The sequence below is a fragment of the Lactuca serriola genome, chromosome 2 (genome assembly GCF_051521515.1).
Source record: "Lactuca serriola cultivar US96UC23 chromosome 2, Lser_US96UC23_V15, whole genome shotgun sequence".
Classification (NCBI taxonomy): domain Eukaryota; kingdom Viridiplantae; phylum Streptophyta; class Magnoliopsida; order Asterales; family Asteraceae; genus Lactuca; species Lactuca serriola.
In genome coordinates this window covers 227331445-227403533 of record NC_136409.1, presented here as the reverse complement: position 1 = coordinate 227403533, position 72089 = coordinate 227331445, and the positions used below count along the sequence as shown (strand labels likewise).

At 36.0% G+C, this 72089-nt stretch overlaps 2 pseudogenes; one reads left to right on the top strand and one right to left on the bottom strand.

Moving 5' to 3' along the window:
* The first annotated feature begins 4764 nt into the window (after positions 1-4764).
* On the top strand, positions 4765-5536 carry LOC145090141 (WD repeat-containing protein ATCSA-1 pseudogene; annotated as a pseudogene).
* Positions 5537-25763: 20227 nt separating this feature from the next.
* LOC145091029 (5S ribosomal RNA) lies at positions 25764-25882 on the bottom strand (annotated as a pseudogene).
* Positions 25883-72089: the final 46207 nt, after the last annotated feature.

Sequence of the window (72089 nt, the reverse complement as noted above, 5' to 3'; positions counted from 1 at the left end):
GTACATAATGATGTATAGATAGCCTAAACCCTAAAAATTAGGGTTTTAAGTCAGCTCGCGTACGTTACGCGTACGTGCTTCATCCCCCCGTATCTCATAGTTCAATAATTAATTACAAGATTAAATAATTTAGCATTACCTCAAGTCACAGATGTTACAATTCTTCCCCACTCGAATCAGAATTCGTCCTCGAAGTCCGCTGCTCTGAACAACTCCAAATAGTGCTCCCTTATCTCCTCCTCAGGCTCCCAAGTCCACTCGGACCCATTGCGGTGTAGCCACTGCACCTTTACCAGCTCCACCCTCTTGTTCCTCGGCTCCTTCTTCTTCCTGTCGAGAATGGCTACTAGTCTCTCGATGTAATTCAGACTACCATCCACCTGAATATCCTCTAAAGGCACAACTGCGGAGTCATCCCCTAAGCACTTCCGTAGCTGGGAGACATGAAAAGGGATGTAGATCTGGCTAAGCTCTGCTGGAAGATCCAAACGATAACCAACTCGGCCCACCCGAGCCAAAACCCTGAACGGACCGATGTCCTGGGGCCCGACTTGCCCCGCTTCCAAAACCGGATGACACCTTCCCAAGGTGACACCTTCAGAAGAACCATGTCCCCCACCTGAAACAGTCTGATCAACGCTCATTAGCATAGCTTTTCTGCTGACCCGGAGCAGTCTGGAGCCTGCTCCGGACCTGTTAGATCTTCTCCATGGTCTTGAGCACCACCTCAGTACTCCCCATGACTCTCTGACCGACCTTGCCCCAACAGATTAGTGTCCTACACTTCCTTCCGTAGAGCATCTCAAAGGGAGGTCGGTCTATGCTAACGTGATATGTAACGACCGAAAAATTCCAACCAATTTAAACTTTTTGAAAACACCCCGATTTCATTAAATTATTACAAAAAGGTTTTCAATACAGTTAAATTAAAGTACTCCCAGAATCTCATCACAACATAAACATGAGGAGCGGTACGATCACGCCTTTGCCTTGCCACGGTCTCCTGAAGAACCTGAAAAACATAAAACCACAACTGTAAGCCCGAAAGCTTAGTGAGATATCCCCAAAATACCAACCACATATACCATACACGCATAACATGCCAACATATCCGATCACAGAACAGCCATGCACTTCGGGTCTACTGTGTGACTGGTCCACCGCACCGGCCAACAGTCCACCTGGTCCACCCTCCGAGTCTAGCCATATACATCGAGTCTGCAGTGTGATTGGTCCGCCCGCACCGGGCCTTCAATCCACCTGGTCCACTCTCTGAGTCTACAGTATGACTGGTCCGCCCGCACCGGGCCTTCAGTCGGCCTGGTCCACTCTCCGAGTCTATAGTATGACTGGTCCGCCCACACCGGGCATTCAGTCGGTCTGGTCCACTCTCCGAGCCTCGGCACGTCTGGTCCGCCCTCTTGGGGCCTACAGCCTATCCGGACCGCTCGTTGGGCCTTCGGGACAACCGGTCCGCCCTGGGTATCTTGGCCTATAACACAAAGCAGGACCCGCCTCAACCCAACTCCAGTCCAACAACCATGTGCACATAACATACAATCATATAAGAATTCAAAGTCAACAAGCCGATCAAAAAAATCACATAACATAACATTATCCTAACCAGGACACCGACCTAACCGGTCACTAGCATAGCATCACCCTACATATCAGGGAACCGACCTTAACCCGGTCTCTAACATATACCATCCTAGCTACCAGGATGCAAACATAACAAGGCAATAACATAACAACAATCACCCGTATCTCAGTCCGATAAAAGGGCCGGCCTTGGTGCCTTAGACCCTATCGATATAGTAAGGATAACTCACCTCGAAACTGCCGACTGAACAGATAACCCAAACTACTCCGATCACTAATACGGTCTCCACCACTGGACAACCACCAAGGCACTGAACTCAAAACAATATCCAACAATTACCAAAATGCCCCTGGAACTCACTGGTCAACCCTTGGTCAAAGTCAAAGTCAAAGTCAACCCCTGACTGACTCTACTTGCCGAGTCAACCCGATGACTCGCCGAGTCCCCATGCTCAGAATTTCCCCAATCCGCGACTCAACTCGCCGAGTCACCCCGAGACTCGCCGAGTCCAACAACTCTGAGTCCACTCACACACAACTCACCGAGTCATCCCTTGACTCACCGATTCTTGGCTCAACCAGAAAAGATTGGGACTCTTCGACAAGACTCGCTGAGTCCAAGAACAGACTCGCCGAGTCTAAGGCTATCTTCAACTTACTCGCCGAGTTGTTCTTCCAACTCGTCGAGTTCTAGTCTATCTTCAAGCAACTCGCCGAGTCTACCCATATGACTCGCCGAGTACCACCGGGTCTGAATCCATACAGAGGCTTTCCAAGCCATGCAGATGATCCAAACCATAGATCTACCCTTCCTAAGGCCATCCATCACGTAAAGTGGCAAACTTTACGTGAATCCAAGGAGATCTAGGCATTTTACACTCTAGGGCTAGGGTTTGGGACAAGGTAGATCCTTTAATCACTCATCAACAGGGACTTTATGACATACAAGACCATCCCAAGCTTAGATCTGAAGTAGCATCCTCAGATCCAAGCTTCTATCTCAATTTAGATGTCATATAAATCACCACACATGAACCCATGAAGAAAATAGCTTAAGGAAATGGTTCCTTACCCTTAGAATGAGCCCAACCAACTGTAGATTCCTGATTCCCCCAAGCTTCCTGATGCAAGCCTCCAATCTTCAAGCTTAAAGCACCAAATATCCTTCTCCAAGTTCTAATTCACTCAACAATGGGGTCTCCTCACGAATTTAGGGCTTCTGGAACTCAAGGAATGATTAGGAGAAGATATGATGTTCTTTATATAGGGCTCAACCTCCGGATTTAGGGTTTTCTCCACTCAGTACCAACTCGTCGAGTCCACCCATGCTACTCACCGAGATGGTCACTTAACACGCGACTAGAGTCGCGACCCTACTCGCCGAGTCCACTCGTGGACTCGCCGAGTCGCTCTTTCCCATTTTACTCTTTTAGCCCTTTCAACTCTACTCTTGATATTCCGGGATGTTACATGATAATTGTTGTTATAAGAAAATTCCACTAACGTAATTTAAATAATCAGATTTAATCGTTATTTAAATCCCTGCCTGATTAGTAGCCAAGGACGAAAATCCTAAAGGGATTTCTCCCTTAAATTCTTTAACCCTTATAGGGTTCCAAAACATTCACTACTAGAAAAAAACCATTTAGTGACACACAAACAATGACACGCACTGATTTATGATAGACATTTTTTGTGTGTCCTAAAAATAATGTAAGTTTTCCGAAATTTGAAGGATAGAGGACACGTATTTTTGCATGCCCTAAAATTAGTGTCAGAAAAGAAAAAAAAAAGAAATGAGGAGGGCACCTTTCTTAAAATGTGTGTCATGTAAGTGTATCGCTTTATAATCTTTTTAATAAACATGCGTTTTTAAGGCGGGAAATGAAAGCGACAAAAATTAACACCTGCCTATTAGATTCCACAAATTAAAACCCCCGCCTCTTCGAATTAGCAAGAAAAAGCCCTAGGGCCTTCGTCTTCATAGCAAAATTGCTCTGGCTTTCAAGATCAAATGCCTCGGGACGACGATGATAATGATTATCCTCTCGGCGGAGTCACCCTAACCTCTATTTTCATGCGACCCTTCAACACCTACACCGCTATATCCCTCCTGCAACGTCAGTTTACCGATTCCCAATTGCGCTCATGACGTCGTTTCATGACTTATTTTAGATGAGAAAGTTTTACAGCTGGTGAACAGAACATCGAGGATTCCTCGCCTTGTGATCCTTGCTTACGAGTGGTGGTTGGAGGCATTGCACGACATTTATGGACACAGAAAGGGTGTGAGATTTAACGTAACGATCACCGCTCTACAAAGTTCCCTCAAGTCATCCTCACACTTTCCTTTTTTGATTCACATCTCTGGTATCGAATTGGTCAGGTCGGTCTTCCATTCTTATTAATGATCTAGGTTTTCTTTTTCTTTCGATTTCACATTCGTTTATAGTTATAAGTAAAAAATTAAGCAACATTCTCTTCCATTTTGATTTGGATCGATAGTTGACTACAATTCTCTGACACAAACTGTGAGCGAACCTCGGGTTTCTATTTATCATACTTCAAACGGAGAGCAAGCAAAATAGTTGACTATTATTCAAAATTACGCATGACATATCTCAGGTCTCCCTCTTGAATTATAGTGTTGTATGTTGTATTTTCTCATGCAATGAGTCCACATATGGTAATGAGTTTCTTCTATCTCTTCTATTAGATAGTCTCCTCTTTTTATCTTGTAATTGATAGCTCCATGGAGATGGGTAAATGGAAGGTTAATGACGGACTTAAACTTTTGTATGTTAGTGAATATATTTGTCACTGAATCTTTTAAATGATTCAATAACATAGTGTATGCATTATATGGAGCTTCAAGTAGTTATCCTGGCTAATTCCAATAATGGAAGCTAACTGTGTCAAGGGAAAATAAGGGTAGATGCATCTTTAAAACATTAAAGCCAATAACAATTCAACACTCCCAGATTATAACATTAAAGCCAATAATATTTCAACTTTCAACACTAAGGGTATGACATGCTTCACTTTTCCATTATTGCTTATAACAATTTTTATTAGTTTCTCTAAATTGAATAGAATTTTTCTTCTGTACATTACATTCTTTATTAGATTAGATGTTATGGTGGATAGTATGTTTGATCATTAAATCAGGTTGATTTGATAGAGGGAGGATATTTGTTATCTGGAGCATCTGATGCATCACTTGCTATCTATGATATCCAACGAGCAACAGACTATAAGGGAGGTAGTCTGATTGTTAAGCATAATCCCATACTTCATGTCGATAAGCAACATCAAAATGGGCTCAAATGTGCCATATCCATGGCCATATGGTATCCAATGGATACAGGTCTTTTTGTCACATGCTCATTTGATCACCACATCAATGTTTGGGATACCAACACCTCATAGGTAAAAACATATATGATTCTTTCTTTTACCTTAATCCATCAATGTGTTTTGATTTCAAATTGATGTTTTTTTATAGGTGGCGATGGATTTTAAGATGCCAGGAAAGGTTTATAGGATAGCCATGTCTTCATTAGCCACATCCCACATGCTTATAGTTGCTACAACTGAAGATGTTCAGGTTCGGCTTTGTAATACGGCTTCAGGGGCATTTTCTCACACATTGTCGGGTTATCGTGGTACGCTAATGGTGTTAATAATATATATTCTAATTATTTGTAAAAGGGTATGAAATTTTGTGTATTATTATTATTATTATTATTATTATTATTATTATTATTATTAAACATTGTTGGTGATGACAGATGGCGTATCGGCAGTGGAGTGGTCTACTTGTAGTGAGTGGGTTTTGAAGAATGGAGGTTGTGATGAGGAAATAAGGTTTTGGGATATTAGAAGTGGAGTGGTCTACTTTCATTTTCTTTCTATTATTGCATTTCACTTTTAGAGCCTTTGAATCTAATATTAAGTTTTATGATATAATTATAATCATCCTACTTTAGTTTTGTTTTTGGTCAAGTGAGAACATTTGAATCCTTTTTTACCTGGTCAAATATCATCTTCCAAGACTAGACCACCACAGAAAAAAGCCACTTCCGGCAGTGGGTCAAAACAGTTTGGCAGCAGTAGGATTCTCTGGCAGGGCAAGCAAAAACAAAGATTCCTACTACTAGAAAAACAGCCTTTTACGACGCGCAAACCACGACACTCATTGATTTATGTTACGCAAAAGAGAGTGACATTAAAAAAGTGTCATCTCTTCAAAAAATTTAAGTATTTAGGTCACACATTATTGCGTGCCCTTAAATTAGTGTCTCATGTAAAAATATAAAAAACACGGAGGGCACTTGTGCGTCCTCTGTGAATGTCATTTTATATTTTTTTTAAGAAACGCGCGTCTCCGAGGGAAAATGAAATCCCAAATTTTTTAAACCCCCACCTTCTTCTTCCTCGTCTCCACCCCTCACCCACATCCACTGCCTTCCAGTCGTCATTGCCTCTTCTAGCCTTAAACTGCAACGATGCACCTTCCTTCTCGAAGAATGCTTCATTTACCACCATCGTCCGATTATGTGAGCCAAAGGAATTAATGGAGACAAAGAAGATTATGGATCAATCGCTTCACATCATGTTTAAGGTTAAGGGTTTGAGATTTCTTCCAAATCGACCCTCACACTAAATGGTTCGATCTCCTATTTTCTACCATGTTCCGTCTACTGATGCCTCCACCTTCTACCATCGATGTTAATCTTTGATTCAATCTCATCTCTCTCTCTCTCTACTCCTCTCTTTCTCTCTATCTCCCTCTATCTCCCTTTAACCTAAAAGTTTCAAATGGGAAAAAGCTCCTTCATCTTATCCTTAAACTCATCCCCCTCAGCCAATTGGCTTGTATATCTTAATTAACTTTTGATTATATATATATATATATATATATATATATATATATATATATATATATATATATCATGTGTATTTTAAAACAATTCAAAATACAAGGTTTAAACTTTTAATTGTCTAAATTAAACTTTTTAATTTAATTAAATTTAAACCAAATGTGATTGAATATTTATCTTTTAATTAACTATTAAATAGTTAATTTAAATTATTTATGGATTAAATAATTAGTTACTATTAAACAATTAATCAAATAATTCAAATTTAATCCTACTCCATTACCCTATCTAATTTTTGAAAATTAGGATATGATTTATTCAATTTTAATTATTCTATTTTAAGGTTTTTAAAAAAAATTAAGGAAACTAGATAAAGCCTAACAACCCTAGCTATTTTCGAGATTTAAGGGGTGGAGGCTAGGGTTTCAAGAACCCTAGTCATTTTTGAAATTTCAATCCCTTGGGGTTTAATTTCTATAAGCCTTAATTTTGATATGTTCAACATTATGCGTAATAAATTGAAAACTATAGCTATGAAACCACTGATAGGTTTTATAGGTTATAATTAATACATGTGGCAATAGCAACTTAATCATTAACTTCACATGCAACCTACTTTGGATCTAAGTTTTCTCTATTGAAAGCAATAAAAAATCAAAGATCATAAACCCTAAGTCAAGCCTACTATAATCGAAATTACAAGGATTATGGTTTACAATTTTACATACCTCTTTGATTATTGTTTTAAATAACTAATAATTCCTTTCTTTAATTTGCTTGGAAAGCCAACACCAAAGTTATGATGTCTTTAATGGTTTGTATCCAAACTCTAGCAATGGAAGACTTGAGAGGAGAAAGGAGATAGGAGCAGAATTCCGACTCTTCAAGCTCTTGGTATGCATGGAAGAAAATAGGGAGTCCATGGGGCCCTATTTATAGCTGACAGGAAAGCCCTAGAAACCCTAATTTGAAATAAAATAATATTATTTCAAATCTGTCTAGTTTCCTTATTATTCACATGGGACATTCTAGAAACCTTAGGAGGCTCCTAAATTCCGTTAGTCCTATGAAGGATCTAGAATTCTTCTATTGTTCAACTATTGAACAATTACAACTTAACTCCTTGCACTTTTAATTAATCCTAAAACTAATTCCAATCAATTTCTGAGTAATTATTAATTAAATAATATTATTTCTAATTAATATATTAATCTCATAATATATTTATTGCTATTTATAATAATATAATAAATCGGTAAATCAACCTCTCAGTTGAAAAGTCATTCCGTCAAATACTAGTTTTGAGCGCAACCCAAAAAGGACTTGGCTTTTAATTCAACTATATACCAATTTAGTTATTGGCTTAGACACCTAATTCAACACATATACCATACATTAAAGTCGATGAAACGATCAACAACTACCATCCGTGATCATAGATAACTGTTGTGAGCAAACCACGCTCTTTATACCTAATACATAGCCTAAGCGGCTTAAACGCTTCTTTACATGATACTTTGCGCTCCACGACACTCATTGATTTATGTTACGCAAAAGAGAGTGACTTTAAAAAAGTGTCATCTCTTCAAAAAAATTTAAGTATTTAGGTCACGCATTATTGCGTGCCCTTAAATTAGTGTCTCATGTAAAAATATAAAATACACGGAGGGCACTTGTCCGTCCTCTGTGAATGTCATTTTATATTTTTTTTAAGAAACGCGCGTCTCCGAGGGAAAATGAAATCCCAAATTTTTTAAACCCCCACCTTCTTCTTCCTCGTCTCCACCCCTCACCCACATCCACTGCCTCCAGTCGTCATTGCCTCTTCTAGCCTCAAACTGCAGCGATGCACCTTCCTTCTCGAAGAATGCTTCATTTACCACCATCGTCCGATTATGTGAGCCGAAGGAATTAACAGAGATGAAGAAGATTATGGATCAATCACTTCACATCATGTTTAAGTTTAAGGGTTTGAGATTTCTTCCAAATCGACCCTCACACTAAATGGTTCGATCTCCTATTTTCTACCATGTTCCGTCTACTGATGCCTCCACCTTCTACCATCGATGTTAATCTTTGAATTAGCAACAAGAAGCCCTAGGGCCGCCGCCTTCACCCACCTCCAGCGCCTCCAACATTTCTTCATTCAATCTCATCTCTCTCTCTCTCTCTCTCTCTCTCTCTCTCTACTCCTCTCTTTCTCTGTATCTCCCTCTATCTCCCTTTAACCTAAAAGTTTCAAAATGGGAAAAAGCTCCTTCATCTTATCCTTAAACTCATCCCCCTCAGCCAACTGGCTTGTATATCTTAATTAACTTTTGATTATATATATATATATATATATATATATATATATATATATATATATATATATATATATATCATGTGTATTTTAAAACAATTCAAAATACAAGGTTTAAACTTTTAATTGTCTAAATTAAAATTTTTAATTTAATTAAATTTAAACCAAATATGATTGAATATTTATCTTTTAATTAACTATTAAATAGTTAATTTAAATTATTTATGGATTAAATAATTATTTACTATTAAACAATTAATCAAATAATTCAAATTTAATCCTACTCCATTACCCTATCTAATTTTTGAAAATTAGGGTATGATTTATTCAATTTTAATTATTCTATTTTAAGGTTTTTAAAAAATAATTAAGGAAACTAGATAAAGCCTAACAACCCTAGCTATTTTCGAGATTTAAGGGGTGGAGGCTAAGGTTTCAAGAACCCTAGTCATTTTTGAAATTTCAAGCCCTTGGGGTTTAATTTCTATAAGCCTTAATTTTGATATGTTCAACATTATGCGTAATAAATTGAAAACTATAGCTATGAAACCACTGATAGGTTTTATAGGTTATAATTAATACATGTGGCAATAGTAACTTAATCATTAACTTCACATGCAACCTACTTTGGATCTAAGTTTTCTCTATTGAAAGCAATAAAAAATCAAACATCATAAACCCTAAGTCAAGCCTACTATAATCGAAATTACAAGGATTATGGTTTACAATTTTACATACCTCTTTGATTATTGTTTTAAATAACTAATAATTCCTTTCTTTAATTTGCTTGGAAAGCCAACACCAAAGTTATGATGTCTCTAATGGTTTGTATCCAAACTCTAGCAATGGAAGACTTGAGAGGAGAAAGGAGATAGGAGCAGAATTCCGACTCTTCAAGCTCTTGGTATGCATGGAAGAAAATAGGGAGTCCATGGGGCCCTATTTATAGCTGACAGGAAAGCCCTAGAAACCCTAATTTGAAATAAAATAATATTATTTCAAATCTGTCTAGTTTCCTTATTATTCACATGGGACATTCTAGAAACCTTAGGAGGCTCCTAAATTCCGTTAGTCCTATGAAGGATCTAGAATTCTTCTATTGTTCAACTATTGAACAATTACAACTTAACTCCTTGCACTTTTAATTAATCCTAAAATTAATTCCAATCAATTTCTGAGTAATTATTAATTAAATAATATTATTTCTAATTAATATATTAATCTTATAATATATTTATTGCTATTTATAATCATATAATAAATCGGTAAATCAACCTCTCAGTTGAAAAGTCATTCCGTCAAATATTAGTTTTGAGCTCAACCCAAAAAGGACTTTGCTTTTAATTCAACTATATACCAATTTAGTTATTGGCTTAGACACCTAATTCAACACATATACCATACATTAAAGTCGATGAAACGATCAACAACTACCATCCGTGATCATAGATAATTGTTGTGAGCAAACCACGCTCTTTATACCTAATACATAACCTGAGCGGCTTAAACGCTTCTTTACATGATACTTTGCGCTCCCGAAAAGAACTACTAGCAACAACGAGTTCGTTGCTTAGTAACTCCCTGCTGTAAGGAAAAATCATGTATTCCTGAAGGTGTAATCTTGATGGCAACTTGCTTTGTACCCATTATACTGAAACCACAAAAATCAGACTATTTGTTGATTCCTCCAATCAGGATACTCAGTCCCCCCCCCCTCCACTCAAGGTTTGAATGACCAAAAGTTAACATATGAAAACAACAAAGCCTGAAACCAGTTCACCAGATACATACCAACCTTAACTTTCAAATTGCATAACACGGAACAAGATAAACCTTCACATAATAATCAATCAATCATAACGAAGCTCCGAATCTCATATGGAGACCTCTAGACCTCCGATAACATCACTACCTCAGTCTTAGCGAAGTCAACATGGATACCATTTGATTGACAAGACACCCAAAGAACTGAACCTTGCGTAATCAAAACTTGCATTTAAAGAAGTCATATACAACCTATCCCTCCTCTAAAACTTCATGAAATCCTTGCAAATTCTTATCACACCCCCAAACCAGGGTGGTGGAATCATCTCGGGTGGATGACTTCATGAACAGTATCACAACATAATGTATAATAGTAATCAAAGCAAACATAACCATCATAAATATAATTGAAAATGTTCCATTGTTTCCAAGTGTTGTATGTTTCAAAACCAATTACATCATGATGACAAAATGAATAGTACGATGTCGTAGTGTCCCATCCTTAAAAGCCTTGTGACTACCTGTTTAACAGTTTCCTGAGAATACAAGTAGTTTTGAAAAGTTTCAACAATTAAGTTGGTGATTTCATAAGAGTTTTTAGTATGTGAAAAATCTGTAATTCTTTCCTTGTAAAATGATAGTGTTTGTTCTTAGAAAATCCGATATTTTCCTTAAAAATGAGTTGTAGTCTTAAAAACCCGAAGACCAAAAATGTATAAGTATTTCTATACTTAAAATAGCATTACGTAGTTTTATTCTTATATAAAACCATTTGAACGGATGTTACCCCGTAAACTAAATGTATCGTTGATTTTCCATGTGAGTTATTACAACCATGCTAAAACTGCTGCGACGTTCTTCAGGCGTCAGAATCTTAGACATTTGTCACCCCATACTTGCCGGTCTAGCTGTAGCTAGCAGCTTAGGTGCGGGATTGTCAGTCATTTTTAGATCTATACACAAGTATCACACTTTCTTACCGAGATTCTGGTTATTATTCAGGGCTTTAGTGTGTACTCTAGAAGGTATGGTGAAGACTTTGTCTCACATAATTGTTTCAAAATGTTCACGTTTTGTTGTAATGAAAACTCTTGTATGTGTAATTATCAGTTTTCCATGGTATTAATATAATGTATAATAATTATATACTTTTATATAGTTATTCGTCTTGTCTTAAAATGTTATAATAGTGTTAATGACCCATAAACTACATCTATTATAGTTTATTATAAATATTTCATTGTACCTATATATATATATATATATATATATATATATATATATATATATATATATATATATAGGCTAACATGTTTAGATGTTTATAAATAACATATATTATACATCTAACACAAGTATATGAACTTTTAGTATGATAAAGTCAGTTTTCTAGTTTTTTGACTTTTTACGTCACCAAACGGTAAATATTGAATTATAAACTTTGTAAATTTTACTTTTACATTTTTGTGACGTTTAAGTCAAGTTAACCTTATATGTTTAAAACAACATATTTTAGATAAAATCTTACAAAAATGGTGTCATAACCTGTTTATGACAATTTTTGTTAGAAAACCCTAATTTTACATAATATGATAGATTTTTAGGTTTTCTATTTGTAAAACCAAGTCCTTGGTATTTATAACCAGTTTCGTAACATATGTCTAAAATAACATATTTTGATTTATATCCCCCAAAAATGCTGTAATAACTTGGTTATAACAATTTTTGCTAGAAAAGTCCTATTACGTTCATAAAAACCATAGTTTTTTATAGTTTTGTTTTTATGACCTTTTTCTTAAGAACATATAGCATGTTTATTCTCATTTTTCATAGATTTGTATTTTAAACAACATACCACACATAAATGTTCATAATACTAGGTAATAACATTATTTCATGTAGATAACATTTTTACACAACATGAAAGTAAAGCACGCATAACAACTTGTATATTTATACAATTTTACTTGTATTCTCCCCCTAAAACTTAGATAAAGATGAAAGTGAGGGGTATGAACTCACCTTAAGTGTGTTTCTTGGTGGATAAAGAGGTGAAGATGAAAGATTTCAAGTTAAGAACACTTGAAGATTGAAAGGTCCTATGGATATTAACAGATATTAATGTGTGTAATTGTAACAAAACTAGTATATATGTATAGAATCGCTAGATTAGTAAGTAAAAACTTACCAAAAGATCAAGAACCAACTTATGAAAATTAGTCTGGAGAGAGAGAGAGAGAGAGAGAGAGAGAGTTTGTTCTTGAGGAAGGAGATGAACGTAAAAATGAAGAAGATGGGAAGGGGGGAGGTCGGCTGAAATAAAGAAAAAGAGAGAGGGAGGGTGAGAGGGGGGGGGAGGTATGGGGGCATGGAAAGGAGTTCTTGAATTTAATATTCAAGTATGTCTCCTTTACTTAAATAATAATACTTTTATAAAAGGGTAATAATCATATAAGACAAATTTGGTCTTTAGTTTATTTGTACAAAAACGGGTAATTTTTATAAGAGTTTGTGATTTTTATAAAAAGTGTGGTAAAAATGATGTATAATTACTTAATTTGATCATATAAATTCAAATTATTATAAAAATCATTATCATAAAAAATAATAACACACTACACAAAAGTTAGGATGATTTATAATTCTTTTTGTTAAAGTTTGAGTGTTTAAGCCGGGTAAAGAATTTGTCGTATTTGGTGACGAATTCACCAAAAATATGAATATGTAACCTTTGTGATGAATTTGTCATGTAGTATAAGGTTTATGAACTCAACTACATTGTGTTATGACTATTATTTATACCTAATTAGGGTTTATATTCAATAATTGGTAAAAAAGAGGTACTTTGTATTATAACTTGCCAATAGTACATTAGAAAAATTAGAGAATATCACATTTCTCCTAAAATTCTAATACGAGTTGAGTTGACCTAGTTGACATTTGTTGACTTTGTTTGACCAAAATTGACGGTTGTCACATCATCTCCCTGTTAGAAGGAATTTCACCCTCAAATTAGCACTCTGAGTGGGTTCTCAAGAGCTAGGGAAAAGATGTAGGTATTTTTGTTTCATTTGGTCCTCACGTTCCCAAGTAAATCCAGGTCCTCGCTTGGCCTTCCAACAGACCTTTACTATTGATATGCGGCTTCACTTCGTTCTCTCGACTTCCCTGTCCATGATTTCCACAAGTTCCTCGATGAAGTGGAGACTCTCGTTTACTTCGAGTTCGTCTAGTGGAATGACGAGAGTTTCATCGAACATGCATTTCTTCAAGTTGGACACATGGAAAGTAGGGTGCACGTTGCTGGGTTCTTGATGTGGCCGAAGTCTGTAAGCTATCGGGCCAATCCTGGCATGGATCTCGAATGTCCCTATATACCTTGGATTTAGTTTCCCACATTTTCCAAAATGTATCATTCCCTTCCAGGGTGAGACCATCAACAATACGCGGTCGCCAACCTATAATTCCAAGGGCTTGCGTCGTTTATCCGCTTAACTCTTTTATCGGTCCCGAGATGCTTTTAGTCGTTCATGGATCTTAACGATCTTCTTTGTCATTTCCCATATGATCTCAGGGCTGGTAAGAGTGTTGTTAGGCACTTATCCTCTAGCTAGCTGAGTGTCACCCACCTCAGCCCAACGTAGAGGTGATTTGCACTTGCGCCCATATAGGGCTTCAAATGGAGCAACATTAATGCTAGTGTGATATATGTTATTGTATGAGAATTCGATGAGCGGTAAGTGGGTTTCCCAAGCTTTACCAAAGTCTATCACATAAGCTCTCAACATGTCTTCCAGCGTTTAAATAGTTTTCTCGTTGTGCCTGTTGGTTTCTGGGTGATAGGTTGTACTCATGTCGAGTCTGGCTCCCAAGGACTTTTGTAGTGATTACCAAAACCGTGAGGTAAACCTGCTATCTCTATCAGATATAATGGATATTGGCACACCATGTAATCGTACAATCTCCTTAATATATGTCCTTTTTAGTTTCTCCATTTTTTCTGTCTCCTTTATGTTGGATTAGTGTCTAAGTCCATAACTATTTTGGTATGTACTTGACCCGATGGTGCATGGTCCTTTTGGGTTGCCTTCACCAAAGCAACTTGATTGGAGAAATGAATAAAGAGAGAGAGGATAATATGATTTATTAATATGTTATAAGAATAATATATTAAAGGAGAAATCATATTTGTTTAATTAATATTGGTCGATAATTAATTAAGAATTAATTTTGTGATCAAATGTAACTAATTAAACTAGAGGGGCTGATTTGTAATTATGTGATAGTTACAAAATAAGGTAAGGATTATCTTATAAGTATGGTGGACGAATTTAAGGTTGGAAAGCCTTAGAATTCGAGTATGATAAGGATTCAAGGATTATCTTATTGGTTGCTTAATGGATAATCAACTAGATAAGGATGATGACTGAAACCCTATTTCTACACCTATATAAACAACCCCAAGGTCATGAATTCGTGTATCCCTTCCCAAGAAGTCTTAGAGACGAATTCTAACCTCCCTCCTCTCTCCTTATACCTTCTCCACTTGCTTATGGTGTTTGTGAGCCATTAGAGGAGTGACACTTGTGACTCTTTGCTTTCCAAGGTCAATTCAAGGAGGAATTGGATTGTTATTGCTATATAACAATCAAGGTATGTTCTTAAACCTATTTACATGTGAATTCTGATTTCCATATGCTAGTATTAGGGTTCAAAGTCTTGGATTCAAAGTATGTACAATAGAGAAACCTAGATCCGAGCTTTAGGGTTTGTATGAGCACATAGGATGTCTTATGACCAAAACCCAACAGTGGTATCAGAGCCATGATTGGTTTCTATTGTATTGATGCTTGATGTAACTGCAAATCGTGTTTTGGCCTCACTGTTCGACCTGACTCGGCGAGTCAGCCCTACTCGGCGAGTTCCAGAGGGTGACTCGGCGAGTCGGTGCGTCTGACAGTGCTTATCTCGGGATTTCTTGCTGTTTTTGCATTGGGATAACTACCTTATCATGTTAGATTAATATTAATCCGATTATATGATATATTTGACTATAATTTTAATCTAATTGAAGATATTTATCAATTAATAGGATAATTGTTTCCTTATAAGATAATTGATAAATTATTTTGCAAGAAATCATCAAATATGGATAATTATGTAATTAAATGTTAGTTTAGATTATTTGTTATTTGATCCTTGTTGTTGTGAAAAGTTTCATATTTGGCCCTTTAGGTTTTATAGTTTAAAATTTGAACCCCAAAAAGTTTTGTTGTTTTGAAATTTAAATAGTTGAAACCCTAATGTTTTGAAAAAGGTTTCAAAACTTGCCCTCAAGTTTTGGAATTTAAATTTTGATTAAATAGTTTAATTTTGATGCATATTTAAATTCTAAACCCTAATGTGTTGAAATGTTTCAAAACTTGCCCTCAAGTTTTGGAATTTAAAAGTTGATTAAAAGGTTAATTAGGAATGTTAAATTTTAAAACTCTAGTATGTTTTTGAAAAAGTTCAAATCACACCCTTATGGTTTTATTAACTAATTAAGGTGTATAATTAAAGAGGTTTAATAAATCCATAAAAGTTTAGGTTTATAATTTAAGTAAATTAAAAGTATAATTGTTAAATTGAACCACCTAATATTTTAAAAGTGTAAAATACACCCTATACTATATATAACATTAAAAGTCTAACATTATATATATGTATAAGTAAAGGTCAGTCTTACCGTTAGTAGGCCTCATTCACGAAGCTAGTCTATAAGGGGTGTTTAAGGAAATTGCCTATAAAATGGTGATTGAATGGGTATCCACTCTTACCCACCGCACTCTTGACTAGTCGAGGGTCGTTAGCCGAACGGGTAGGATAGGACGAAACCTTCCATTATAAGTATAATGAATTACTAAAGTAACTAAATGTTTTCATAAAATTCCCAATCTTAGTTACTTAGGCAAAAGTGAATTGATGCAATTCCATGAAATTACACTTTGTGCCCTTGCGAAGACGTTAGTGGAGCGTGTGTGGTTAACCGGCACACTAAATGGGTCTAAGCAAAGGTAGCAAAGGGTGACTCAATGTTTGTCATGGTTCGGTGGAGCGTGTGTGGTTTACCGGCACATCGAATAGGTGACTGTAACATGTGAGGGCACCATGTAAGTTTGCATGGTTATTCACACCCGCTTTGTGATCCTTGGCATCCCAGTCACAAACAAGAGGGGCATATCGAGATTTAAACATGCCATTGAAAGTTCAATGAATCTCAAAGGATCTAGGAGTTTTCATAGATTTAAAACTTAAATTCTTTTTCGTTTTTCATGGTGGAAATTAGTGAATCGTCATTCACTTACCTTCAAATGTTCTGCAATTTGGGTTACGGCATCCCTCTCCCGAGTTGTAGAATATTGTGTTGGGTCCTAGCCTTAGTATCTCATTTGGGTGATTTACTAAGGACTCAATCAATCAACTAACTTGAATTTGTTTTTTGTTTTCTCCCATTTTGTAGATGTCAAAGTTCGACAACTATGGTCTTCCCAAATCCCGTGGAACAAGTATTCCACATGAAGATGGTATTCCACGATTTAATCGAGGAACGAGAAATCATGCTTCACTTCCTCCTCCTCCTCCTATAGTTCTCCCCAACCCACAAGATTGAAGAATTGAAAGGTTCAATATCACTAAAGCCCTATTGGAAATGAAACATGAAGATGGTAAACCCGTAATGAAATCACACATTGATAGGTTGATAATGTTGGGTGTGTCATTCCCAGATGAGTTGGCTGTGAATTGGGTTTTGCAGTCACTTCCTGAATCATATAATGAGTTCAAAAGAAAGTATTATATGATGAATCATGACGACAACCTCATTGACCTAACTTACATGCTCATTGCTGCTGAATCAGAAATGATTTGGCGAAGCAATGGAGCGTATTTGTTGGGAAAGTCAACCGACCATGCTTCCGAGGACGTTCTAGGAGAACCGACCTGCGTTTGCTGCCAAAAGAAAGGGCGTTGGATACAAGTCTGCCCAATGAGCCTGAAGAGTCCAGAAGATGGGAGAGTCAAAGAGTATGGCTGCGATTCAGGTAAAATCCACTATCTAACTCCATTAAGTTCCTATTCATTAATTCTTAATACATAATGTAATAAGATTGCATTTGAATGTTTTACAGGATCAGTGAAAAGAAAGGAAGCTTGGTGAAAGAGCAAGATGAATCTAATCATAAGGAATGGATCTTGATCGCATGGACTTGAAGATTAGATTTTGATCTTAGATAGTTATGATAGAGTTGTTAGAAAATTTTCTTTTGAAATACATAGTTTTCAATGGATTTTGCATTGTAAGGACATATGTTTTCCGCTGCTTTTATAAATAAAATAAATTTTTGTTTGACTTATTTATTTATTTATTTCCTTGCAATGAAATCGTTATGAAAATTGGTGTTTGCATATTTCTACAACAAATGGATATGATTCTTATTTATGGTGTTTATGGAAAAGTCAAGAATTTACCAAATAGGGAGAGTTTTCTCATCGCCGAAGTTTCAATTGGACAGAAATTTGGAATCATGCAACTTGGTTGCACGATGAATGAGAAATTTCATATTTGGAAATTAGACCAATTCGTTGACAAAGTGCCAAGTGAAGGACTAGAAGATCGAGTACACAAAGTTGCGTGTTGATCAAGTCAACCATAAGAGTAACAATGATGTTCGTCATGATTTACTAAAGGTTTAGTAAATATGATACAAGATTAAGTGTAATTTTGAATTGATTAAAGAGTTTAGATCAATAGCAGTACGAATAACAAGAATCAAGTAGGCAGAGAGATAAAAGTTTCTCCATTCTAAGAAGAAGGGAGAGTATCTTTTATGCTTTATGATAGGTCTTAATGATTAAGAACCATATCTCAATTGATCCTCTAAATGAGTCTTAGTACAGTTGTATGTCTAAGAAGAGGAATCAAGAATTGAAGAAATGGTTAAATCAACAAGTCAATCATACTTCGTTCCAATAACAAGTCTTAAAGTTAAGATTGTTAAAGGTATTAAGAAGGTTTGTAACTTTCATTAAATGTGGAAAGTTGTGATGTCTTGGATAAGACAAAGACCAACTAGGACCAATTTATGAAGTGTTTTGATAAAAGCTACACTAACTCTTGAATATTTGAAATTGTTATTGACAAAAGAACCTTATATGTCAAGGAGTCAGTGGGAGTCTTAACTGTCTTGAAAGGTTTCAAGAACAAATAAAATAAACCTTATCGATCATCACTAGCACACGAGTTGAGGTTTACAACCTATTGTGTTGACATTATTTTGATTCTGTGCCAATCCAATCAAGTTAGTTATACATGTGAGTCCTATGAGTTCTCATTTGAATGCATAAAAGGCAAGGACCTTGATCAATGGAAAGTACATTGATAGGAAAAGGTGAGCTGCTTAACTACTTGGAAGACGTGGTGGGCAGCTGTGCTACCATAAGGCAAGAAATCAAGATTAAGAAAGTTCGATCCATATGAGTTTGAATTTGTCGTAAACATATGGATAGGAACATTTACACCGTTTAAAATCTAAGTGTCATAAGATTTCCTCCTTCATGAAAATGATTGTGAGGAGATGCTTTCACTAAGAAAGATTTTAAGAAGATAGTGATCGTAAAATTGCATTCTTGAATTCAATTATGGTTACGGCATCCCTTTCCATAATTTGAATTGTGAGGTTTGGCAATTAGTCTTAATTGTTTAGACACACATATGAACTATCGAAGGCAAAGGTGTATAAAGAATCCTTGATAAAAGATTATCAAAGCACTAAGTATTAGAAACATGAACTTAAGAAATTCAATAAGCATTGTTTTCTGAAAGTTAAGATGTTTATGAATACATGTCGAAGCTAGTGGGAGCATAAGTGTTATGTTTTATAATAATCATCAAGATAGTGGGAGCATAAAAGTTATGATTGTATGATTATTAAGGAAAGTATTGCAAGGTTAGCAATATTAATTATAGAAAAACAAGAGTCATACTTTGCAATGTCGCAATAGTTGAAGAGTTGTTTTGCTATAATTAAGGGAGAGAATATTATGCTTCATTTCAAATCTAAAGGTTTAGGTTGAGAAATGTTAATAAAATTTAGTCAAAGGTACAAAGTGTGTTCTTAAAATTTCGATTATGATTACGACATCCCTTTTCACAATCCGAATTTTGAGAACATAGCAAATAAAACATTATGCGTCGTGTCCCATACGCTTCGGGTATAGGATCGATTGCAAATGCTTAATGCTTGACCATTCTAAAATTTTCCAAATGTCAAGCACATTTAGAGGGAAAAAGGACTAGAATCGGTTTAGACTAAAATAATTAAACAACTATCAAAGGACAATCCAAGTTCGACGAGGATTGGTCGCTTGTGAGTAGTTGGAAGTATAGTATTGGAAAATATGGAAATGTTTCCATATTGGATGGACCATATCGACATCATTACGAATAGAAAAGATTCTATAAAGAATGAGTTGTCATATGGAACATATGGAAGTGTGTCCATATTGGGAATTGAATATTGAGAAATCTATGATTAGATTAGGAACTTTTATGCAAAAGGATGTTCAAAGGAATGTAATTTGAGTGAGAGACATCATATCTAAGGAATTGTCTTGTAACAATCTCCGATAGAGGACTTTGTAACATCATTGGCAAAAGTCTTTGTGACTTTGGTGCAGTGACATTACAAAAGAGATCATTGCATAAAATGTTAGAATCTAGCATATTCTATAAGTAGCAAGAATTTGATATTCTTTAACTTATGAAAAACGGATTTGGAGTTGTGAAATGAGAAGGATTGGAAATGTGTTTGGTGTGATCTATTTCACAAAGTAAGAACCATAGGTAAACATTGTGTGCATGCTAGGAGCATGGGACAAGTGTTGTAATTCAAATAAGAAGTTGATTACCCGAAACGACAAATAATGAGTAATCAATATGGTGATAAATAAAAGGTGTTTTATTTATACTCAAAGGTTTGAGGCCATATGGGATTAGTATTATTCTTGTGTTTCACATTTGCATGTTTTTGACTTCCAGAATAATTGAGTTTATTAAGAATAATCGAATTATTCAAACGGGCCACAGTCGTTCATATGTTGGAAGTAGATATGAATGAAGACTGTCGTGAATTGGTGTGTGGATTGTCTAGAAAAGTATTAGACATAAGCAAATGTTTGCTGCAACGTTCATGAGTGCTTATGAATGTGATTTGAGCATTGGATTAGACCCACACTCACTTGGATCACTCCATGAATTATATCACGAGTGATTGGTGAGACGATAACATCCTATATTCTTGAAACCAAGATGTGTGAGTTGTATCTTGCAAATCGGTTGCACATTGATAATATGTAAACGCACCAGTAACTTGGTGTTATAAAACATATTGTTGTGTGTAATTCGGTGGGTGAGTGCAAGCAAGCATTGTATCAAAGTTTATCCGTTCCTTTTATTCAAAGTAGGATAAAAGCGATATCTTTGGGCCCCTCGATGGTTTAGTGATGACAAACATAAATGCTCGGCCGGGCTAGGGCTAATTTGATTTGTTCAATTAGTCAGTCGTCATAAATCGGAATCGAGATATAGTACAAAGAGAATGATTTGAAATCATATCTCATATGATATCTAGAATGGAGGAATATATGATCCCTTATCTAAGGACACGCGTATTTGATATGATCAGAGTTGACAGCGGCTTTGGAAAGCTACGATTGCAGATCGAGATCTGAAGTCATATGCATAATAGTTATTAGACTTATCCAAGTGGGAGACTGTTGGATTAGTGTCTAAGTCCATAACTATTTTGGTATGTACTTGACCCGATGGTGCATGGTCCTTTTGGGTTGCCTTCACCAAAGCAACTTGATTGGAGAAATGAATAAAGAGAGAGAGGATAATATGATTTATTAATATGCTATAAGAATAATATATTAAAGGAGAAATCATATTTGTTTAATTAATATTGGTCGATAATTAATTAAGAATTAATTTTGTGATCAAATGTAACTAATTAAACTAGAGGGGCTGATTTGTAATTATGTGATAGTTACAAAATAAGGTAAGGATTATCTTATAAGTATGGTGGACGAATTTAAGGTTGGAAAGCCTTAGAATTCGAGTATGATAAGGATTCAAGGATTATCTTATTGGTTGCTTAATGGATAATCAACTAGATAAGGATGATGACTGAAACCCTATTTCTACACCTATATAAACAACCCCAAGGTCATGAATTCGTGTATCCCTTCCCAAGAAGTCTTAGAGACGAATTCTAACCTCCCTCCTCTCTCCTTATACCTTCTCCACTTGCTTATGGTGTTTGTGAGCCATTAGAGGAGTGACACTTGTGACTCTTTGCTTTCCAAGGTCAATTCAAGGAGGAATTGGATTGTTATTGCTATATAACAATCAAGGTATGTTCTTAAACCTATTTACATGTGAATTCTGATTTCCATATGCTAGTATTAGGGTTCAAAGTCTTGGATTCAAAGTATGTACAATAGAGAAACCTAGATCCGAGCTTTAGGGTTTGTATGAGCACATAGGATGTCTTATGACCAAAACCCAACACTTTATTGGTAGGAAGTGCACAGATTCGGTTAACCTATCGACAGATAGCCATATGGCGTCAAGTCCACCAGTTGTCTTAGGCAATTTAGTTATGAAGTCCATGGTTATCCGCTCCCACTTCCACTCGGGTATATCCGTTTGTTGTAGCAAACCCGAGGGCTTTTGATACTTTACTTTGACCTTGCCGCAATTCAAACACTTGCCCACATAAGTAGCGATTTCCGCCTTGATGTTTGGCCACCAATATAGTTTTTTGAGGTCTCAATACATCTTGTCCGAGCCGGGATGAACGAAGTACTTGGTCTTGTGAGCTTCGTTCATGATAATGTCTCTATACCCGCCGAATCTCGATATCCAGATCTGATTCATGAGGTAATGAGCTCCCTCACCCTTGACCTCAAGGTTTTTATCCATTCCTCGCAAGGCTTCACTTGTGACATTCTCAGGTTTCAAGGCTTCAAGTGGCGCCTCCTTGATCCGAGTGGATAGATGTGAAAGGATAGTCATTGTCAATGATTTTACTCAGCGGCCCAAGTACTCCTTTCGACTTAGGGTATCTTCTACCATGTTGGCCTTGCCCAGATGATAATGAATTTCACATTCGTAATCATTTAGTAACTCTATCCATCTTCGTTGCATCATATTGAGCTCTTTTTGATTGAGGATGTGCTGGAGACTCTTATGGTCAGTGAAGATCTTACACTTTATACCATAAAGGTAGTGTCTCCAGATCTTTAAGGCAAACACTACTGCCCCTAATTCAAGGTCGTGTGTGGTGTAGTTGACCTCGTGAGTCTTAAGTTGTCTTGAGGCATAGAGAATGACTTTTCCCCGTTGCATGAGGATGCAACCTAGACCCTGCTTGGATGCATCGCAGTAAACCACAAAGTCTTTCATTCCTTCTGGAAGGGACAAGATCGGAGCACTACATAACTCTTGATTTAGCGTATGGAAGGCAGTTTCTTATTTATCCTCCCAATTAAAGGTCACTCTTTTCTGGGTCAGGGTAGTAAGAGGCTTTGCGATGTTGGAAAAGTTATGTATGAACCTTCAGTAGTAGCCAACAAGGACCAAAAACTCACGGATTTCTTTCGGTGTCCTAAGCGCTTCCCAGTTTTCAATTGCTTTGATTTTGGAGAGATCCACATGTATCCCTTCCTTGCTTACCACGTGTCCCAAGAAGTCCAACTTTCGAATCCAAAATTCACATTTTAAAAACTTTGCATACAGCTTTTCCGCCCTTAGCGTCTCAAAGACTTATCGCAGATGTTGATTATGCTCTTCCTTACTTCACGAATAGATTAGTATGTCATCGATGAACACTATCACAAATTTATCTAGGTAAGGTCAGCATACGCGGTTCGTTAGATCCATGAACACCGCGGGTGCATTAGTCAATCCGAAGGGTATCACAACAAACTCGTAGTGGTCGTAACGAGTCCTAAATGTCGTCTTAGGAATATCTTCCTCCTGGATTCTGAGCTGATGGTACCCCAACCTTAGATCGATAAGTAGCTCGATCCTTAAAGTTGGTCGAACATATCATCAATTTGGGGTAGGGGATATCGGTTCTTGATGGTGAGTTTTTCAACTCCCGATAATCAATGAACATACAAAATGAGTTGTCTTTCTTCTTTACGAACAAGACTAGTGCTCCCCAAGGTGAGAAGATTGGTCTGATGAATCCTTTACTCAACAGTTAGTTCAGTTGACTACTGCATTTCTGCTGGTGCTAAATGATATGGTGATTTGGCTATGGGGGTGGCTCCAGAGATCAAGTCGATTCTGAACTCAAATTGTCGCACGGGTGGTATTCCCAGAAGGTCTTCTAGGAATACATCGGGAAAATTGCAGACTTATGGAATATCCTTGATGTCCTTCGCTTCCCTCTTCTCATCAACAATATGAGCTAGGAATGTGTGGTACTTCTTGTTCAGGTACCTTTGAGCCTTGATGCAAGAGACGATTCAGAGTGTTTGTGTTGGGTTTGTCATCATAGACGACAAGGGTTTCATTATTTGGTAAGTTAAGTCGGACGACCCTTTCGTAACACATGATATCGACAAGGTGAGGACTTAAACAATCCATGCCAATAAACACATCAAAGCTTCTTATTGTAACAGGCATTCGGTCGATTTGGAAGGAGTGATTCTATAGGGTTAGGGTGTATCCTATGTATATGTCTTTTGTGTTTTAGTTTTTCCATTAGCCATATCTGTTGTGAATATTTCATTGAGTGATTGAGGTTTTGTTGGGTTTTAGTATACTACAACATCCTATGGTGCACATACAACCCTAAAATCTTTGGATCTTTGTTTTCTCTAATTAAACATGCAATATTGTTTCCAAAGCTTTAAGCCTACAACTAGCATACAAATGATATAAACAACATAAAATACTAGTTATGAGCTCACCTCTTTATGTAGCTTGTAGAACTTGTTATATTTGGCCTTTAAAAACTTAGCACCAGTAGTATGAATGCCTCAAATGAAATCACAACACACCATGGACAAAGGATAACATTTTGAGAGAGAATCCTAGCCACCAAAATCGTCCATAATCTCCAAGAATACATTAATCGTGATTTTGGCTATGGGGTACCCAAAAGTGTTGGAGGTTCTTTTGAAGATGTTCTTGGATCGTTTAAGAACACGAAGAACACGAATAACGAGTTGTACATCACGCAAAGTGGGTGGTACAATGTTCGATTTGGAGATTTTCTCATTCCAACAAAAGAGCCAAGATCTTCCAAATTTGATTCGTTTGTTGAAAATGGAACTCGATTCGTCCAAAAGGTATCTAAAATTCTCAAATGGATTCCAAAACTAACATATTTATATGTGAGATTCCAAGGTTCATGGGTTAACCCTAATCCATACCCATGGGTTTATGATCCATGGTTCATGTGGCACAACTCTTTATGTATCCATACATAAACTTAGTCCAACATGGATCATAAGCCCAACATATAAATATAACTAATTTACACAATTAGTCCCCATTAATTTAATTAGTCTCTTTTGATCACTAAATTAATTCCAAACTAATTCTTGATCAATACTAATTAAATCATATGATTTCATATTAATATATTAGAAATTATAATATATTAATAAACCTTAAATAACCTATTCTCAAAATTCCATCCTAACAAATTATCCTGATGATATGCAACCCAAATGGACCATGCTACTCTCGGGTCAAGTACATACCAATTATAGTTATGGGCTTAGACACCTAATCTGTAACATCCCCCTCTGGCATGTATCACAATATTGTCCGCTTTGGGCCACTCGGCACGAGGACTTCCCAGGGGGTCACCCATCCTGGTACTACTCCCGCCCGAGCATGCTTAACTGAAGAGTTCTTATGGGATCTGCTGCCCTCACGGCTTTAAAACGCGTTGTGATAGGGAAGGTATCCACACCCCTTATTAGGAATGCTTAGTTCTCCTTCCCAGCCGATGTGGGATCAGATCTAACCCACTTTCACCCTCATTATAGGGTTTGAAGTCCCCGTCGAACACATCAACCCGTGCCCTGGCTCTGATACCATTTGTAACATCCCCCTCTGGCACGTATCACAATATTGTCCGCTTTGGGCCACTCGGCACGAGGACTTCCCAGGGGGTCACCCATCCTGGTACTACTCCCGCCTAAGCACGTTTAACTGCAGAGTTCTTATGGGATCTGCTGCCCTCACGACTTTAAAACGCTGTGATAGGGAAGGTATCCACACCCCTTATTAGGAATGCTTAGTTCTCCTTCCCAGCCGATGTGGGTTAGTCAATTTAGAGGCAATAGGGGTCAAAAACGACTTTTCGACAAAAGATTATTTAGAATAAATAATTTGAACCAAGTTTTAGTATATGCTACAAGGTTTCCATACATATAAAGAATGCCGAAATCCGAGTTATAACGAAGAAGTTATGACCCGTCGAAGTTTCGCGACGGAACCGGCACGGCACCAGGAAGCGTAAATAGTAAATTTGCGATAGAGCGAGTTTTAGCCTTAGCAATATAAACAAAAGTCGTAGAATACGTTAAACTAAGAACATCGATAAAAAGAACGCCCAACTCTGACTTCGTATGAAGAAGTTATGATTTTTCGAAGTTTCGGATTGGTAGTGTACAACCCGAAATCCGAATGTTAGATCGAGCGGTTTTTAGCCGAAACGACCTAAATGAGAATCGAAGATCTCATTAAGAGTAGCGTAACGAGAAAAAGATGGGCGAAAACGGACGTTGGATGAAGAAGTTATGAGGATTTAACGGACCAATCCTGTCCCGGCCTGTTAATAATATAAAATTTAAAATCGAGTCATAATTAGCCGACGGAGTCTAAACAAAAGTTGTAGAGTACGTTCCCGCCTTCGCGTGGATATAAAGAACGTCGAAAACGGAGCTTGTACGCGAAAGTTATGAATTTTTAAAGTTGAGTGTGCAAATTGCGAAATCTGATGCGAGATGGATGACGTGGCCTCATCCCAACCGTCCATCGCCGATCGCAGAGCGCCCTTCGGATCATGCCACGTCGCCTCGCTTCGCCTTACGCCCCGCGTCGGAGTTCGGTACGCCCAGCGTACCCTCGGTCCTTATCCTCTTCCGAAGTGCGAGCCAGCTGGTGCGAGCTGGAAACCCTATCCGAACTACGCCCAACGTAGCTGCTGAACACGCAGCGTAGTCCGAGCTGTTGAGCGCCTATAAAAGGCTGCGAAGATTTCCGAGTTTTTCACAACATTTCCTTTCTCTCTCTAGATTTCTTTGTCTCTCTAGCTCCTCTAAACCCCCCTAAACCCTAGATAAACCCCCTAGCTCCCGAGGGAAGCCCCGAGGCTCCCGGAGTCCCGAGAAAAAGTGTCTTTCGGTTTCAAAACGCCGCTCCAAATAAAGTTCCGGTTTTCGATAAAATTCGCGGTAAGTGAGCTACGCTTACGCAATTTTTAATATAGTTTCCAAAAAATTATAGTAATGTTATTAGGTCCTTAAAATAATTATTTGAGCTATTATTATGAGTTATATTGAATGTTATTTAACGCTTATATAATAATAATAGTCAGACTATCAATTTGTCGCGGTTATCGTTAGACTAAACCCTAGTGGTATTGATACTAGGTTTTATCGAAGGAAATTGTTTTGAGAGTATCGAAGTGCTGTCCGAGTACTAAGTCACCGCCTTTCAGGTGAGTGCATGGTCCCCTGCAACTTACACATAGATATAAAGTATTTACTACGTGCTATGTGTGCATATTGTCTGTTTACTTGCTGTCTATGCTCGGTGAAAGATTTTATACATGTTTTAAATGATTTAAACTATATATGTATTTTATATCTACGAAAATGTTGGGGTAATACATGGGTAGATATAATAGATGAAATATGAGTTGGACGATGAGTTGAGAGGTGATATAGACTATGAGGTATGGGTGAGAGGTGTACGATGTGAGAAGCCTTTTTCCCAAATGATGTCCCCGTCATTCAGCAGAGTATGGATGACAACCACGGACTATTCTAGACAGTCCAGTGGAACACTAGCAGGCTCGCAACTTGTAGGTGTTGTGAACGATGTGTTCACTCGGTGTACTCTAAACCTTGGTGATCATGCAGACTTGATGCCTAGACCCTGGTGATCATGCAGAATTGGTGCCAAAACCCCGGCGACTATGCAGACATAGTGCCTATCGTATAAATTCTGGCGACTATGCAGACTTAGTGCCTAAACCCCGGTGACGATGGACTTCGTGCCGATTCCTTAGGATGATCCTTAGGAATGTATGAACGAGGAATGGTTGATTCTTAGGGTAGATCTTAAGAATAAAGAAGATAATGGGGATGGGTAATTGGGTTGATTGTTTGATTGTTTGAACATAATAATTATATTATTGTGGGTTGAAAACCCTATGTACTCACCAGGTTTCCCAACCTGACCCACTCAGTTTATTTATATCATAGGTGTTGATATGAAGTCACATTACACTAAGAGATTTAAAGAGATGTAGATCACTAGTGTAAATAAATGTAAGTTCTATTTATGCTTATGTTTCTGTATTAACGATGACATCCCAAACGTTTTAAAATGAATAAAATACGTTTCTTCGAAAATGTTTTAATAACGTATTCATCATGTTTTTCTGGGAACAAATTCCGCAACATTTTTATTAAAAGTACTCTGATTTTTATAAAGCATAAACAAAATCGGTCTTTTTCTGGCCGTGAAAATGGGGATGTCACATAATCCAATAGTCTTCCACTTGGATAAGTCTAATAACTATTATTGTAAGTACGACTCCAAAATCCCGACTACCAATCGTAGCTCTTAAAAGCCGTTGTTAAACTCTGCCCTAGTCAATGATGCGTCCATTAGATAAGGGATCATATATTCCTCCATCTAGATATCATATGGACTGAGACATGGATTATAATCATTCTCTCTGTTCATTTGATGTTTCTTGATTTCCGATTTATGATGACCGACTAATTGAACAAATCAAACTAGTCCAGGCCCGGCCGAGCACTTAGGGTTGTCATCACTAAATCATCGAGGAGCCTACAGATGGTAAAAGGAATGGATAAACTTCGACTAAAATGCTTGCTTGTACTTACTCATCAAATCACACACAACGATATGTTTTATAACACCAAGTTACTGGTGCGTTTACATATGTCAATGTGCAACCGACTTGCAACTACAACTCACACGTCTAGGTTTCAAGAATATAATATATTATCGTCTCATGATCACTCGTGATAAAATCCATGAAGTGATTCAAATGAGCATGGGTTTAATCCAATTCTCGAATCTTATTCCAGGAGTACTCATGAACACTGCAGCTATGTCTAAAACATCTAGACAAACTACGGACCCATTCATGACAACATTGCCTCAATACCTACATCCAAAGTATGATTGACTGTGGATGGTTTGAATAACCTAGTTTTTCGGGAAGTCAAAACATGCAAAGTGAAACACAAAAATAATACTAATCCTATATGGCCCTAAAACTTTGAGTGTCATATTGATTACTCATTATTCATTGTATAATGTTTCGAATAATCAACTTAATACTTGAATTAAAACAATAGTTATCCCATGCTCCAAGCATGCACACTATGTTTGTCTATGGTCCTTATTGTGTGAAATAGATCAATTGACAACACTTTAATGATGCTTATTTCACAATTCCAAATCCTTACCGTAAACGAAAGAATATCAAATTCTTTCCATTTGTTGTAATATGTTAGATTCTAAACTTATATGCAATGATCCTTTTGTAATGATTATGCACAAAAGTCACAGAGACTTGGTAACAGATATTACAAAGTATTCCAATGGAGAGGAATTCCATGGAAATGAAGTCTCACATTCAAAGTACATTCCTTTGAGAATCCTTCTTGCATTAAGTTTTCTAATCTTACACATATTTAAAGAATGACTTCTACTTATGGAAACATTTCCATATTCCCATTTTGACTATCACTTCTAAACAAGAGTTGCATCTTTTCAGAATATGTCAATATGGTCCTTTCCAAAATTTACACCATACTTCCAAGTGTCCATGAGCAACCAATCTTTGGTAAACCTCAAATTGTCCTCGACAATTGCTTAATCATTTTAGTCATATCCAGTTATAGTCCTTTTCCCTCTTAATGCCCTAGGCATTTGGAAAATTTACAACGGATGAATATTACAACACATATAATCGATCCTATATCTGAAGCATATGGGACACGATTCATGATGTCTCACATAAAGACATGATACTAGACTAGTCTTTTTCTATAATATTTCTATTTGTATTTGCCATGTTCTCATAATTCGAATTATGAAAATGGATTCCGTAATCATAATCGAATTTTAGAACGCAGATAATATTTCCATATATAAAATTTCCTTATGTTGAAACATTCCAACATAACATTCATATATATATATATATATATATATATATATATATATATATATATATATATATATATATATATATATATACTTGACTAAATTTGATTAAAATCTCAATCTAAGCTTTTAGAATTGAAATGAAGTATGATTCCTCTCCCTTATAGCAAAACAACTTTTCAAACCCTGAAACTTAGCGAATTGAAACATTTGTTTTCTATAATTAACATTGCTAACTTGCAACACTTACCATAATTGATTATGCTCCCACTAGCATAATAATTACTTTACTAGCATAACACTTATGCTCCCACTAACTTTGACATATACCCAGAAATCAGTTGGACTTTTAGAAATCAATACTTTATTGACGTTCTTACCAAAGTTCAGATTTCTGATACGAGGATCTTTGATAAGACTTATCAAAATCATACACCTTTCCTTAGATAGCTCACATGTGTGTCTAAACAATTTTAGAACTTAAAACAATAAGTCTCAAATGTTTAGACCTTTGTAATTTCTCACAATTCGAATTATGAAGAGGGATGTCGTAATCATAATCGAATTTGAGAATGCAAATAACACAATTGCTATCTCCTTAAAATCTACTTAGTGAAAGCGTTTCCTCACAATAATTTTCATGAATTGGAGAGAAACCTTATGACGCTTAGATTTTATGGTGTATGTGTTCCTATCCATGTGAATTTGTCATAACCATAATCACAAGACAAGGTTAGTGACAAATTCATACTCATATGAGTTGGACTTGTTCAATCTTAATTTATTGCCACCTGGCAGCACAAGAGCCTACCATTGCTTCCTAGTTGTTATGCAAACAATTGAGAACTCATAGAACTCACATACATAGTCAACCAACTGGAATGGCACAGAAACAAGAATATGTCAACACGATAGGTTACAAACCTCAAGTCGTGTGCTAGTGTTTAACAATAGGTTTACCCTTGATTAGTTCTTGAAACTTTCAAGATCTTTAAGACTCCCACTGACCTCTTGATATATAAGATTCACTTTGTCAAGGAACATTACTTGACAAACTAATATTCAAGAGTTAGTGTGGATTCTAATCAAGACTAACACTTTACACAATTGGCCTTAGTTGGTCTTTGTTTTATCCAAAACATCACAACTTACCAATTTCAAATGTACATGATTAGAAAACATTTTACTCTACATTTGATAAGTGTTATAAACATTTCTTAAGATTATGTCACTCAAGGCTCAATCTTAGAGTATGAATTTAAGACTCGATTTGGAACAAAATATGATTCACCTTTTTGATTTAACCATTCCAATAATTCAGGATTCCTCTTCTTAGTCATAGAAATGCACTAAGATGACCTTAGAGGATCAAGTGTGATATGGTTTTCGTAATCATTAAGATGATCATAAAACACGATACTAAAGTTCTCTCCCATCTTTTCAAATTAGAGAAACTTTTATCTTTCTGACTAATTTGAATCTTCTCATTCGTTCTGCCATACATTGAAACTTTTCCAATGTTCAGAATTATACTTAAACTTGTAAGCATAACCATATTTACTAAACTTTAGTAAATAATGACGAATAGTCTTATCGTTCTTTGTGGTGGACCTAGCCAGTGTACACCCAGTGTACCCAATCCCCTAGTCCTTCACTTGACTCACATATACATGTGAACAAGGCATTAGTCTTAGTTTCCCAAAGACGAAGGTTCTCATTCATCACACAATACAAATTGCATGATTCCAAGTTTCTATCTAATTGAAACTTGGGTGATGAGAATATTTTCTTATTTGGTAAGTTACAACACTACCACAAACGAAAGAATCAAATCCATTTTCCAATATTGTTATAAATGGAAAGATATAAGCAACAATTTTTCACAAATGCCATTGTAAGGAAATTTTAAAAATAAGATAAATTTCAAAATTTTCTTTATTTATAAAAATTGCAGAAAACTTATCCTTACAATGCAAATACATATGAAAACTATGTTGTTATCTATTCCTAAGCAATCTATCATAACTCTTAAGCAGTAGCTCAAAATTCTGATGATCGAACCATGCAATCGAAATCCATCTCTTCACAATCAGAATCAGCTTACTCTTCCTTTAAGTTTCCTTTCATTCCTTTGATTTTACAAAACATCAAAATGTAATTACATTACATCATGTATCCAAATAAAAACTTAATAGAGTTAGATAATGGACTTACCTGAAGAAGAGTCAAACTTTTTGACTTTACCATCCTTGCAATCTTTCAAGTAAATATGTCAGTTTCGCAACCAATGCCCCTTCTCTTGGAAATAGAAACAAATGGACTATTTGGGAATGGTACACGAGACTATCTCACACTTAGCCTTTCTCTTTACCATTTGGTCAAATGACTTGACAATGGTCGCTCCCTTTCCATTGGGAAGAGAAAGCTTTTCTGGACTTCCAATGTTTCCATTGTCAATGTCCATGGAAGTTTGGGGAGTAGATCTTCCAATCAAGTTTGCTTTACCAGTATGCCAAATCATTGCTGATTCAGCAACAACATGCAAATAGATAAGATCGATAAGGGTCATGTCGTAGTCTGTCATGTAGTAGTCCTTAATGAACCCACTATATGACTCAGGAAGTGATTGAAGAATCTAGTCAATAGCCAACTTCCTCGAGACTTCGACACCCAACTTTCCCAGCCTGTCAATGTGTGACTTCATCTCCAAGACATGTGCACACACAGACCTTCCATCTTAGTTTCGCTAGCAATTAGGGTTTGAGTGACCTTGAACTTTTCAAGTCTTTGAACTTGTGGGTTAGGGAGAATTTTTGGAGGAGGTATAGGAAGTTAAGTTCCACTACATCACAAAGAAGGGAATAATTTTTCACCTCGATCGTCTTGTAGAATATCATCTTTATAAGGAAGGATTTTTCCATAAGATTTGGGAAGACCATAGGTGTGTGAACTAGACATCTATATGGTAGAAATTCAAGTGAGTTGATTTAATCCTTAATATAGCACCCAAAATGAAATATTAAGGCTAGGACCCAACACAATATTTTACAATTCGGAAGAGGGATGTCGTAATCCAATTGCAAAATATTTGAAGGTAGGTAAATGATGATTTACCAATTTCCACCATGAAAAACGAAATTGATCATTAAGTTTTAAATGGATTGAAATTCCTAGATCCTTTGAGATTCATTGAACTTTTCAATGGCATGTTTAAATCTCGATTGTGCCCTTCAAGTTTGTGACTAGGATGTCGAGGATCACAAACAAGGTGTGAATAACCATGCAAATTAGCTTGGTATACTTAGTGTTACATATCACCTAATCAATATGTCGGTTAACCACACACGCTCCATTGATATATGATTAACATCAAACTACCCTTTGTCACACACTGTCAGTCCCAGATTAGTGTGTCGGTTAACCACACGCGCTCCACTAATGGCTTAACATGGTGTAAAGTGTAATTTCATGGGTTAGCACCAAATTCACATTTTTCCTAAGTAACTAAGATTGGGAATTTATAAGTGTTTAATTACTTGGTATTTTCATTATACTTTTAATGAGAATTAATGTCATATCCTACGCGTTCGGCTAACGATCCTCCATCAGTCAAGGAAGCGGTGGGTGAGAGTGGACAGCCATTAAACCGTCATTTTATAAGCAGTAACCTTATACCCCCTTTATAGACCGGTTTCGTGAATGAGACATACTAACGGTAAGACCGACTCTTTACTTATAAATATAATATATTAAACTTTTAATATTATAATAGTATAAGGGTGTATTTTAAACTTTTAAAATACTAACTGGTTTAATCTATTAACTAAACTATACTCTTAATTTAATTAAACTTAAACCATGTCATTATAGAAATATTAATTCTCTTTTAGTTAAACACTTTAATTAACTATTAATAAAGTCCATAAAAATGTCATATGAATTATTCAAAACATCAAGATGCTAAAACAAAATTAAAACTATTTAATTTATTATTAAGTTATGAACTCATGAGTTACACTTTTGAAAACTTTTTAAATTCCAAAACTTGAGGGCAAGTTTTGTAACTCTTGAAAACTTTTAGAATCCCATAAAAGAGACTTTTCACATCCATAACTTATGGAAGTTTCAAAACTCTTAAGATCATAACTTTTAAAAAAAACTTTTGAGTTCCAAAATTTTATGACAAAATTTGTAACTCCTTAAAAACATTTAGATCAAACTTTTAAAACAAATAATATAATCTTATCATTCTATCTTTTAATAAATTAACCTAATTCAACTTTTGTAGATAAATGACTCAAATTTTACAAATAATTAGTTTTCATAAAATCAAGTAATTATCTTAAAATTTGACAAACTTCATATTTTTTTTTTTGTCTTTTTTTTTCAACTTTGAAAATCAAACATTTGCATCAATATAAGAGAAAACAACTCATGACTCTGATACCACTGTTGGGTTTTAGTATACTACAACATCCTATGGTGCACATACAACCCTAAAAGTTTTGGATTTATATTTTCTCTAATTATACATGTAATATTATTATTTCCAAAGCTTTAAGCATACAACTAGCATACAAACTATATAAACAACATAAAATACTAGTTAGGAGTTCACCTCTTTATGTAGCTTGTAGAACTTGTTATATTTGGCCTTTAAGAACTTAGCACCAATAATATGAATGTCTCAAATGAAATCACAACACATCATGGACAAATGATGACATTTTGAGAGAGAATCCTAACCGCCAAAAAACAAACAACAACTTTTTTTCATGAGTCTTTTAACCCACCAAATTTTATACAAAACAACAGGATATTATGTTGTCACACACTCACACTAATAGCATCCATAACATACTTTCCATCCACCATAACTCCCCTTAATAGCTAATTGTAACGGTTCCGGCTCAACATCCTTTAGAAAATTATGAGTTTCAATTCCCCTCAATCACCATTGAATTTTGACATTTTATGTTGTATCCATTGCTTCAGGTCTCCAATATCTCCCAATCTACAATATACTGTATTATTATTGAGGTTATTTTACTTGCACCAAATTAATTTCAAACCTCCATGCTATTTAACTTCTTTTTAAAATAATTTTAAATTGATTCATTAATATGAGATAATATAAAATATCATTTTAATTCTACATCTTTCTTTTGAATCATTCATCTAACATATTTATTTGTTAATTTCTATATTATATTAAATATAAAACCTAAATCAAAAAATATGTATCCAAAATTTTCAAAACAACAATAGCAACAACAACGATAACAACAACAACATACTTGATATTATTAGTCCAATATAATTATTTATTAATTCAATATTATTTTAAATTAAAACCTTAGATCAAAATGCCAAATAAATTTTAAAAAAATTTCCAAGCGTTCCAAGGAAGTAGTTTTCTACTTAAATAACAATAGTAAATATTAAAAATAACATAAAATGAAAAGATAATTACGTTATCTCGCGACAATTGTTGGTATTACAAATAATAATTATGATTAAAATTTAAATTTAGCAAAGAAGTAATTTTTAAATTAATTAACCATAAAAGAATTAAAATTAAAACTAAATTAAAAATTATTTAATTTTATTAATACACAACCAATCGGTAGAGACAACTGATGATATAAATATTTATATTTATATTAAATTGATTTACAACACTATAGTTAATAACAATGATATAATTATTTTACTAACATATATTTCAATATTTTGTATTCTTCGCAAGAAATTCTCATTCATCATAATTTATACATTTTGTTTCGGTTAAACCTTATAATGGAATACATTTAATGCATATATGTTGGAGACAATGTTTAAAGTGTGTTTACTGTTATGTGTTCGTGGACTATAAGTATGGCCGATTTCCCTTTCATCCAAGTTTATATGTTTAGCTTTCATTTGTAATCGGTATAATACTTTTATAAGTCTGCAATACAAAAACTATTACTACTAAACAAAAGGCAACTTTTGAAATTTCAGGTTTTGTTAATTTTATTTTTATTTTTAATATAACTTAAATCATTTGTTTTCATATAAATAAGTCAAAAATGTCCTATCTAACATTAATTCAAAACATTGATCACTATTTGGTAACACGTAACTTTCTTTCTAAATGTATCTAAACGTTGAATTTGGATTTCTAAATTCAACAAATTCTGGTAAGATATTAACATTACATTAATCATATTTTTATACTTCCATACGTTCATTTTAAATTCGAATTAAGTTTAAGATATTCTCATAATAATACGATAATTTATTATTGTAAAAATAATTTAAAGAGCTTCAATATGTATTTAATTTTCAAATCTATATGTCTATTTTTCATGTCCGTAGATTTTACTTGTAAATGATTTTGTTATTGACATAATCTCACCTAATTAGAAAATGTCCAAAGAAATCGAATATGAAAACGAGAAATTTAGAACGCATTCCAGAAGTTTAAGAAAACTGAAATTGAACTTAACAATTATTCGTATAACTTTTAAAGGTTAGTAATCACGTTGTTTATATTTAAATTAGAGTAAAATACACGAAACGGAGTAATTTATATGTTTGATCTCTAACTTTTTTTTTTTTAACTCGGACGGTCCTTTTATTATGTTTTTGTTGCGTCTGAAATCCCTACAAAACATAAAAAGATTATTTTACCCTTACTATTTTTTTTTTCAATTCATATAATTCTTATATAATTATTTTATATTCTTATAAATTTTTAATGGTCCCATACTCAGCATACTCCACCACCCCAACCCCCTTTTCCCTTCCACCTCATGCCCCTTATCTTGCATCATCTAACTCCTCAAAACCTTCATCGAAGAACCATCACCTCCAGTAATAACCTCCTAAACATCGACCAATGGCAATTCCAATAAAAACATGTGTTTCCTTAGCTTCACTCTACACCACAGTACCACTATCACCACCTCTTTCACCTTCGACAACCACCGGTTACCACCGCCACTAAATCAAAATAAAGCCTGAAATCAAACCGAAGTCAACAATCAACGCTCAAATCCAAACCATAATCAAACTAATATTAAAGCATAAAAACAAAACCAAAAAAAATGTGAGATCAAAACTCAAAAATAAAACTAAAACCAAATCAAATATAAGGCCAAAATTGAAAACTAAACCTTGTAATCAAAGCTCAAGATTAAACATAAAATGAGCATTTGCATCCTGGCACAAATTGCAAAATGAAACATGGAAATCGAATTGATGAAATCTTGTAACAGGGGTGGGCGGCTGGAACCAGGGCCGCGAAAGAAAGAGGAGGAGAAAGAATCGATGTTCTTTTAGTAGGGTATCAAGTCACCTTTGTAGGAAATCAGTTGCATCAATCTCTCGGAAGAAATCAAAATGATTTGGGAACCCACCACTACCATCGAGGAAAAAAAACAATGAAATTCTAGTAAAGCCTACCACTCACTTTCTGATGTGATATCGGACCTCCGGTCTCTTCCCTTCGACGGTTGGTTGGACTCTGATGGAGATATGTTATAAAAAAAATAGAAGAAAAGCTGTCAGCTGGTCTCCGGGAGGTGATCCCAGGAGAAAACTCTAACGATCAATTTAGTGCTTCATGAGAGATGAGTAAGTGTAAAGTGTAAGGATTAGAGAGTGATGGTTCAATCCATTTACCGTTGAAGGCATATGTCCTTTTATAGTGAGGATTTAGGCACGGATCCCGCTCATGGAGAGAAGAGTGTCAGACTTCGATCGGGACAGAGGTGCTTATTGTTGACTTGTACCTTTGTCCCCTGTCAAAGCTGTGATTGGCTTAGCTATGGTAATGGTGCGTACACCTTTACTGGAGTTAGCAAGTACTGGTTTGTTTTCTTTTGACTTTCCCACACATGTCCCAGGTTGTCTGTCGGACATCGGGGGATAGTCTGACGCTGGTTGGAAATGGAATGAGGCGGAAAGGATGACTGACCGACTGGCTCTACGATTAATGCCTTCGGCGTCCGGAAGGCATGCTATCAAGTCTCCATATTCTTATCCGTTGTAGCGTAGGTTTCCTTAGCTGCAATGGGTGGGACTAGCAGCAAATGATGTGTCTCATTATGTTTGGCTCCTGTCCTTTCGGCTTCACGTCGCAGCCGTTTCCCAATTGTGACGTCAACCTCCATCATTAGGGTTTCAAATTTCCCACATACCGGCATTTTTATAACCTCTGCCCCTTCAATTTTTTATTGTCGTTGTTCTTTCTCGTCTTTCTCTTTCTTTTCTATGTATTCTCCGATTAGGGTTGTCCGACTCCCGATCAGTTTTCTACACTTCAAGAAAGGTATGGTTTCCATCCAGAGGACGACAAAGAGTTCCCTGGTGAGAGTGCTAGTTTCATCAATCCACTGAAGGGTAAGATCGGTATTTACGTGAAACACTTCGATGCTGGTTATCGTCTTCCAACATCTGATTTCTTTCGAGAGGTTCTTCATACTCACAAAGTTCATATCAACCAAATGGTGCCCAAAGGAGTGAATAACGTAGTTGCTTTCAAGATGATATGTCGTGCTAATGGGATTAATTTACATATATGGATGTTTCTCCATTTCTTTCGTTTTGCCTATGTTTCTTCTAGTGAGAGCTACACCTTTTCTATTCGCAAGCACAGTTAAGTTTTGGTGACGGAGCAGAAGAATTTTCCCAAGAATTGGATGAATCGTTATTGTTGGATTAATGTGGATCATGTCGGTTTCATGGATCGCCGCTCAACTTCCATTTGTGATCGGTCTTTTTCCCTTTAAGGAGGAGATGACTAGGGTTCTTTAACACCCTGTTCTTAATCATTTCCTAATATGGGGTCGTGACCTGAATACAGGTTATCATAAGGCTTAGGGCCTTTGAGAAAGAGATATTTAGACCCGTTTGTGTATGGATAAGGTAAGATAGATGATATGGGAATTCAGTTTGTGATTTGGATCCCAAGGGTATAGTCGTAAAGTGGCAGTCTGGCCTTTTATGAATTGATTTTTGTTCGGAAAGTTTTAAGGAAAGGATGAGTTGATGCAAGTGTAGAGCTTCTCGTTACCTTTTCGTGGATATAAAGAACGTCAAAATTAGAGTTAGAACGAAGAAGTTATGCATGTTTGAAGTTTGGTCGGTTTTGGGTTATGCTTGGTACACTGGGCGTACAGAGGGGAGTACGCTGGGCGTACTTAGAATATAAGCCATCGGCTGGTCTCCGAGAGGTGATCCCAGGAGAACACTCCAACAGTCAAGTTAGTCTGTAGGAGAGATGAGTAAGTGTAAAGCGTAAGGCTTACAGAGTGACAATGGCGGATTCAGGGTCTAATTAAAGGGGTATCCCAGATTTTTTTGTGTAATATACAACAAGAAAAAAAACAAAATTTCATTAGATATAAAGTTTAACTTCTATAGCAAAGTTACGTTTTAAAGTTCACATCTTCGTTCTTTCATTTTACAAAAGCAAGTAATTACATTTTCAGTTTTAACATTCTCTAGTGCTTCCTTTTCTACACTACAAATCAAAACACCATTCATGAAATCGTCACCTATTATATTACACAAATCGGTCTTCTAGAACTTCATTGCAGAAAAAAAAACATCATTCAACGGTTGTTGTTGCGACATGAAAAACCAAAGTTAGTTTTCTTATGCAAGACTTCACTAATAGATTGGTTTTTTCTCAATAACAAATCATACTTTTCTTGGGACTTATGGTGATAAATTTGAATATTACACATATGTTTTCAGAATGAGCATTTTTTACTCCAATTGTCAAAGCCTTCGGTTATAAATGCATCTTTTCCACCTTGTTCCCTTACCATCTCTCCAATAAAATAGCAACAAAAACAATGTGCCTTCTTATTTTTTATGTGATGCGCTAACAATGGAAAATTAGTAAACCATTGCACAACAAAACCTCTTGGCTTATTACTAAATAAGGTATATTCAAAACTATGCCACTTTGGTTGACAAGGCCCTTTAATCAAATATTCATTCCTTATTTCATCCCTTTTATTAGGATTATAAGATGTAATCTTTGGCCTAGACCCCATGTCCGAAGGAAGATCATTCAAATCAAAAGATTGTGTCACTTTTGGTTTTTGAGTAGGTTCATTAGATTGTGTTTCTTGTGGTTTTGGCATAGGTTGATTAGTTTGTGGAACTTGGTTACTTTCATTAGCCCTATTTTTTTGGAAGTTCCATCACCATTTTTGTCTCCAACATCTAAATGTATTTTGAAAATGCTTTTAATAGCAACATACAATCAAAATAAATGAACTATAAACTTGATTTCATGTTTCAACAACATTCAACAAAATAACAAACTACAATCAAATTATCATTTATCAAGATATATCAACTATAAACTTGATTCCAAGTTTCAACAACAAATGAACAAATAGCAACCTACAATTAAAATATATCAACTATAACTTGATTTCAAGTTTTAACAACAAATAATCATGAAGTATTAACCCCAAGTCCCTAATTTAACAAAGTTAATTGGTAATTTCTAATTTTTCAAACATAATGATAAAAAATTGGAATTTAAATTAACCTAAATACATAATAGGATTGCATATTTTGTTTATACTAACTTGTTTCATTGTGATGGAGGAGCTGAGGAGGAGGACGCCAGAATTCTTCGAGATTTGAGAAGACAAGGGTTGCGATGAACTGATGAAGTTGACTATCGAGTGTCAACGATGGGATGAGAAACAGAAGATGATTCGACAATTTAGAAGTCGACGATCATAGATTTTTTTTACGTCTGATTTTTTTTATTAAACTAAATGGGCTAAATACCTCTTTGTTTCAATAAACTAGTTGGTATGGGCTTAAAAATTTTGGACAATTTGGGCTAGTTTGAATTTTGGACCATTTAGAAATAACCTGAAAGTTTTTAGGGTAGCCTAATTTTTTTCCGATATAAAACCACAACATAAAACGAATTTTTTTAGAAAAAAAAAATAACACTACTAAATAGATCCCGGGGTATATCGAGATACCCCCAAGATCTATAGTGGATCCGCCGTTGGAGAGTGATGGTTCAATCCTTTTACTGTTGATGACATATGACCTTTTATAGTGAGGATTTTGGGCATGAATCCCGCTCATGGAGAGAGGAGTGTCAGATCCCAATCGGGACATAGGTGCTGATTGGTGGATCATACCTTTTTCAACTGTCTAACATATGATTGGCTTAGCCATGTTAATGGTGCGTGCATCTTTACTGGATTTAACAGGTACTGGTTTGTTGTCTTTCGACTTTCCCACACATATTCCAGGTTGGTCGTCGAACATTGGGGGATAGTTCGATGCAGGTTGATAATGGAATGAGGCGGCAAGGACGACCAACTGACTAGTTATACGGTTGGCACCTTTGGCGTCCGGAAGGCACGTTATCCAGTCTCCTTAGTCTTATCCTTTGTAGTGTAGGCTTTCTTAGCTGCAATGGGTAGGACTAGCATCAAATGATGTGTCTCATTATGCTTGGCTCATGTCCTTTTAGTTGTAAGTCGTAGCCGTTTCCCAGTTGTGACACCAGCCGCCATCATTAGGGTTTCAAATTTCCCGCACACTGACATTTTTATAACTTTTGCCCCCTTTTGGTTTTTTCTGCCCTTGTTCTTTATCTTGATTTTTTCTCATCCTTCTATTTCTTTGCTATGGATTCTCCGATCAGCGTTGTTCTGACTCCCGATCGGTTTGATGCTCTTCAAGAAAGGTACGTGTAACACCCATAAAATTAAAGTCAATTTAAAACTTTTCAAAACTTTTCAAAACATTTAAAAACAACAGTTATTACAGATTTGTTTTCAAAATAGTCTATATCAGAGTTTTCCCAGAAACATAAACAAAACATGAGCTGTACGATCACGCCTTCGCCTTGCTGTGATCCCGTGATGTACCTGAAACAATAAACTAAAATTGTAAACCCGATAGCTTAGAGATTCCCCTAAAATACCGATACACTACACATGACACATATACAATAACAACATATATTGGGTCCACAACTTTACAGACTGGATTACCCCCTGGGCCCACAATGTGAGTCTGGATTGCCTTCCGGGCCCATAACTTACATCTGGATTGCCACTGAGCTCACAATACGAGTCTCCCTCAGCTTGTATCTGGAATGCTCCCGGGTTTGTTGGTTACCGCATGGAGCAGTATCACCTCAACCCATCCCACATAACATGTCAACATATATCATAACTAGTGCACATACAAATAACCACATAACAACACATGTAGTCTTACAGATATACCAAACTAGCATAGCAACTAGCATGCCAAACTAACTCGTACTCGACATAATACCAACTGCTAGGATAACATATCCAATGGGCCGGCCTTGGTGCCTTAGACCTTTTGTGCAATCTACTCTAATTTATCTACTCATTTCATAATTAAGAGCAAGTGATGGTTCGTAGAGTGGTCCTTAGGGTCTGCAAGTGTTGGGTCAAAATATGGTTTATACTTTGCTTTTCTGGGCAATTGTATTTTTCTGTAATATTTTTGGAGCTTACGGCCGTAAACCCATTTACAGCCCATGTTCAGTTAGCGGCCGGTGTTCACGGTCGCCGGAGGATTGCGGCCGGTGTTTGCGGTCCGAGGAGTTCACTGCCGGTCCGAGCTTGCGGTCTTCGGTTTACGGGCTCGCACCTCGGCCTCACAGGAAGCAGTCTTCCCAGCGTCTATTAAAAAAGAAGAAAGGGGCGGACGGATTCGGAGGAGCTAGGTTTCGAACTCGGGACCTCCAGTTCATTACCTCTGCGCCTTACCAACTCAGCTAGGCTACTTGATGATTCAACTCTTCTGATTTTTATTCAAATAGACTTTTTCTCGCTTCCAACTTTCGAATTTTGACACTTTTAACCCAAAAACTCAATTTCTTTTAATTTTAAATTCCTTTTTCATCCAAAATAAAAATAAATAAATAAATAAATTAAATTAAATTAAATTAAATTAAAATTAATAAATAAAATTATATTTTAATTTATGACTTTTATTTTTTTTTACTTTTGACCTTGAATTTTGACTTTGACTTTCAAGTTTGACCTTTGACTTTTTCGTTGAACTTTTAAATTTTCAAATTTAGCTTTTTGGTTTGACTTTTCAAATTTGACTTTTGAGTTTTACTTTTTAAATTTGACTTTTAAGGTTGATTTTTGAGGTTTATAATCAAAGGGCATTTTTAAATTTAAGTTTGACTTTTAAGTTCTAGTTGTGCTTTTAATAGTTTTTGAAGTTTACGAGGGAATTAAAAACATGAAAGAGAGTCGTCAACAGATGTTAAGACAAAACTTCAACATGTTCGATTATATCTCTGGAGAAACCCTCGATACTCAGTTGCAGCGATTTACTACACTCACTATTGAGATGAATATAGCTGGGATCTTCTTGTCCAAATCTGAGATAAACAAAAAGCTATTGAATTCACTTCCGAAATCGTGGGATATGAACGTGGCCATCATCAAGAAGACAAAAGATCTCAATCATCTTAGTCTTGCTGATGTAATTCAAGAACTTGATGCTTTGAAGTGTAGAGAAACAATGAGTTCTGAAAACATTCTGGTCACTGAAGTTACATGTACTCCAGCTTGTGAAGCTACGATTAAATTTCTTCGGGAACAAATTGATTTATTTAAAAGAGAAGTTGAGGACCTGAGATATGAAGGATATCAACTCAGGAAAGGACAGAAACCCCTGAAGGCTGAATTAGAAGCAAAAACCAAGGACTTTAGGAAGATTCATGAAGAGTATAGCAACAAGTGTGAAAATTATGATTATATTAAGAGACAACTTGTTGTTGTAAGTGAAGAACTTGACGCTTTAAAAAATAAGTGTGGAAAAACAGATGTCAGTTTCAAAAATTATATTGTGTCAAGTCAGACAGTCGATTCCTTATATGAAACCCAATTAAAATTCAAAGAAAATCAAAACAAGGGTCTAGGGTATGATAGTGTACCTCCTCCTTATAATCATAACTACACATCCATCCCTATGACACAGGATGAAACTGACAGGGTGCCACATCTTCGATATGGCAAACGAGCTGGATTTGTGTCAGGAGGAGTTATTAATGTTGAAAATACTAATGTTTTTGCTTCATGTGCAGGTAAAGTAGCAGAAGATGAGAACAATGAGAAAACCATTGAACAAACCAACATCTCCTTGAACTTTGAATATGTTGCTTCGAACTCGGTTGTTTCTGATCAACCTGTTGTTGAGAAATACAGGCCACCAATTCCAGTGAAACAGAGTGCCTCTAGCAATTGTGCTTGTGGGATCAATAAGAAACAAGGCAAAGATATGCCACCAGGGGCAGGAAGAAACAATTTCCCAATGAAGAAAAATGCTTGTTTTCACTGTGGAACACCTGGTCACATTGCCCGAAATTGTTCAAATTGCACATACGTTCCCTACTATGCACAAGGCTGGCATAACGCGCCAAGAGGGAGATACTTCAAAAGAAACCCTTCCAGGTCACATTCAGACAATGGTGACTGGAACACGCAGAAGGCCAAGAGTCAAACCCACAAGGCAAAGAATCTGAATCCTAATGGCAAGAAGGGAATGTCGGCGAAGAAGCAAAATCCAAGAGATGCTCCAGCGAAACCAAGACCGGTTAGGTCAAAGTCATCTTGGCAGCCGGCTTCAAGTTCCAAATCAAGTGCCAAGGCACCCATCGGATCAAACAAGAAATGGGTTAAACCCGAATATAGATGGGTTCCAAAGGTGAAAACTCCCAACTCTTCTAATGACTCTAATATTTCTTCATCTTCTGTTTGTGATAAACAGGATATGTCATGGGAGAGAGTACCGTGCAAGGATGACAAAGGTCGACCCAGTTTTAAAATGGATTGGGTTCCAAAGACCAACTGATCCCGCTCTGTGTCGGAGCAGCTATGGAGGCATATCATCAGACTTCGGTTTGTTGGTAGTAGCTGTTCCAGGCACATGATAGGAGGCATCTCTCAACTGTACAACACTCAAAACACTGTTTGGGACAATGTGTCATTTGCGGGAAGGGAAGAAAAGAAGTGATAACAAATGAGGTTTGTGCTTAATGACATGAAGAATTTTCGGATCTGTTCTGAGATTACGTGTGCTGTTCTCAGACCTTCCGGATGCAAATTCAATCGTTTCTTCTAATTTAAATATTAGGGGAGAATTAAAAATTAAAAATAACGAAAAAAATCAGAAAAATTAAAAATCCAAAAATCTTTTTGTTTCTTTTTTAATTTGTGTACTAAGTTTTCTTTTAGTTTTGTTTTGTCTTGAAAAGTGATTTCAGGTATAGATAAGACTCATGGAGTTTGTGTTGAAGATTTCTGAGCCAAAGCCTCGTCCATGAGCATCGAAGAATCCGCATTCAAAAAAGCAAGAAATGAAGATTATTCTTTAGACATTCAATCCTTCAACCCTAGAAGAAAGGTCTGACTTGAAGAATATGTGACGGATTGCATTGAAGCCTCCTCAATCAGTCTGCTGCTATCTTAAACCTGCTGAAGTGATTTAGAAGATTTGTTCTCTCTGATGTTCTCTCTGAAGATTCTCAAACTGAAAGCATTATCTTTCAAAAATCAGTACGTCAAGCCTCCTCACCCAATGTGCGTTAAATTTCAAATTCTGAAGAAAAGCCCAACTGCTCAAGATGAAGTCATTCATTGAAGATTCATCAAGTTCATCTTGAAGTTGTGAAGAATTTGAAGATAAATGCTGAAGCCAATCTCCCAATGAAGATTAACAAGAAGAGCCAACTACTTTTTAGGGGGAGCTTGTTGGGTCAATTAAGAAAAGAAAGCTATAAACCAAGGGGGAGATTGTTGGGTCAAAATATGGTTTATACTTTGTTTTTCTGGGCAATTGTATTTTTTTGTAATATTTTTGGAGTTTACGGTCGTAAACACCTTACGGCCGTAAACCCATTTACGGCCCATGTTCAGTTAGCCCATATTCTCCTTGTATAAATATAGGTGTTAGGGTGTGAGGTAAAGATTGATGAACCCTAGAGATTTTACGGCCAGAGAGAATAAGGAGCGTATGTGTGTAACTGTGTGAAACTTGTGTAAAGGAACTTCATTCTAATCAATTCAAACAAGATTCATATTATTCTTCTTCTCTTTCTCTTCTACTTGATCTGACATCATCCGTTTGATTGGGATTCCGCACCATCAAACAGATATGATTGATACACGGGCAAATTAGGGACTTACAGCAAGGACCAACGCCATGCCTATTTTTGCGAGTACTAGGTTGAATGTTCATGAACACGTTTTTCATCTTCATTTTTGTGACTTTAGATTTCTGTTTCTCTCTCTAACTCTGTTTGATCTTGTTTATAATTCATTCTATTTTGTTTCAAAAATATCATATAAAATGTATGCCATGCCTATTTTTGCGAGTACTAGGTTGAATGTTCATGAACACGTTTTTCATCTTCATTTTTGTGACTTTAGATTTATGTTTTTCTCTCTAACTGTGTTTGATCTTGTTTATAATTCATATTATTTTGTTTCAAAAATATCATATAAAATGTATATAAGTATATAGTGATATCAGATATGTATATCATATAAAATTATATGGATTATATATATAATCCATATAATTTTTAAGACCCAAACTCGTAACCATTTATATCCTTCAAAAATTGTTTATTAAAGAATCTATTTACCAAATAAATATTTTGTTGTTATTTTTTAAGTTATTACAATTTTAAAATCTGAATTTGAACATTTGATTTAATTCTAACACTAGTTAAATTTTACGTGATCATGTAACATAAATAGATTTGTTTTATAATATAAACTAGCAAATAACTCGCAGCTACGCTGCTTCTGGGACAATATGGAGAAAATCGGCAAACTTTTAAAAATATGTGCTGAAAGTGTAAATCATCACAAATAGGAGAGAAGGTCGACAACCCCTAAAATTAGATGTCAAAAGTGTGCAACAACCAAAAAAAGGGACACTGGTGCAGAGAATCCAAAAATATTGTGGCAATAATGTGAAAGTTGCTAAAGTTGGTAAAATATGGTGACAAAATTCTAAAGGAGGTTTTTTGTGTTTTTTATGTCAAAATGTAAAAGTTTTGACTATAGACGAAAAATGTCAAATTCATTAAAGATTTGTGGCAAAAACACCAAAATATAAAATTTTTCATTGCAAGGACGAAAAGTGTCGAAGTTACTAAAGATTTGCGACAAAACCCTAAAAACACAAAAACTTAATTAAAACACAAAAATATAAAAGTTTTAACTTTAAAGACTAAAAGTGTCAGATTCACTAAACATTTGTGTCAAAAACCCAAAGACATAAAAGTTACTATTGCTAACATCCTTTAGATTATATATATATATATATATATATATATATATATATATATATATATATATATATATATATATATATATATATATATAATTTTTTGGGAAAATACAAAATTTTAGATTTATTTGTAAATTATAAAAAGTATATATATATATATATATATATATATATATATATATATATATATATATATATATATATATATATATATATATATAATTTTTTGGGAAAATACAAAATTTTAGATTTATTTGTAAATTATAAAAAGGTGCTTAAGATTTATTGAAAGTTGGTATTATATGTTTATCAAAGGTAGCATGAGCGAAAGCGTGGCATGACACTCGTTTTAGAGGCGCAAAGGAACAGGATTTTAGCCTCTTTTGAATTGAATCCGACTGGATTGGGTTGTTCAACATCCTTATTCTAATGTCATGTACAAATAATTACTACTACATTCTAACAATACTTCTCAATGATGTGTTTTCATCACTAAAAACATGAAACACAAATAAATGACATGATGTTAGAAACATATAAAAGTTATGTAAATGCATGCCATATTATAATATAATATACTAACAATAAAGGAAATTCTATAAAAAAAAAAAAAAAAAGAACCTCAAACATTTCTCAATAGATGAAAAAATCATTAGATTATTATATTATATAATAGAACCGTTTTATGTTCTAATAATTTCTGAAATGATTTTTGGTTACCGGCAAACCATTAAGAGTCGATTACATATCTTTCTGTAGAAAACCACAAAAAAAAAATGACCATTAGTGGCGAGAAAATCTCTGCTAAAGGCAATAGTGGCGACAAATCGTCGTTATTGCTAAAAAGACATCGATAAATAAATTTGTCGTCACTAATGGTTTTGTCGCCATCAGTAATACCTGGAAATCACCGCTAAAAGTGTGACTGCTAATAACAGGCGTAATACCGGTTTTTATGTTATTTTTAAAATTAATCTTTTTCGGGCCGGTGTAGAAAATTGATACATAATGACATTAAGTGCAGAAAAACGATTACATAACGATATCCACTTAAGTAACAAAAGTGTTATAACTCCATACATATACCAAAATAAATAAATAAAGTATTATAATTATATCATAACAAGTCTAATAACACATAAACTAGTCTGACGTGTCATCATCTTGATTCTTCTTGTTTCCTCTATAGGTTTATTTGCCGCAAACCATGTTAGAAGTTCCACATTACACGCCAGATCGTTGAGTATTGATTGAAGATTTTTCAACCCCATAATAAATTACATGTAAAATTATAAGTTAAACCATTACTATAAACCAAACTAACAAACTAACAATTATCAAAATATAAGCAAACTACAAATTACCAACATAAACCAATTACCAATTATCAAACTAACAAACTAGCAAACTATCAAATTAACAATTACGAAACTAACAAACTATCTAATTATATTCTAAGTTAAATCAACAATCAAACTAACAAACCAACAAACTAACAATTAACAATTTATTAAATTATCAACATAATCTAAACTACCAAATTGTCAAATTACCAAAGTACGGAAAAACCAATTACCAAACTAACATGTATTCATTGATCACTATATATATATATATATATATATATATATATATATATATATATATATATATATATATATATATATATATATATATATATGGGATGGTTCATACGAAAATACAAATAATTTGCGAAAACAAGAAAAACCTATGATATTGTATCACCTCAAACATTATATTTTGGAAAATAATTCATCCAAACTTTGAAATACATGATGATAATCGATGATAGATGAGAAATTGTATCATATTAGCAAAGTATGATTTTTAACATTTTTTTATGAAAATATGAATTTAAAAATCATTAAGGACGTGAAAAAAAATTATTAAAATCGTCTTTAAATTTATATTACGATAACATCATCCAATGTAAAATTACTATCTTTAATTTATTGCTAATAAATTTATTTTTTTTATAATATATGTGTTTGATTTTCATAAGATAAAAACTGTTTTCGCGTTTTCGCAAGATATTTATATTTTCGCATCAACCTACTTCATATATATATATATATATATATATATATATATATATATATATATATATATATATATATATATATAGTTTGAAATTAAATATTATTGTTTTATATGTGACGATTGTTATTGTGGTGGTGGCTATGATAACTGTCCCCCATATGCTTTCGACGGAAAGACAGAAGGTTTACGTCCAATGCCTTTAACATGACCGTGCCATGCACCAAATACTTTCTCAAAATTGACTCTTTTTTCATCTGGTGTTAGAGCTCTTTCTTCGTTTAACCCTTGAGTTTTTTTTTGGAGCTGACGTACTAACTCATTATGTATTTTCCAAAAATGATTAATAATTAAGTATAAATAAACACTTATATGATAAAATTATAATTGAAAACTTATGTATTGCTCATCAGCTAAAGCATTATCAAATACATTCTTCTTATCAGTGTGAACATCGTAGAACACTCCAATTCTTTTCTTGTTTTGTTTAACATTAAAAATTAGATTATATTTTAAATAAATAATTATATATATCGTAAGTTACCTTTTTTATAGCAAGCACTGATATATGAGCTCATCCCCCCACAGTTGAGTATTTTTGTAATGTACATACTTTTTTGTTTGCCTTCAAAGCCTTTTTTGTGTTCGTTCGTCTGGAAATATTCAACTACTTTCTTCCAATTTTTAGTATGCATACCTTCAGGGATGCTGACATTTCAAAAAATATTCTTTTACATAAGCTTTACGATCTCTATAATGTTTTTTAAAGTCACATCAAAACTCTCTAACAACCTATCACTCTCTGGATCTAGGAAAACCTTATCCAAATCGAACTTTGTCTACATAAACAAAAAAATAGTTAAGCAAAAATCAGTCATAATTACACATATAAAATATTCTTATATAAATAATTTACCCTGATATGTTGTTTTATGACATCCTGTAACGCGGGGGAAACTTTTTTTCGACTTTTTGTATCGAAAGGGACGATCTGCCATATTATCTTCTCGATCTCATGGGTAAACATATATTTAGGTTCTCCTACGGGATCATATGTAAGATCCCTATCAAATTCCAAATCTAATAGTTTGCCCATATTGTTTAATAACTCTTTTTCGAGCTTAATATTTTTCGCTTTTCCTTTAGTTTTGTTATGTGGAACAGCTGCAAATATGATTAAAAATTATTAGTAATGATAGTTTATAATAACTAAATAAATATATTAAATAATAAATCATAATAAGACTTATCATCCAACTCATGTTGACCACGACCTCTACTGCCTGGAGGTGGTGGATCCTGGTGTCCGTCACCCCCGTGTCTCTGACCCATAACAACAACCATGGTGTAAATCAACAAGATAAAAATAAATGTCATTACCTAAAAAATTTATAAGATATACAAATACATGTGTTATAGTGTAGTGTCGTACTTTAGATGATATTGTGAGTTATATCATCTTACTTTTTGTTTATTCTATTATAGCATTCTAATTTACACATGCATTCTAATGTACTTTTGAGGGATGTCTAATTAAATCATAACAAACACACATATACACATACCAATTACACATACAAATACAAAATACAACAAACGTGCAAACATTTAGTATTAAGACTTGAAATTTATGCTTATATCATAAACGCAACAAATGTGCAATAGAACACATACAAAATAGAACAATAGAATATGGAAACAAATACACATATGCATACATTATACACACATATAATCCACATTGCATAGAAATATACATATACATACATAATTTCTTATTTTCATACTTATAAATACACATTATACATACATATACATACATTATACACATATAATCCACATTTCATGTAAATACACATTTACAAAAATAATTTATTGTTTTCATACATACAAATACACATTATACACACATATACATACATACATTCCACATAATATTGCATACACACACACATACACACACACACACACACATATATATATATATATATATATATACACACACACACACACTCACACACATACATACTGTGACATCCCCAAAATCACGGCCAGAAAAGACCGATTTCATTTATGCTTTTTAAAATAATTTCAGAGTAAATCCTTTTGATTTAAAAGAGTTGCGGAATTTGTTCCCAAAACAAAATATGATAAAATAATATTTATCAAAGCATTTCATCAAGAGATGCATTTTCATTATATAATCAAAATTCGGGATGTCATGTTCCGATACAGACCATAAAGCATAAACGATAACATTACAAGTCATTCAACAAATATATACATATACAGACTTGTAAACAAAACAACTTGATGATTCAACCATCTTATGCCCTCTCGCCACTACCTGTAATACGAATAAACTGAGTGGGTCAGGCTTGGGAGCCTGGTGAGCATATAGGGTTTTCAACCCACAATAAATAATTATATTTAATTTCACCAACCAACAATAACCCGATCACCCATTCCCGTTATCCTCACTTTATGTCCCTAAAACAACATCTATCTCAAGGGACCTAATCTAGGATTTTCATCGGGACGGACATTACTGCTAAGGGGTTTCCTCAACAATAGATATCCTAAAGGCAACCATGAGGGGGATAGAGTACACCGGTGAACACATCGTTCACAGCACCTACAGGTTATGAACCTGCTAGCGTTCCACAGGACTGTCTAGAAAGAGTATGTGGTCGTTATCCATACTCTGCTGAATAACTAGATCAACAACAACAACATAGAGGCCTCTCATCTGTTTATCACACATCAACTATCTACCCATGTTCTACCCAACATATTAGTAGATAAAAATATATATTTTTATACATAGTTTAAAACCTGTATAGCATTCTTATTCAATACGTATTCCAATCAACAGATGAGACACATACACATAACACGTATTTCATAGAGAATAAATCATATCTATGAGATAGAAGAAAGTGAATATACATTCACACATATAACAACAAAATATACACATAACACGTATATCGTATAAAATACTTCATAGTTATGCGTTAGAAGAAAGTAACTACACACTCACTTGATCAAAAGATGATCGGACAACACTACGACTTGTAGAAGTAGTATTCTTCAGTAGATCTGGAAGATCTTCACAAAAACCGGGCTTCTCGCGAGCAGAGCTTCGGCTTAGGAATTGCACTTCTCGGAATCTTCGGGGCTTCGGGACTTGCTTCGGGACTCGGGATTGATATCGGGGCTTCTGGGGTACTTCTTTGCACATAAATCGATGCAATACAGGTGAGAGATGAGTGAATGAGCAACCAAACTCGGCTGGCCCTTCAAATCTATTAATAGGGCAAAACTGGCCCTTGCCACGTCGTGGTACCTTTTTCCACGTCGTGGGATTGGTCGTCACTGCATGCGTCATCGCAAGTTGCATCTGGGGGACTCCTGGAGGTGTCAGAAGACTGGCTATGTCGTGGCACTGCTTGCCACGTCGTGGTATCTGACAGTTTTGGGGTTTCGCGCCCCGAACTTCAGAAATTCATAACTTTCGCATACGAACTCTGTTTTCGACGTTCTTTATATCGACGCAAATGTTATATTATGCTCTACAACTCTCGTTTAGACTCCATTGGCTAATTTTGACTTGATTTTTAATATATTATAAGTATATTACTTATATATTATTTTTAGTAGGCCGGGACAGAAAAACTCTGTTCGAAATTCATAACTCCTTCATCTGAACTCCGTTTTTGTCTGTCTTTTTATCGTTGGACTACTATCAATGAGATCTTCAATTCTCATTTAGAAATTTTTGGCTAAATATGTAACGCCCGTAGATCCGGGCTAGTCAATTTAGAGGCAATAGGAGTTGAAAACGACTTTTCGACAAAAGATTATTTAGAATAAATAATCTTAACCAAGTTGTAGAATATGTCACAAGGTTTCCTTACATATAAAGAACGCCGAAATCCGAGTTATAACGAAGAAGTTATGACTCGTCGAAGTTTCGCGACAGAACCGACACGATACCAGGAAGCGTAAATAGTGAATTTACGATAGAGCGATATTTAGCCTTAGCGATCTAAACGAAAGTCGTAGAATATGTTAAACTAAGAACATGGATAAAAAGAACGCCCAAATCTGACTTCGTATGAACAAGTTATGATTTTTCGAAGTTTCGGACTAGTAGTGTACAGCCCGAAATTCGAATATTAGATCGAACGGTTTTTAGCCGACACGACATGAACGAGAATCGAAGATTTCATTAAGATTAGCGTAACGAGAAAAAGATGGGCGAAAACGGATGTCGGATGAAGAAGTTATGAGGATTTAACGGACCAATCCTGTCCCGGCCTGTTAATAATATAAAATTTAAAATCGAGCCAAAATTAGCCAACGGATTCTAAACGAAAGTTGTAGAGTATGTTCGCACCTTCGCGTGGATATAAAGAACGTCGAAAACGGATCTCGTATGCGAAAGTTATGATTTTTAGAAGTCGAGAATGCAATTTGCGAAGGCTGATAAGGAATTGATGACGTGGCGCGTTGTGGGCCGTCCATCGCTGATCAGATCTCGCTTCGGATGAAGGACACGTCGCCCTCGCTTACGCCCCACGTCCGAAGCCAGTACGCCCCGCGTACCCTCGCCCTTATCTCTTCCAGAGTGCAAGACAACTAGTCCGAGGTGGCGCCCTTATCCGAGCCAGTACGCCCAACGTAGGTCCGAGGTACGCCCAGTGTACCGAGGCCTCATAGGCTATAAAAGGGGGCCAAGATTTCTTCATTCTTCACACCATTTTTCACTTCTCTCTCTACAAACTTTCTCTGTCTAAGTGCTATAAACCCCCCTAAGCCCTACTTAAACCCCTAGTGTCACACCCCCAAACCAGAACGGTGGAAACGTTCGGGGGCGGAGGACGTCATATTCAGTATCATAATAGTTCATAGAAAGGAAAGTACACACCACCATACATATATAAAGGTTTCAAAAATGTTCACATCATTGTATTCATTACATGCTCAAAAGATAAATGCATAAACATCTTTCAAAAGAAATAATTAACGCCAACGCGTTAATCCCCAAAAGTTGATTCCCGAACCTGCTTAACGGTTCCCTGAGAATACAAGTTATTTCAAAGAAAAAGTGTTAACAATTAAGTTGGTGAGTTCATAAGTGATTTAGAAACATTGAATGTCATTCCAAAATGAGTGTATATTTTCCAAGAAAATCCCTCATTTTCCTAATAGTTGTTTGGTTTGTAATCAGGAAAAACCGTTATTTTCCTAACATAACTGGCAACCTCTAAGACCGAAAATCGCAAGCAACCGACGTGCTTAAAAGTTATGGCATAGTTTTATATAATAAAGCTATACGAAGATCGCACTTGTTAGATGAAGAATAGTTTTAATAGCTACTCATTCATAAAAGCATAATACCATAATAATTGTATATCCGGTGAGTTTTATAACCATACTAAACATAATATGCCTGTAGCGACGTTCTTCAGGCGTCGTAGCGTTATGACAACTGTCACCCCAAAAGACGGACTGTAGCTAACAGTCAGGGCGCGGGATCATGACTTCCCGTATAGATCTATACACATTTGACACGTTCTCCGAACGGGAGACTCTGGTTATAGACAGGACTTGTAGCGATACCTTTTAGCAAAAGGTAGTATTTGAAGATGTACACGTCTCACAGATTCTCAACTAAGTCTGTATTAAAGTGATAGTTTTGTATGCAAAGTTTATTCTTTTTCACAATGTTTGACAAAGCATAAGTCATAAGTTCTTTGAAAGTATAAACTGGTTTAGCAAAGATGGTTACCGTTGATATGATGTATTTGTATGTAAACGTATAAATAAAACATATTTCTATTTATAAAACATATTGTACCCCAAGAGGGTAAAGTTGTGTTGTGAGGTGTTTTGCATGATAATAACTTCAGAAGATAGTTTAAACAACAGTATGAAAAGTATAGCAAAAGATCGATGTTTCACATGATTTTAGTCGTGTGTTTACTTGTATTCCCCCCCTTAAAAGTGTATAAAAGCATTTAAAAATGTATTTAAAGAGTGTTTGTAGGGGTATGAACTCACCTGGAAGTTTGAAGATAGCGAGATGGAAAACCGGGCAAAGTTTCGTCTCGGGAAGCGGATCTTTCTCGGGATTCTCGGGAATCTCGGGAGTAAAATCGACTCTCGGGACTTGAGTAAAAATGACCAGGGCTTCGGGTTTGAACGGGCACGGAAAACGAGGCAAAACGCAAGGGAAATGAGAAGAAATGAGCAAGTTTTTCGGAAACCCTCGCACTTCTATTTATAGGGGGTCTGAGAAGCCTCGGTACGCGGGGCGTACGCTCGTACGCAGCGCGTACGCATACGTCATGCATGAGCGAGTCCTCGACTGCCTCGGCTTCGGATGAGACGGATCGGATGGGACGGGTCGGATGGGGCGGGTCGGATGGGGCGGGTCAGTAGCTTCGCATAGGGGCGACGTGGACGGACCGAGACCAAGGCCTTCGGGTACGCGGAACGTACGAGGGTACGCAGCGCGTAACCCGGATGAGGACGCTGACTCCTCCTTCGGATATTACCGGATTTTTGATATAAATTTATATATAATTTATTTAATAAACTTCAAAAAATCATATCTTCTTCATACGAACTCCGTTTTCGATGGTCTTTATATCCACGCGTAGGTGAGACTACGCTCTACAACTTTCGTTTAGACTCCGTTGGCAAATTCCGAAATTATTTTTATTATTTATTTATAAAATGACGTGATTAAGGAATTTCTTTAAAAATTCATAACTTCTTTATCTGACGTCGGTTTTTGCCAGACTTTTCACCGCTGAAATACCATTGTCGAGATCTTCGATTCTCGTTTAGGTCATTCCGGCCAAAAGTCGCTCAATCTCCGATTCGAGTTTTTAGCTGTCTGCTGCTAAGCTGAACTTGGAAAAATCTTAACTTCAATATACGAAGCCGGATTTGGGCGCTCTTTTTACGTACGATCATGGTTTAATGACATTTAAACATAGAAGGAATTTAAATAGAACTTTTTGGACATTTTATTATCAAAGTTAATTTTATTAACTCAAAAGTGGTTACAATACTTGACTTTTTATGTCATTACAAAGAGTTGAAATATCGGGTTGTTACACCTAGCACCCCGAGGCTCCCGGAGTCCCGAGAAAAAGGAGTTTTTCGGTTTCGAAACGCTGCTCCAATTAAGTTCCGGTTTTCGATAAAATTCGCTGTAAGTGTGCTACGCTTACGCATTTTTTAATATAGCTTTCAAATAATTACAGGAATGTTATTAGGTCCTTAAAATAATTATTTGGGCTATTATTATGAGTTATATTAAGTGTTATTAATGCTTAATAATAGTCAGACTAATTAATTTGTCGCGGTTATCGTTAGACTAAACCCTAGTGGTATTGGTACTAGGTTTTATCGAAGGAAAATCGTTTTGAGGGTATCGAAGCGATGTCCGAGTGCTGAGTCATCACCTAATCAGGTGAGTGCATAGTCTCTTTCATCTTACACATAGATATGAAGTATTTTATATAAACTACGTGCTATGTGTGCATATTATCTGAATACTTGCTGTCTATGTTGGATGAACGTTTTATACATGTTTTAAAGGATTTAAACTGTATACGTATTATATATATGAATATGTTGGGTATGAGATGGGTAGATGAATGATGAGGGATAAAAGCTGAATTAGAGGAACATTAGTAGCATGGACCTATTGCCCTATAGGTATACATTGGCAGCAGTGGACCTAGTACCCTATAGATGAGCACTGGCAGCTGCGCCACAACCCGTAGATGTTTTAGATCTACGGTAAACGTCCTAGGAGCTGCGCTCTAAGGACAGTATTGGCAGCTGCGCCTAATAGGGAGCCTTATGACCATGATAGTAGCGTTTAAAGGTCAATACCAGCAGAAGCGCTTCATAGAAAATGTCCCAATTCTGGCAACTGCGCCTAAGTGACAAGACTAGCAGCTGCGCTTGACCAATGTGTCATTGGCAGCAATGGGCTTCATGTTGTTTCCTTAGGATGATCCTTAGGAATGAATGAATGAGAAATACCTGATTCTTAGGGTAGATCCTTAAGAATAAAGAAGATAATGGGGATGGGTAATTGGGTTGATTGTTTGATTCTTTAAACAGAATAATTATATTATTGTGGGTTGAAAACCCTATGTACTCACCAGGTTTTCCCAACCTGACCCACTCAGTTTATTTATATCATAGGTGTTGATATGAAGTCACTTTACACTGAGAGATTTAAAGAGATGTAGATCACTAGTGTAAACAATTGTAAGTTCTGTTTATGCTTATGTTTCTGTATTAACGATGACATCCCAAACGTTTTAAAATGAAATAAATACGTTTCATCGAAAATGTTTTAATAACGTATTTACCATGTTTTTCTGGGAACAAATTCCGCAACACTTTTATAAAATGAAGTACTTTGATTTTTACAAAGCATAAACAAACCGGTCTTTTCTGGCCGTGATTTTGGGGATGTCACAATTGGTATCAGAGCATTAGTTTAAGCGAACTAGGAATATGGATTTATTTCTAGACTTAAACTTAGAATGCTAAGCGATGATTGTGAGGTGTGAGCACTAGCTTATGTGTTTAGGGTTCTAAGCGTTTAACTACGATATTAGAACTAGCATATAAACGTTTCGGGGTGATAAGGATGATTTTAGACATCAATCCTAAGTAAAGATCTAGATTCACTTTATTCGGTGTATAGATCAAGATGGCAAGAACCCGTAGCGGAAACGTGAATGCAAATGGGAACCAAAACCAACCCCCAGTGATTGAGCAAATACCGGTTGTGGTAGCCGCTGCTGAGCCAATAACGATGGCCAGAGTACAAGCGATGATCCAGGCGATGTTGGATCGTCAAATGGAGGAAACCAGACGTTTGCTCCAGCAAAATCGAGAGGAAGCGACTATTCAGATCGAACGGCCCGAGTTGAACGAAGGGCAGACTGAGGAGGAGAACTACAGTGGAATTGTTGGTCACGCTGATCCCCCTGTGATTAGGAGGAACAATCAAGATGAAGGAGTCGAGAGGAATGGATGCAAGTACAAGGATTTTCTGACTTGCAAGCCATCGACTTTCACTAGAAAGGAGGATCCGATCGGGGTCATGGATTGGATCTCGGAAATGGAATTAGCTTTCATGACGTGCGGTTGCAGAGGAAAGCTACAGACCACGTTTGCAGTGCGTCAGTTTCGAGGAGGCGCTGTACGTTGGTGGAACACCTTGGGGAAGACTCTGAGCCCCAACCAGCCCCTGCAACTGACATGGGCAGAATTTCTGGTGCAATTCAAACGAAAGTACTGCTCAGCTCAAAACCTGCTCGAGCTAGAAAACCAGTTTCTAACCCTGAAGAAGGGGAGCATGTCAATCGATGAATACACGAACAACTTCACAGAAAAGATGGAATTTGCCTTGCGACTTGTTCCGGATGAGCTGACGAAAATTGATACGTACGCGAAGGGATTGCCATGGGAGTACGCGGTGCCAGTGCGTCAGGCACCTACCTTAGAGGCAGCTATCTGGGCTGCCAAGTATGTGGAGGATATGATCAAGGGAAGAGCCGCCAACAAGACCGAGGTTGGTGAAAAGAGGAAGTTTGAGGGGTCTGCAAAGCCCAATGAGAGAAGCAAGACCAGTACCAGGGAGTTTAGAGGAGGGAGTGAAGAAAGATGGTGCGAGAAGTGCAGAAAGAAACACTCTGGAAAATGCGGTGAGGAGGTGACTTGTTTCAAGTGTGGGAAGCATGGGTATTATGCCAACAAGTGCAAATTCAACAAAAGGGTGTGTTACGAATGTAATGAGGAAGGGCACTTCAAGCAAGACTGCCCAAAGAGAGAGGGGGCTACAAAGCCAAATGTGCCGCCAAAACCAAAGGCAAGAGCATTTCAAATGATCCTTGATGAAGCAGATGACAATGCGAGGATTCAGGAGTGAAGGCTTGACATCCGAAGGTCGAGTTATGGAGTAGCCATAGAATCATATGATGTAGCCTGTTAGAGGCATAGTCTAGGGTGAACTTGAACACCTATGTAATCGTTTCAAGAAATAATATAAAACCTTTGTTTTGTTATCTGATGTGTTAAGTTGTTGTGTGGTTTTCTTGTATGGTAACTTGGAAAAACTGCAGGACAATACTTGGGACGAGTATGAGTAGGTGTGAATGGTAGTAGAGGCCTATACTACCGGAAGCACAGGACTCACACTTGGATCAGGGAAAGTCACAAGGTTACCATGAAGCTAGTAACTGATTTCGTTTATTCAAGTGTGTCGTTACCATCGTTTCGGTAATGACTAAGAAGAGTGTTGATGTTTCGACCCTAGTGGTCATATCGAATTGAGTCCGACTACGCTAAGTATGCTATGTGGTTTAGAAAATCAAGATCGATGTAGCGTCCGACTTAAACCAAATGATTGAAATCAAAGCGATCAATAGAAGTATCGCGCTCTTTGTTAAAGAAGTTGGTATCTAGAAATGCCAAATGTTAAAGTGTGATTATATCACATTAGAACATGAAGGAAGGCATAGTCTGTTTTAGAATTTAACTCTAAGAGACCTAAGTCTAAGTGTTGCAACATACGATGATAGGTCATTAGAATATGACACATCGATCCATAGTAGTAATAAAAGAACTTATCTCAAGTTCGTATCCAGTGAGGATCGAGGTTGTGACTTGAAGTTCATAATTTGGAGTCTAGCCTGAGGTAGAGAGCAGGTGCACGATCGAGTACTGCTTACAGTCAATGAGTCTAAGAGATAGACTTGAAGGAATATAGAAGTTATAATTATTAAATAGGATGAAGAGATGACGTATGGAGTCATTATACGAGCCCTATTTCTTTGATGATTCCGGGACGTAATCATCCTAAGGGGGAGATAATTGTAACGTCTGTAGATCCGGGCTAGTCAATTTAGAGGCAATAGGAGTCGAAAACGACTTTTCGACAAATGATTATTTAGAATAAATAATCTTAACCAAGTTGTAGAATATGTCACAAGGTTTCCATACATATAAAGAACGCCGAAATCCGAGTTATAACGAAGAAGTTATGACCCGTCGAAGTTTCGCGACAGAACCGGCACGATACCAGGAAACGTAAATAGTGAATTTACGATAGAGCGAGATTTAGCCTTAGCAATCTAAATGAAATTCATAGAATACGTTAAACTAAGAACATCAATAAAAAGAACGCCCAAATATGATTTCGTATGAAGAAGTTATGATTTTTCGAAGTTTCGGACTAACAGTGTACAACCCGAAATTCGAATATTAGATCGAGCAGTTTTTAGCCGACACGACCTGGCGAGTCAGATTTCTGGGATGAAATTCAAATAAGTGAGAGAGAACTATAACTCCCAATTTATGTATGAGTTAATACTATGCAAGGTTAAAGTTTTAATTTGGGTTTTGGGGTTTTTGCCTTCCTGCGGCGTAATGGTTGGGTTGCCACAATGTAGTGTTGCCACGTCTGCATGGTGGTCGTTTAGTTGTCGCAGCGTGACGCCTTGAGCCTATTTAAAGGATTTGCGGGCTAGGGTTTCGTCCACCCTCAGCCTCCATCACCCCGGAGAGTCCTTTTCAAACCCTAATCCCTACTATTTATCATTTTGATCCATTTTGGGTTGTTTTCCCTTTCAAGGAATAAGGAGAGTGCTAGTGGAGCAAGCAAGTATCAAGCTAGCACAATCCAACATCTTGAGTGTCTTTTGGGTTTTATTCAAAAATAGTCTATAATAAACTACGAGTATATTAATGGAGTCTTGTTTTATTGGTTAATCAATGAAAATGCACTCTCACTCTTGGATAAGTCATCAACTACAATTGCAAGTATAAACTTCGAATAGCCAGAAAGAGTCAAAGTATAGGGTTGTGAGGCTCTCATTGGGTGTGAAACCAATGAAAAACTCGAGCCCAAAGTCGAGAGGTGTTTTTTATTAGTTACCCTCAAAAGTCTTTGGATACTTGTTTTATAGACCCATTGATAATGTGGTCTTTGTAGCTCAAAGATGATTCTTTCACAAGAAAGAGCTCATATTCAAAGAGGACAGTGGGGATACGATTGATCTTGAAGAAATCAAGAATCATGATGAGGAAACTTTGGATGACACTAGTGCTCAACCTGAGGAAGAAACACATGTTGTGCATGTGGACAGTTCATTACCTCTTCGTCGTTCTAGTAGTATTCCACCCGAGTTGTATGAATTTCATAAAACTATAGATAGGGATAAGTTTATTAGTGATAAAACACTAGTAAATTTGGATAAGGCCACTAGGTACAAGTAAGAGATGGCAGGCCCTGAGGCTGCTAAATGGAAAGAGGCAATGGGTAGCGAGATTCAATCCATGTACGATAAATAAGTGTGGAACTTGGTTAACCATACACTCAATCGAAAGACGGTGGTTTTAAATGGATCTTCAAGAAAAAGACCGGCATGGAAGGGAATGTACACATGTATAAGGCTAGGTTGGTTACGAATGGATTTACTTAACCCAAGGAATTGACTATGATGAGACATTTTCACCAGTAGCTAAGATGTAGCTGATTAGGATAATGATTTCTATAGCTGCCTTTCACGATTATGCGGTATGGAAAATGGATGTTAAAACTGTTTTCCTTAACGGGAAGCTTACTTACGGTGTTTACATGAATCAACCAGAAAGTTTTTAGCATGCCAAATATCCTAATAAAATGTGCAAGCTTGAGAAGTCAATCTACGGACTTAACAAGTATCTCGTAGCTGGAATCTTTCTTTCCATGAAAAGGTCAATGAGTTTGGATTTTCTAGAAGTGAAGATAATTCGTGTGTGTATGTCAAAGCTAGTGGGAGTCTTGTAACCTTTTTAGTTTTGTATGTTGATGACATCCTTATAAAAAATGATATCCTAACTTTGCAAGAAGTGAAATTCTTGGCTTGGGAAATGTTTCGCTATGAAGGATATAGGAGAGACGACAAACATTCTTGGAATAAGGATTTATAGGGATAGAAAGAACAGTTTAATAGCACTTAGCCAAAGTACATACTTGGATAAAATATTGAAGCGTTTCAATATGGAGAATTCCAAGAAAGGGGATATACCCGACATCATATTGTTAAGTTGAGCAAGTCTCAGTGTCCCAATAGTGATAAAGAAATGGATGCTATGAGTTGAGTCCTATATGTTTCGACTATATGATCGATCATGTATGTTATGAATTGTACTAGTACTGAAGTTTCTTATGCCTTGAGCATGGTTATTCCATATCAGGACAATCCTAGAAAAGCTCATTCGATTGCAATGAAGAATATTCTTAAGTATTTGCGGAAAACCAATGATATGTTCCTAGTTTTCGGTAGCAAGGAAGAGTTAAGAGTAAGGGGTTATATTGATGCCAAATTTCAAACGGATAGATACAATAGTTGTTCTCAATCCGGCTGGGTATTCCTACTGAATGGGGGAGTGGTGACTTGGAAAAGTTCCAAGTAGAAAATGATGGTTGGTTCTACTTTTAAATTAGAGTACATCACAACAAGTGAGTCAACTAAGGAAGCGAATTGGTTAAAGAATTTAATTGGTTATCTCATAGTTGTTTCATCAATCCAAGAACCCATGAAGATTTTCTATGACAATGAAGGTGCGGTTGGTTTAACAAAAGAACCAAAGGATCATGGGAGATAAAGGCACATTCAAAGAAAATATCAGTAAATCAGACATAGGGTAGAAGACAGTGACCTCAATCCAGCTAGGTATTCCTACTAAATGGGGGAGTGGTGACTTGGAAAAGTTCCAATCAAAAAATGGTGGTTGATTCTACTTGTGAATCATAGTACAACGCAACAAGCGAGGTAGCTAAGGAAGCAAATTGGTTAAAGAATTTAATTGGTGATCTCGGAGTTTTTCCATCAATCCAAGAACCCATGAAGATTTTCTAAGACAGTGAAGGTGCGGTTTGTTTAACAAAAGAACCAAAGGATCATGGGAGACAAAGGCACATTCAAAGAAAATAGCAGTACATCAGACATAGGGTAGAAGACAGCGACCTCATGGTAAGTCGAGTTTTATTAGAGGATAATCATGATGATACTTTTACAAAGGGGTTAAGCAAGGTCAAGCACTTCGAGCATGCTAAGAGCATTGGTCTAAGAGATGATGTTAGCTTTAGAAGTTAGTTGATAGTTTGAAACAATGTAACAAAATAAATTGTAATTGTTTTTTGTGATAAAATAATAGAGATTTTTTATGAGTGTATTAACTACGATCATTAATTATTTATTCTTGTGTTTTATTTTGCTTGTTTACTTCTTGGATATTAATTTACTCAAAAAGCCACAACCAGTCATGTTTTTGGGAGTAAGTAGTGATTTAAGACTGTCACAGAGTATTTTTAGATTGTCCACAGAGATTGGACATAACATGGAGATTTTTGTAATACTCATGAGTGATTAAATAGGTATTTTAAGTATTGATCAAACTCGAGCTTAGAGATTACTTCATGGATTCAATTACAAGTAATTCTAAGACGATAATATATTTTATTCTTCAAACAAGGATATATAAATTATAGTATACAACTCTATTGTGCATTGGTATTACATTAACACATCTGTAAATGGATGTTATAAAATGTGGTTGCATGCGAAGCATGATGATTAAAGGTTATAACTGTATAGCCGAAGTTTATTCATTCCTTTTTCTTTTAAAGGAAACATGATATATTTAGGCCCCTCGGTGATTTGATACTAACATTATAGTGATGGAGTCTGGTCTAAATTGATGTGTTCAATTCGTAATCTAAAAGATCATCATAAATCAAAATCAGGAAAAAAATCGTAGACTATGAGATCGATCTATATCCACATCTCGTGCACATACGATATCTTGAAGAATGAAGGAATAGTTGATCTAGTATCGGGGGGGGGGGGGGGGGGATATGATTTATTTTAGAGTTTGGCAGCGGCTTTGGAAAGCACACTTTGCTAGTTATTCAAATTCTATACTTGAAATTGTAGTTGATGACTTATCCAAGTGGGAGACTATTGGATTAAGTGTATAAGGTCATAACTAAATCGATATAACTTTATGGAATAAAAACAAAATCCTTTTTGGGTTTCCCTCGATAACTAGAGATAGCTTGAATGATTTTAGGAGAGTGAGGAATTGATTTAACAATTTATTATATGATTAATAAATAAGAAATGGTTAAATATTAATTTATAATTAGTCAGAATTGATTGGAAATTAATTTTGGATTAATTAGAATTAATTATAGGTACAAAGGTTGAATTGAAAGTGTTTAATTATTGAGCAAGGAAGGCAATTCTAGAACCTCCCTAGCTTGGATGGTTTAAGGGAGGATCTAGATATAATTTGGAAGCCTCCTATAGATGATAACGAAGCTGGTTTTAATAGGTTAAGATATTAATTTATTATTCAAATTAGGGTTTCTACCAACTATAAATAAGGACCATGGTTATCCATTTTGAATCTAAGCCTTTAAGAGCAAGAAATCGAACGCTTCCACCATCCTCTCTCTTATTTTCGTTCCTTGGGTTTGTAGAGTTTTGGGTGTGAGCTATTGGAGGCATCCATAATATTGGTGCTTGTTTTCAAATGAAGAATTAAATATCTATCATGTTGTATTCAATTACAACAAAGATATGTATTCTAATCCTTGGAAATTTTGATTATACATAAATTAGTTGATTGTTTCATAAGTATGTTGCTATAATGAGAAAAGTTATAAATCTCTAGGTTGCATCTAACAAAACCTCGATCACCAAGTCACACTTCAACATACTTTTAGGATTTTCTTCACCTGAAGCTCTCGTGGATCCAGACTCGGTTTCCAACATTGCCCAAATCGGGATGTTTTATCAAATGGGATATACATGTGACATCTCTCTTCTGTCCAAGTATAGGAAACCCTTCCTTCCCCCAATGTGGAATGGGTTATTTACCTTACCGTTTAAAAGCTTTTTAGAAAGGGTTGTAGGGTCTGATAGTGCGAGTAAACTTTTCTACACTGTACTATATGGTTTGTTTCATGGAGTACAGTTTGACTATGGATCTATTTTGTGGACTCAACTTATCCAAAGCACAATCTCCACCACTCGCCACACAAAATTTTCGTGTGGTAGGTTTTGGTTAATTGTGGTCAACCGTGCACTTGGCCATTTCAAGGTTCCACTGATGACTTATTCAGTGATGGCAGTGATTCCAACTCTTTAGACCTCCACGTTTATGATTTCAGATCCTAGGAATTCCCCTTTGTTGGGACTATTCTAGAGGAGATGTTGGTCAAGGTTCTACTTGACAACGTTCTAGTTAATGAATATTGGAAGCTACCATTGTCTGGTGTTCGCCCAATAATGGATGAGTTACGAAAGTTGATCAAAGAGGATACCAAACCGAAGAGGGGAGGCAAGAGGAAAGAGAAAGTTGGTCCTTCTAATGTTTTCAAAGATCCCAAGAAGACCAGAAAGCAAGTTAAGAAACCGAGATCTCCATCTCTAGTTGTTCAGGAAGATTCGGATTCAAGGACTATTATAGAAGTCTGAAACGAAGATACAATTCACAATGAGGAAGATGATACTGCAGCAACTTCGGAACCCACTCCCACCGAATCTATTCCGAAGGTATCTTCTCCACCTCCATCATCTATTCATGTTTCGGATTTCTTTAATACCTTCTCTCTACCATCTTCACCAATCATAACTTCCATTCTGATTTCATCCATCCCTCCACTACGACCAAATATTTATGTTGGCATTTCACTTCCTTAGATCTCCATTCCATTAACCTCCACAATATTTACTGATTCCACCCCTTCAATCACTTCATCTATTACCACTCCACCAAAAGTTTCGATTGTCAAGTCCATTACAGAGGCGACTAAGGCTTCGGACATTCATGTCAACGTATCTGATACGGGCTAAAATGTTCAAACTGGTGCGACTTCTGGATCAGATACATCCATTGTTCCTCCTACAGACGAATAAGATGATATTATGTATGGAGATGATCTAGTTGCATTTATGGATTTCAATTTTAGTCCCTTCACTGTTAATGTCAATATTGATGATCATGATGCCCCGATGACGAAAGGGTAATTTAAGCAGCTCAATGAAAAATTGGATTCTCTGTTAGAGTTTTCCAAATCTTCATCTGCCTGGGAGTACTGTTGCCAACACACATGGATACTATAGAGATGCTAAACAAATAAAATGCAAGAGTCTATGAAGAATATTCCAATTCAATTAAAGATTATGAGAAGACAATTTTGGAAACGATCGAAAAAGTCGAAAAACTATCTCAATAAGTGAAAGTTTTATGGCTGAGTTCAAAGCATCATCTGACTCCAACACCAAAGCCGTGAATAAATTTATTACAGGGTTTCATAATTCCTTACAAGATGAGAAGGAGGCTCTCCCAGTTGTTCGTTCAACAATAAATATTGACAATGTTGAACTTAACGCCTCTTTCCTTACCAAGATAGAAAAGTTGCAGGAGGACTTGGCAACAGAAAACAAGATCATGGACCAATCGGCTAAAAAGACTCAGAAGGCCAAGATCCTTTCCGTAAAACTACAATCTACTAACAAGCGTGTTGATGATATGAAATCTGAGACAACAGTTGGTAAAAGTTGTGTTTCTGAAATAAATCAATACCTGCAACGGCTTGTGGAAACTCGTGATTCCTTGTTCACAGTTACAGTTCGACAACAACTATCAGACAAACTTCAACCAGTCTTTGCAATGCTGAATCAAATTGAGGGTGTTTCTGAAGGGTTTTTGAGCACTCTAACAGCCTTATGGTGCACATGCAATCCTAAATGCTTTGGATCTATGTTTTCTCTAATTATACATGCTATTTGATTTTCCAAAGCATACATCCTAACTGGCATACAATTTGACAATTCAACAATATAACTAGTTAGATAACTTACCTCTTAGTAGGACTTGTCGTTCTTGGCCTTCAAAAGCTTTAGCACCTCAAATGTGATGCCTCTAATGTGTTAAAAACACCAAATACAAGAGGAGGCTAATGAGAAGTGACTAGCTATCACATAAAATCGGTTATCACTCTTCTAAAGAGCACATAGGTCGATTTTAGAGGCTAATGGACTCTTTTTATAGTGTGGCAAAGACTAGGGTTACATCCATGCAAACCCTAATGCATCCATGACCTTTCATATTACTTAGGCTCCATGGGTTAAACCTCCATGGACTATCCATGTTGGTTTAGCCCATCCTAAATAACCATGGATCGTTGGCCCACACTATAAGAATCATTGATTTACTTAATCAGTCCCTGTATGTTTAATTAGTCTCTTTTGATCGCTAAATTAATTCCAAACTAATTCTTGATCAATACTAATTAAATAATATGATTTCAAATTAATATATTATACTTATAATATATTAATAAATCATAAATAACCTCTTCTCAAAAGTTCATCCTATCAAATTGCACTTGTGAACGCAACCCAAAAGGACCATGCTACTATCGGGTCAAGTACATACCAATTATAGTTATGGGCTTAGACACCTAATCCAACAGTTTCAGGTAGCGGTGCTCTTCTGAAACAAGGGGGAGACAAAGAAGATAAACAAAAACACCAGCCAAAGCAAACGACTGAAGAACATGAACATGAATAAAAATCGAAGACTGGTGATTAAAAGGGTAATGAAGCTTTTGCATCAAACAAAGGGAAACAGAAACTTATTGATGATGATGAAGAAGAAGAAGAGCTTTCTGAATCTGAGAAGCTTGTGCGAAAGAAGTGAGAAAAAGAGTTGGATGATCTTTTGAAAATTCGAAAGGAGTTAGAAGCACAAGAAGCGGAGGCTAAGATTGCAAAGATTATGCTTGAAACTCAGAAGTCACTCTTTCCTCCATGGTCGATTGATAGAATTCAGAAAGAAGCCATTGATGATCCGAGCGTCTATTGGCTTGAGCCTATAGTATCTGTTGATCTGAATAACGAAGCGGAATCTCAACTTGATTTTCCCATTACTCTCAAGGCTTTTCTGTTTCGGTGTTTTAAGAGGATTAAAAAGGCTTTGATTTCTGAGAAAGTGGTGAATATGAAACTCTTGAATTTCTAGTTGAAGTATCCCAAGCCTCAGTATCAGACTTGGAGCTTGAAGAGGATTATGGGACTGAAGGTTTGCTCGGTTGTATCTACTAAAGATTTTGTAAATATAACGTTCAAGGGATTTCGGGGAGTCGATAAAATTTTTCATGAAGTCACTTTGGTAGACTTACCGTTTATGAATCCATACGATTGGATCTCGTTGCTCAACATTATCCTGAAAGATGAAAAGAAATATGAGCCCATATGAAAAGGATGCTTATATGCTATATCCTAGAGATTGCGAAGATGACTGTAGAGATAGCATTGGTTTTACATAAAAGGCCCACTCTGAAACCCAAAGAGGAGCCTAAGGACGTTCAGAAGTTGAAGCTGTGAGTTATTCGGAAAGAGCATTGGTACGTTGTGTTTAACCGAAAGGTTGGTGATACAGTTCAGAAGAGTATGTTCTTTCGAGACAAACATCTCTACTCAACCACCACTCTGAATACTATTCTCTCAATGGTTGAAATGCGAACACAGCAGCGGAGCTTAAATGTTTCTCGGATATGGTTAGATGGTATCTCAGTGTCCAAAATGTTCTTCTGAATTTGATGCCCAAACTATTCAACGTGCAGAGAAGACAACGATAAAGACTCTCCTTCTGAATTTGACACAAAGAGGAGATTGTTGGGTTTGATAGTATTGTGGCAAATGTATGCTTTTTATAGTTTACTTGATTCTGGTTTGGGTCTGTCCATCCTTTGCTTAGTAATTTAGTTTGCTACATATAGTGCTTGCATATATTATTAGGGTTAACATTTTCGGTCACCCAACCTAGCTCTCACAGAGAAGTTCTCTCATTGAGAAATCTTCTAGAGCTATTATAATAAAATCATTCGGCACTCTTTTGACCTTCATTGTTCTTATCATTTAATTCATGTTCTTTATTATAGAATCTGTTGATCGTATTTATTGTTCTCACAATTGGTATCAGAGCCAGTGGCGAGGGTTCGATTCTCTCAAAAATGGCATCGACCAAGTCCTCGCACGACGGCCTGGATTTCCACAATCGAATGCGTGGTCCTGTAGGGCTGAATGCGCTATATGGGTAAGGTTGCGCCATTTATAAAACCAATTGGATTTAGATCAACCGGTAGCATTGATGCTTAACAAGTGGTATCAGAGCATGAACATAAACAAAAACCGAAGACTGATGATTAGAAGGGTAATGAAGCTTCTGCATCAAACAAAGGGAAAGAGAAACCGAAGACTAGAGATTGTGAAGATGGATGTATATATATATATCATTGGTTTTGCAGAAATTGCCCACTCTAAAACCAGAAGATGAGCCTTAGGACATTCAGAAGCTAAAGCTGGGAGTTATTCGGAAAGAGCATTGGTGCATTGTGTAGAACCGAAAGGTTGGTGATACAGTTCAGAAGAGTTTGTTCTTTTTACGAGACATACATCTCTACTCAACCACTGCTCTTAAGACTATTCTCTCAATGGTTGAAAATGCAAGGCGAACACATCAGCAAATCTGAAATGTTTCTCGGATATGATCAAATGGTATCTCAGTGTCCAAAATGTTTTTTCTGAATTTGATGCCCAAACTATTCAACGGGCAGAGAAGACAACAATAAAGACTCTTTTTCTGAATTTGACACAAAGGGGGAGATTGTTGGGTTTGATAGTATTGTGTGAAATGTATGCTTTTTATAGTTTATTTTATTTCAGTTTGGGCCTGTCCATTCTCAGCTTAGTTATCTAGTCCACTATATATAATGCTTGCATGTATTATTAGGATTAATGTTTTTGGTTCCCCTACCTAGCTCTCACAGAGAAGTTCTTTTCTTTGAGAAATCTTCTAGAGCTATTATAATCAAAGCATTCAACACTCTTTTGATCTTCATTGTTCTTATCATTTAATCACTACTAGAAAAACAGCCTTTTACGACACGCAATCAATGGCACGCGCTAATAGAGGACACGCATTTGTGCCTGCCCTAAAAATTGATGCAAGATTTCCAAAATATGAAGCATAGTGGACACGCATTTTTGTGTGCCCAAAATTTAGTGTCTAATAAAAAAACACGGAGGGCACCTTAAATAAAATGTGCGTCGTCTAGCTATGTCGCTTTATAAATTTTAATGAAACACACGTTTCATCCAAGGGGGAAATGAATTCCAAAATTTAAAATGCCCGCTTTGTTTCCACCGACTGAAAACCCTAACTCATCCCCCCTGAAAACCCCCTTTCTTTCTTTCTTCTCTCTCGATTCTCAAACCTCCACCGCTTCACTTCCCACAAGTTCGCATCTTCGTCACTTATTCATATAGAATTCAAGAATTTCTATGGCTTCGATTATTGGGTGATGTACAGGAAGGTGTAATCATTTTGGACTCTTTACTAATTGACTTGAAATTGAACCCTAAAAACTCAATTCACACTTCGAACTTCTCTGATCCTCTCTTCTTCCACTCCCCAATCTCTTCTTCCACTCCAATCGAGCTCTACAAAGGCTTTGATTGGTGGTCATCGATTTGCACCATCACCTCCTTGTTCGTTCCTAAAATAAAGACCTTAGAACAGTATCCACTCCCCAATCTTTGATTCCACTCCAATCGGTTTGTCTCTTAAAAATCACATCGTTTATTAAGGTGTACTTGGCCTTGCTATGTATATCCTTTTTTCTGAAGAGAATGGATCGGTTGTGCTTCAGCAAGGAGTAGGTCACCTCATAAATTCAATAGGTAGTGTTCTTGGTCCTGTATGTGTTGAATTCTTGATTGCTTTTTTAATCTGGTTTCCTATCACGTGAAACTTCCAATTTGCCTCTATAATCAAATAAAGCTTCAATTAGAGATATTATTCGCTAATTACTAATCAGATGTGATCCATATGATTGCTAATGGTCATAGCATGGGTGGATTATGTATAAGGCCAGGAGGGGCTTTGCCCCCCCTGATATTTGGGTTAGAAATAGCAAATATATCTTCAAAACTTTTAATTATAGGCCTGTTAGTGTAGAAATTGGGCTGTGCCCCTCCCGATTTCAGTCTGCTTTCCAAACCTAGCGAAAAGAAGTCAAAATCGATTTGTATCTTACGTTGTTACCCAGTTCCTCCCCCATCATCTCTAGTCGCTACTCCTTACCTTGCTCAGTCGCTGCCCGTTTGTCTCGCCATTCACTACGACAACAGCTGTCACCGGAAATCAGGTATGTTCTTCTCCTGTTCTCCCTTTCTCTCAATCTCTTGGATTCAGCTCTTCTTGAAATTGGAATATTAGAATTAGAAATTAGAATTTACAAATCTGGAAATTTCATAAAGCTCCTGCTGTTGCAAATCTGAAAATTTCATAAAGCTTCTTGAAATTGGTCTTGCCATTCACTACCCTTCTATCACTTGAACATGTTGTTGCATCTGGCGTTCCATGTTGCAGGTGTGTTATTTCTTTGTTCAAAATTGAATTTCACATTCTAAACTTCCTTTATAAAATCTCATACGCGATGTTCTTAATAGAAGAT